Raw genomic sequence first — 72,089 nt, 5'->3', positions numbered from 1 at the left:
TACTTTACTGGTTCCATTCTTCACCCCTCTGCTTTTCTTAGTACCATCCATGGTCTCCTCTATATATTGTAATGGTGTTTTATCTTGTGTATTCTTTTTATTTATTGTTGTTGTCATTCTGTAAACCACTTTGAGAAGCCACCTTTAAAGGCTCTATATGAAATAAAGATTATTATTATTATTATTATTATTATTATTATTATTATGTGAAGTGATTTTCAGCAACCTCAAGTATGAAAGAACTTTGCAGTTTTGTTTTGCATTCCACCAAGGAGAAAAGCTCATGAGACATGCTAAATTTTTTAATGGATTCATGTATGTGTATGCCTGATTGCAAACAATTCATTTGGGGGGGGGGGGTAGGACTTTTTCCTATTCTGTGAGTTATAAACCCCAGCTGGATGTCAATACACTGGGGTAAACTTTACAGTTCAATGTGCCATTAACATTTTTTCCTGCAAAACAGAACCTGCAGAGACTGACTGAAAAAGAAGATTTTCTGGCACAGTTCAATCAAAGCTGAAATAAATAAGAATGTTAATTCTGACTGCATCCAAAAGATGGAAGTGACTAATTTATTCCAAGAGTACCTACCTTGGAAGGTAACTGTGAAGATTGATGTGTAAGAGGATATCTGCTGGAATATATTTGCCATACAAAATTATTCTGTTCCTATTACTCATGAAATTAATGTTATTTTAATTTTCTTTCCATGTTAATGGATTAATTTGAAGCAGTTTAGTAAGTCATCAGGGAGAAATCTTTGAGTGTTTTATGGTGGGATGGATAATTGATTTAGTGTATGTAAGAGTATAATGTCTGCTAAAGTGTGTCTTGGATTTGGCAAAATGGTTGTTTTTAATTTCAACTACCTGAAATTCTGTTTGTGCAAAACTGTACATAATTGTATATGCCTACATTTAAGCTGATTTTTTTTTCATACTCTTAATGAATTGTAACTAAAAGTTGATTTAGCAAATATAAGGTGCTGGTGCTCACCATAGCTTTTCAACATTTCTTAATTTAAATGAAATAAGACTATGCAAAAAGGATACACAGTTTTTAATTGTATTCATACCCTGTAAATATGCTAAAAAATAAATCTGAATGTAGTCATATGGCAGTTTTACAAAAGTTTGGAAAAGGCATAGAAGCCTGTGGAAGTCACCTTGATTACAATTGGGTATTAAAGCATGCTGAACACAGAAGAAAAATAATTGGTACCACTTCATCTAGGGGAAAGACAGAGAATTGCCCAAAGATCTAAGGTATAAGATTACCATCTTAAACTGATAGTATGCAGTGATACCTACAATAGATCTGTAAGATATCACAGTTTCAGCTCCATCACTACAAAGTTATGAGAACTGGAAAACTGAGAATGGAGGCATAATTTTACACAAAGGTTGTGGTAATATGAAACAAACTACTCAACCACTCAGTCAACTGCGCAGTAGCATTTACAAAAACAACTGGCTGAGAATCTTGGATTAATTAACTACTAATTACCTAGAAAGAGGTAGATAGGATGAATGACCTTCTCTAGTTTGTAACATTTTTATCTTCTTATTTAGATTGAATACTTTTGCAATCAGTTATTTTCTGTTTTATATTTCCAAATATCTTAGAAGGATCTGTGTTTTTATTTTGACATTACAGTGATGTGTGTCAATCAATAGCAAAAAAAAAATCGAAATGTATTATGATTCAACTGTAAAAATAAAATGTGAAAAATTTAAGGGTGGTCAATACTTTTGATAGCGACTGTATATGATGTATGCATGTGTAATTTTTAAATTAAAGTACTAAGAAATAAAATATGTAGTAAAATTGTATTTCCTGACAAAATAACTAAGTTACTGATTTACTTCTATGTCATTGCTAAACTTTACTGTTACTTCTACAGTAAAATAATATCATTCAAAATTATGTTTTTTTTTTCACAAAATGAAGAAATTACCTGCTCAAATCAAATTGGGAAGATAAATCTTAATACAAGTCAAATAAACTAGGCTAATTTATTTAAATTGAATCAAGACATTGGACCATGAGATTTGAATGTCTATAGGTTTTCCAATATTATTTTATGAAGGCTAGATAAGAGTTAGAATATTTGAAGTTCTCTTTAAACACACTTCATTTCATTACATATTGGTTTAATATTTAAAGCAACGTTATGTCTTCTGTTACATACCTTCAGAGCTCTTTTATTGATATAGCTATTCACAAGGTTTTAACCAGTAGAATTATTGAACAATTATATTAAGAAACGAAATGTTTGTGTCACGGACGTCCAAAGGGACTAAACGTGGGGAGCAGGAGAGCGGAAAAAGACCCATATGCGTAGCGGCGAGACGGGAAAAAGGCCCGGGCTCATTAGTGCAAAGAGTTCAGGAATGCCGTATAGAAACCTATGCCCTCAGGGAGCGGACGTGGGGCGCCCTGGCGCTAGGCGGGTCTCAGGACATCCGAACATCAATGCTGAGCAAGGACAGAGTGCAAGACCCGGAAATATATAGCCCAAGGGAAAGAGAGGGACAGGACAGAGAAGGAGCGCCCTCTGACTGCAGAGGGCGTGACAGTTTGTTTCCACACATAAAGACTCCACACATAATATTTTTACAGAATTCTGCATTTTGTTTTTGGTTTTAAATACTCACATAGTTTTCAGTATTTTCTGTTCTTTTTTCAGTATCTTCTGGTTTATGTTTGAATGTTCATTCTGAAGAAGTCTGGTATATTGATTTTGTCAATGCCTTTCTTGAATTTTTAATAGTTGTATCTGATCCCCTTGTAATAATCTCTGTTCAAGACCACAAAGGTTCACTTCTTTTACTCTGTCAGTGCAGGATATTCTCATTCTCTTCTCTGGACCGATTTCAGAGCAACAAATCATGCACAATATTGATAATATGGCGTTACTAGCTGGATTTACTGATTCTATACAATAACCTATATACAGTATAATAATATTTTGTCTTTTTAAGTGCTTCCCAAACTGTCTAGAAGATGTAAATGATAAGTCAAGATACTATAGATCTTTTTCATAAGTAACCTTTACTATTTCTATTCTCTATTTTGTATTCATGTTTGCTACTTGCATGCAAGACTCTGCACTTCTCTACATAGATCTTCCCATTTCTCCCGCTGTCATAGTTCCTTTAAGTAATTTGGAATTTCATTTGTTGATTCTATAGTGTCTGCTAAAACTCTCATTTGGAATAATCTGCAAACTTGGTTAATTTCCTAAATACAGATACATGATATAAATTGAAAACTTGTCCCTTATATGTGATACTATGCCAATTATAATACACCAGTTCATTTTGAGGCAATGTTACTAAACCAAGTACTGTGTAAATGGGATTATAGCAATTAATTATGTTTAATATTAAATCTTATAATCTCATGTTGAATTATTAAAATGACCACTTTGTGGGTAATTTACCTATACATTTAGTGGTTTAAATTCACTAAATTATTCTAATCTCAAAGTAAAACATTTTAATTATTACAGATCCAGCCATTCAGAATGCACACCAGATACTGCAGTACATTGTGGCAAGTGCACCGCGGGTAACAGTGCATTTTTAAAAAGTATTAAGTTGTCGGACTGCACTACTTTATTAAACAGCTAGGTAGAGCAGTGAAAACTGTGGAGTGAAGCTGTGGGCTGTCTCCAGTCAGTCCCAGTCAATGCTGAGGAATAATTTTTTTTCCAGTTTCCAGTAGAATTTAAATTGTACACTTTTTAGACTTTTATTAATTTTAAACTGTGTATTGCAATATTTAAAATATAGGGCTATTTTACAAAAACAACATTAGTTTGATTTATGAAAAACAGTTTATTATTCTACTGTGGCTTGTTGTAAACTCATGTGCTTCTTTCAGGCTTATGCCCTCATTGAGATAATCTATATTGTGCCTTAATGCAAATTTCAGCAATGAGCAATGATAATTTAACTTTAAATTTTGATGGTGAAAAATATATTTCACACATACTGTACTGTAGTGGTTTTAAAGCCAACTGTCTCATACATAATATACAATATACCTGATGCACAGTACATACAGTAGATGGTGGTGGTATCTAAATCTAAAAAATACAAAGTACACATAATATTCCACCGTCTTCATAAACATTTTATGCATTAAAATATTTAACTTGCTAACTTGCGGTGGTTATTTTGGAAAAAAATTTGCTAGTTCTATTTAAAAGCTTATACTGCATATTTCAAAAAGCTATAATGTTGATCCTTTTTGAAGAATGCATAATAAGTACACTTGCCCTTTTTGTTTTAAAAAAAGGTATAATGGTGATTTAATACCACGTGATAGGGAATATTAATATGGAATCATGTAACTAAAGAAATTTTGACAGCTACAAATCACTTGTGGATATTATGGAAAAAGTCTGAAGTTGTTTTTTTTTAAAAAAAAAAAACCTTTATGTAGGGCATTGCACCGAACACAACAGTTGCGACAAGTGGGTCCTATTCTGAGAAATGTAGTTCAAATCCCGGTCAGATCGATCTTTGTGCCTATATTCTTTACATAGCTGGATGTATAAAATAGTTTATTATTATTAATTGAGCAGAAAGCCACCTTGCTTTCGTTTTCCTTGCAAGTGGATCTTGCAGAGTTAACACACTGCATCCTTTTGAATTAATTAATGGGGTTGGAGGTTGGGGAGAGTGATGGAGAGTGAAAAAAAAGCCCACACCCAGTTTCTCTTCCACCTACTATGAGGTGATAATGCACTAGCTGGCTGCCATGAAACGATCCTTCTCGTGCTCTTTCTGAGCATCCTGGAGATGGTCTGTAGGTTCATTCATGTTATTACTTTATTATTAATATTTGTTATACTGTAATATGTACAATTATCAGACATGTGAATATAGTTTGCAGAGTATTTTACTGTGTGAGATTCAGTGATATACAGTATGTCATTGTATTAACAGTCACAACAGATATTTTACACTTGCAACATGTTTTGTTTTATTATACTGGGAGTGTGAAGATTAAGTGAGCACTGAGGTGCTATTTAAAACAGTGAGATTACTCAGATGGATAATTTTAGTAAATATGTTGACAAAAACCTAGATTTTCGGTTTCACTAGGCAAAATTATATCCAGCTGTGAATTAGCTATAATGTGACATTTGCCCTGTGAAGTTTTCGGGACAGGGGTCATTGGAAGTGTCCCTCACAGTGTAGTGCTCATAGAATGTTAGTTTTGTGTATTATTTTAAAACAGTGTATTACTGTGACATTATCTTCCAAGTATTTTTAAACATTTGTAATCACTATTTTTACAAATATACTGTTATTATACTGTTATTCAGTTTTTGTCTTTGTGTTAGTTAATGGGCAAAAGCTCGAAGTCAAAATTCTTCCACGAGGACAGTACCTTTAAAGCGAAGACGACTCACAGTTGGTACAGTTAAAATTCAAACTGAGCTAAAAACTATACATACAAGTTAACATGGTGGTGCTTGTGACCAATGAAACAGGATTAAAATTCAGTCACATGACTTTGGGGCTGCATTTCAAAAGCTTATCTTATCAGTAACAATGCAAATTTACATAATAGGCTACCTCAAACTGTCAGCTACTCGTCTTTGTATGTCACTTAAGCCATTCCTGTTTGGCTTTTTAGTTATAGAGGTGGAAAGACGACTTCCCCTTTCCTCTGACTGCCTGACTTGTCACCATCTTTAACCATTCTGTGTCGGATTTGCAGTGAGTGAGAGTGTAAGGAGAGGCACAGAGAGAATAAAATTAACTCTAGTTGCAATATATTTATATATTTTTGTGGTGAAGGGAAGCAAAACATCAGTATTTACTGCTAGTAATTAGTGTAAGATTTCTTACAAACTAGCTATGGATACTTATGTGCCAGAGAGATGGAAAGGCTGTTTCTCAAGGCAGCACTTTAAAATTTATTGTCAGTTAGTAACTGCTTCCATCTCATAGGGGGTTTCTATCACTGAGTATACTGTAGTTACACAGTAACTTTAGTTCCATCCATTTTCTATTCAGTACAGGTGAGCAATTGAGTGTTGAGTGTAAGATTTTGTTTTTTTAAATTAATTAAATTGGTTAATTAAAAAGAAGTTAAACGTACAGATACAGTCATCTAGTCATCTAGGTGTCAATTGATATACTACAGTTGGGACAATGGAATTATGAGTAATACGATGTCACAGAATTTTTATTGTCTAAAAATATATTTTCCAGGACTGCATTACTCTGTAAAACTGTAAGATGGTGCAGTGAATTATTAAACTACTATAGCTGCATGTGGTTGTCAGACAAATGTTTACAGTATTAAATGTTTATTAACTCATAAGTATTTCCTGTACTGTATAGCATACTGTATGCATACTGTACTAGTGATTGTAGTTACTACTGTAGTTACACAGTAACTTTAGTTCCATCCATTTTCTATTCAGTACAGGTGAGCAATTGAGTGTTGAGTGTAAGATTTTGTTTTTTTAAATTAATTAAATTGGTTAATTAAAAAGAAGTTAAACGTACAGATACAGTCATCTAGTCATCTAGGTGTCAATTGATATACTACAGTTGGGACAATGGAATTATGAGTAATACGATGTCACAGAATTTTTATTGTCTAAAAATACATTTTCCAGGACTGCATTACTCTGTAAAACTGTAAGATGGTGCAGTGAATTATTAAACTACTATAGCTGCATGTGGTTGTCAGACAAATGTTTACAGTATTAAATGTTTATTAACTCATAAGTATTTCCTGTACTGTATAGCATACTGTATGCATACTGTACTAGTGAGAGCTTCATAAAAACAGTACGATTACATTGTTGATATTCTTGACATGTTGTTACCACAACTGCAAATAAGATACTGCATGTTGCAATATTGTATATCACTAACAGAATTCTTGCTTTTAAATAAATAAAGTATGCATAATTATTAGTAATTATGTATAAATAGTAATGAGAAAACTGATCATTTTATGTACTATTTTTATTATCAAAGCATATTATACATTGTGGCTTTAAAAACACATTGTATTTAAAAGTAACTAAACATGTAAAAAACAAAAAAGAGGCCAGATTTAAATAAGTTTGCATTTTAGCTGATATAAGTCTGCAGTTTATGAGGGTCTTTTTTTGCTTAAAAAACACAAGATGCATAATTCTGACCTATTTTGAGTTTGTAGTATTCCTCTTTATTTGGTTATATGCAGGTATTTCTCCTAAATTTGTCTTTAAAGTTATTCTCACAATATGAACTCATGTACTCCATGGTAATGTTGTATACTAAACTGTGCATATTTGCACATAAACAAAAGGCTAAGTTTGCTAAAAATGTAATTAATTAATAGATCTTATTTATTTATACATTTATTTAATATATTATATGTTTATATAAATAAAGTTTGTGGAAAAAAACACAAATAGCAGCTTTTAAGCATCAGTGTTTTGAGAAAATAAAACTGGACATTTGGCACAGACTTTAGATTTTTCTTAAACTGGTCAATTTTTATACATTTCAGTTCTATATATCTGTACTGTTTGCTTACAAAATGGTAAGTGTTGGAAAGCTTCTAGGGGAAAGGAATCAACACATTTTTCACTATATTGTGGTGATTCCCCCTAATTTTCACTTACAGAGAAGAGAGCTGAAGCTCACTAATAAAGATAAAGCATGATCAAGATAAACCTTTATTTGAATGTAATTAAGAAGTTAATCATTCAGTGAACAAACACCTAATTCCAAAACAACAAGCGAGAAAGCCAAATAGAAACTATGATTAGAAATTTATGATTACATTAGACTAACTAGAAAAATGATTGGGAAACCGCCCGATAAACTACATCTCTCAGAAATCTAAGATTATGCTTGCTTGGGTCATGCACGTCCCCTCAGCATGGAGTCATTTATAAGTACTTATATGACTTATGCTTGTTCAAGTACATGCTGTTTCTTGTTTTTTTTAATGTGAACCTTGCAGATGTTCATGGGAAATTTAGTTCAAAAGAGCAGGTCAAGACTTTCCCAAAATAACCACAAGAAGTGACTGACTTAAACAATTCAATGCAAAAATGCTTACGAAAAGGGTGGAGTACTGTTGTCTAATACCCACTTCTAGCTACAGATGCAGCCATTCAAAGTGCGCGGTACAGACATGTACCGGAGGTAATTGGCTACAGCGTCCCGCATTGTGACGCACGATGACGCGCGGTACCGCGGTACGTGATTGGTTGACCGACGGGCACTCGTGGTCTGTTGGTCTGTCGTAGAAAGATTTACAGTAAACGTCTTTACTGTGCCCGTTGTAGTATTGAATATTCATATGGAATTTTACCACTGAAGGGAAATCTTAGTAGCTGAGCATACAAAGAATAGGAGCATACTGTAACACGTGTGAAGGCCATAAACGATATTAATTTTGGAACATAAACATACAGTATTTGGCTGATCTTGGTACTTTAAAGAAAAAATACACACCAGTATTCCATTTCTCCCTAAACATTTTAAGCATCGAAGTCTTCAACTAAAGAGATACCGGAGTCAACAAGCATACTTTTAGAATTTGATTAAAAGGGAATATAATATGGAATCGCGTATCTAAAGAAATTAATAACAATATAATTATATTCATGTACCGCAACACAAGAATAGTACACGCTGTACATTGTCTGTTAATAATGTTTCTGTAGTGCTTTTTCAGCACTCTCCATGTGACCTTGCCGGTGGCGCTGTGGGTTAGGTTCCTGACTCCCATGTCACACGGTCTGTGATCGAATCTCACTGGAACCATGGCTTTTTATAACAAACATTTCTTTGAAAAAATGAGTTACAGTACCTAGGAGCTGACTTCAGTGATGTCACTGATGGGATGTTTCTAAAAATCCATTCTCTGTAAAACGTCTTCTCTAGTTGTCCTGCATATGTATTCGCTAATGAAGCTGTGTGTTCTGAGCCTGGATCTCTACATTTCTGTATGAACCATCTTAGAGGGCTAAAGACAGCTTGTGTTTAAATTGAGTGTAAGGTAATTTATGCTTCTAAAGTCATGGTCAGCATTTATTATTGTACTGTGCTGTAAACTTGTTCTGTGCCTAGTCACATTATTTTATAGCGTTTTTATAGCATTATCAAATCTGGTGGCGCTGTGTGTTAGTTTCCTGACTCCCATGTCACATGGTCTGTGATTGAATCCCATGGAACTATGACTTTATTTTTTAACAAACATTTCTTTGAAAAAATGAAACGTTTCCCTTGGTCAGAGATGAAATAAAACCTCACTCGCACCAAACAAATTTATATTTCTAAATATCACAACATGATCGATTTTAAGTCTTTTTAATAACAATGAATAGTCACCTATGCGTTACAAAATAAACATTTATATTGATTTGAATTACGTTTTGATTTAAATCGTAAACACGTGTTTAAATATATGTGTTTAAAGGCGATGTATAAAAGCGCTGATTCTTATGGAATGTGTTCCGCCGGGGATTCAAAAAAAATATTTTTTTTAATCGCGTATCTAAGGAAAATAGCAGTATAACTTTGTTCATGCACAAACAGTGGCATGTTACATTATTAATTTGGGTGTCTCCTCTTGCCAGAAAGCTCTAAATTGCATTTGGAGTGCAGTTTTTGACTTTTTCTTAAGTGCAACCCATAAATAAAGCTGATACAGTTTAGACTTATTTTAAACTGTATTACAGCAGCACAATGGACAATGCAACGTAAATTGCAAAAATGCACTTGGAATCTGTCCAAGCCCTACTTTGTCAGGCATTTTCTTTTACTGCAACGGACATAAAAACTCCCTTGCTTTTAACAGAGCGTTTCATAATCTCTAACTACGAAAATTATTTAAACTGCGACACTTATCATTCATTCCATTCCATTCCATTATCAGTCTTCAATTTCTCCCTAAAGCTTTAAAGCATGAAAGTTTTATGAAACGGTACCCAAATATGCGATTGCTGTATAGAATGAATTTTAATTAAAAAAAATATTTAACACGAAAATTAAGCTGGAAATCTCGCCCCCTTCTACTTTGAAAATACCTGTGAAACCGGTTTAATTCGTCACAGCCAGCACTCCCGCAGAGAGGGGGGCTGTACTCGTTAATGTCTTAGCCGGAACACATCATTATATCTCATTTTGTATTTCTATAAAAAAAAAATCGTTTGCCCAGCCACTATTGTTGTTATTGTTTTTATCCTGTAAAGCGCTTTGAGGAGCACAGCTTTCTCACCACTTTGATTACTTTTTGATACCATCCTTACACAAAGCAGAAACTTCTTGTATTTTCCGATGACATACAAGTGGAAAGATTACAGATTTTAATCGTTTTTTTTTCTGAACCAGGGAAAATCTGATCATGTTTCTTTATAACAATAATAAAAAACTTTATTTTACATATCACCTTTAAAAGTGGCATCTCAAAACAATACAGTAGATGTAAACCACAGATTACAAAGTAAATACCCAGACAAACGCAAACGCGTTTTTAATAAAATGCTTTCATTCATTCAGCAGAGAGAGAGCTTAAAACCTGGGTGTAACAGCGGTTCCTTTTTCTGATCACTCGCTCTCTGGATAAACGTCTCACCTGTCCTGTTCTTTGTTTTCCTAATTTGCCGATTATGCCTTCTGCAATCCACTCCTACCCTCACACCTAAAGAAGACTATTTTAAATTTCTTTGCGCGGTCCATTGTGCAATTAACCCTTGTTTGTCCTGTCCTTAAGGTGATATCACATAAAGGTGATATGTAAAATAATGTTTTTTTATTATTGTTATAGAGAAACATGATCAGATTTTCCCCGGTTAAGAAAAAAAGATCTAAAGTATACTAAGAAATTTCATAAGTATAGTTAAGAAAAATAAATCTAAACGGGGAGAAAGCTATGCTGAAAGTTTATTAAGATACTTAGAAGACAAAGATATCAATTTATTTTAGTTGAAATTTTATATATCACATTTAAAAGTGGCATCTCAAAGCAATAAAGAAGATGGAAAAACAGTTAAAAGGGACCAAAGTAAATACCAGACAAACGCAAACGCGTTTTTAATAAAATGCTTTTATTCATTCAGCAGAGAGTGAGAGGGACATCCAGCAGAGAGAGACACAGACACCGGTTTCCATTGACAAGAGTTATTGTTTTTTACATTCCTCTTTTCTAACAGGAATGTTTTGTTTGTGGACAGACTGTTAGACTAAAGGAAAAGAGCGCCTCCTTCTACGAAGCATTTCGTTGATCCGATCACGAATTCTTTTCCAGTCGCACGAAGTAAGGGTTGAGAATCTTCAATTCACCATGCTACTAATGGTTTCCCGGAGATTGCAAGGCAAGGCACTTTTGCCTCTGGACCCATCAAAATTTACAGACGTGGTCCACCCCCAGTAAATTTCAAAAGTCACAAGATTTCGAAACAAGAGGGTGGCGTAGCAGTCGGCTCTTGCTTTCCCGTCTATGCCGATGCACTGCAAGTACAACCCCCCCTCCATCTCTTGAGTGATGGGTAACAGTTGGATATCTGGGAGAATTATTCGTCCCACTGGTGTTTGTGAATTCCGCTCTGTAAATGGTGCTTCCTGGGGGGAGATAGACGGCTGGGACAGCATCAACCAATTCCTGCGTGGTGGTGAGCGGAGAGGCCGGTGTAGCGGCAAAGCTTGTTAATAAGACAGAATTAAGTGTTGCGGTGCTTTCCCAAATGAGGCCCCATCTCTCTCTTCATCTCTGTGGTGTAGCCACAGAGAAGCTTTTCATGCAGGCTGATTTAAAGATGTTTTCTTTTGATAAGGGACAGCTCCCAAATGGGGATGCACTTAGCTAAGCCTGGCTATCATGATCAATGGTCATCCATTGGCGCCTATCTGTCTAGGGAGTGCAAGATGGACATCTGGACTGCATTCCTAAGTGTCAGGAGTAAGTGACTCATATCTCACCTTGATCAACCAATCAGGGACTGGTAGGGCCGAGTAACCCACGTGAGACTCTGATGCCCATGGAACTTTCAGCCAATGAATGAGCTGAAGTTCCTCCAGGTAATAACAGGCAACACAGAGCTCCAGGAAAATTCTATTTCGGACTTTTCTAAAGGGAATTCAAAGGAGAATTCCAGGACAGGACGGCCCAGGAGCAGAAGGCTCCCAAGGGCAGGACATTCTAGCAGTGCGCCTCCTGACCATCCTGAGACTCAGCCCGGACAACCACGGAACAGCCAGTGTGTCCGAGTGCCAGAACTTTCCTCTGTTCTAAGAGTCTAGAGTGGAGGTTGCCAGAGAGTAACCAGAGGATCCACCCGAGGTTAGCAAGCCTCATGAACAGGTTGGAACTGTGGACAGCTGCATCACTATTCAGAACTAGCGCTTCATCAAGAAATGAACCGGTCCTCTTCCTGACCTGCTGGGACCCACAGTCATCTTTTCTCCTGTGCATAAACTTTGCTAGTTAAAGCCAACACTAACTAGCCGGTCAGTTAGCATCAGCAGCGCACCGTCACAAGCCGCACAGCACAGCCTGGCACCGAGCCAGAGAGCAACAGCAACAGCCTGCAACTATTTCTTTGTGCCCGCAGGAGATCTGAATCCCCAGAGATTGGATGAGTATTCAACTTCACTGCATTACTGCTCGAGAATTCAATTGTTATCCCAACCAGTTGATATCAATTTAATTCCTAAGAGTTATGTACTTGTTTTGAATATCTAATGTAGAAGTTATAACCAAGTTCATTTACGAAACAGTCTAAATGAATGATATACCGAACGTATGCCCTCTTGATATGTGTAACACTTCGTAACTGACTGAATATATATCTTTTGTATTCTGATAACCCTCTCGATAAGATCTGTTAGGTTTATATGCATATTCTATGTATTAATAAATGTATCCTCGTGTATTAGTACCTGTGTGTGTGTGCGTTGTTTGAGTTAAATCCCATGGTTGGATTCTGAGGCCATTAAAAGAATCATTTTGTGATTTACTGCTACAATTAATAATTGTCCCAGTAAATGCCCAAACCCTACAGAACTGGTGCCTTCAGAGAGCACACTACACTGGGATGGAGTGTCCTGAGGCGGTGTGTGCTCTGCAGGGGGCAGAGCTTCCGCCAGGCATTGCAACCTGCGCGGCGGGGAGTTTCACTTATCGTGAGACAGCTGCTCAACTGTTTGACTACTGGAACATACTGTCTCCTTCCTCTGCATTTTCAGGTGCCTTTTGCCGAAGTCGGCAGACATTAGAGGCTTGCCACACCCGGACTGTTAAACCAACGCATTAGCACGTCAAAGCCCATTGAGGAGCCGGGCGCAATAATTGTTTTGTCCCTTGATTTACTGATCTGCGTTAATTATGGAAATCGAGTTCCTGCTCTTTGCAGACGACCTGGTCCTGCTGTCGCCCACAGAACAGAGGCTGCGCCAGAACCTGACACTGCTGGAGCAGCACTGTCAGACCTGGGCGCTGACAGTCAATCTGGACAAGACCAGAGTTATGGTTTTCCAGAAAAATAGCCAGACCTCAAGGAAACGTACAAATTCACACTTAACAACACATTAACACCTAACAACGGGAGCAGGGACGAATTAGGCCAGTACCCACTATTGTTAAACATACAGAAAAGAATATTAAAGTATTGAAGTATTGGCTTTAGTATTAGCCATACAGAACATTAGAGTGCCCCTTTTCCATTCAGCGGGTGCCTGAGCCGCTGTGTCCTATCTTCTGACAGTCGCCGTTGTGAATCTTATTTTTAGTACTATATTTTTGTATTATATTAATCAAACTCTAAGAGTATGTATCGGCTTGTCCCCTCCTCCCGCCCCTCTCTGTGTACAGTAGAGCCTCCTGTCCAGCCAGCACAGACATTCACAACAGCGACATATCATAAAACATTTGCACATATAGTTAAATTATTAGTTGTTTTTCAGGAAGTTAAAAAAAACACTTGAATTACTTATCCAGTCTCTCGAAATAAAGTTATTTTTCAAGCAATGCAACAAATGTTGGGCAATGTGTTTTTTTTAATCCAACATTGACAGCAACATCTTAAATCTTGTCAGTCAGCTCTTTTTTCTCTATTTGAATTGTGGCTTACACATCGCACGAGTTTAAAAGCTAGAAAAACAGGTTTTGATTCACATTAGCTGGCGAGCCTGTTTTGTCAAAGGACAGCACAAAAAAACAGACAATACACAGATACGCGATTCCATATTATAATAGCAGAAAAGCTTAAAACTACTACTTTTTCACACGCTATTTCACATGTTAGTTAAATACTTCGATGCTTAAAATGTTTAGGGAGAAATGGAATACTGGTGTGTATTTTTTCTTTAAAGTACCGATTCCTGGAATCTGACTGGCCGACACCCTTCTGAAGTGGTTCCATAATATCTGGTATACGGAAAAAAAAGCGTTGATAAAAAAGCCTGGATTCTCATGTATCTGATACAAGTATATTTTAATACAGTCTTTGCTGTGCTCTTGAGGATCCTTGTGATATTTTGAGCTCTAGTTGAATGATAAGTGTCGCATTTTAAATAATTTTCGTAGTTAGAAATTATGAAACGCCCTGTTAAAAGCAAGGGAGTTTTTATGCCCGTTGAAGTAAAAGAAAATGCCTGACAAAGTAGGGCTTGGACAGATTCCGAGTGCTTGTACAAATGTGCTAAAGAAATTATACTTTGAAATTATACTCTTCGGTAAAGGCTTTGATGCATAAATATTTTTGATAAAGGTAGGTTGTGTACTTTTGTCCAACTGAGCAATCTTGCTTTCATAAAATATACCAACATTTTAATGACTGATGATTAACATGCTGTAATACACAGTTCAAATTTAAAAGCTCAAATGCTCTACATGAGAGGTTAAGCTCCCCCTGGCGGTTTTACAAGGTGATGCCGGATACTTTCCGGCGTGACGTCAAATGACGCGATTAACCCCGTGATACTGCGTGATACCGCGACACGCCCACCGGGGTATGCCGCGAAATACCCCACCCATTTTGAATGGCTGCATCTGTACAGAAAAGTATTACATTTTTATGCATAAATTAATATTGTTAATGATGTACAGAAACTTAGTTTTTGGTTTCAGCTACAAAAGTTTTCCTTTACTTACATGAGTCCATACTAATATTATATATATTTAAAGTACTAATAAAACAGATTAAATTTAATTAAATGAGCAGTGAAACTCATTTCAGCATTCAACATTTTAAAACACCACTTTATACTTCTGTTTGCTTATGGCTAATGCATGTTTTCATGCATATCCTATATGGCACCATCTGTTAAGCATAATGGATTTCTTTTTTTTAATTAAGAACTAGCTAGGAAGAAATTGTTTTCAAGAGATAATGTATTACTTTATACAGTAACTAGTAGCACATGCAATATATATCATTGCAAGCAATGACTTTTATTTTTTTCCCAAAAATTCTAGTTAATTTTAAAAAGTAATCCCTTATCCATCTAACTTTAAAGGATTGTTTTTTTAAGCATTGTTACACCTGTTGAAAGGGGCTATTAAGGTCTTGGGATTTAGGGATAATGGTAAACAAAATGAATTATTGGGGACAATAATATTTTTTTAAAGGGGAAGATAATGTTACAGTTAGATGGGGGGTCATCAATATCTGACTAGTTTCAACAGTTCTTAGTAGCTTAAAAGCAAGAAATGAAGTAAAGTGTTTGGTAAGCAGAGGGCTGAAACATTGATCAAAGGAATCACTTGGTTTGTGTTGGTTAATTTAGTTTTGGGTAAATTATTAAGGATCTTTTATAGCTGAGGAACAGAGGATGAAAAGGCAGGTAGGCAGAGAGAGAGGGAAGGATATGGGAAGAGACAGAAAGACACAAGGAGATTAGTCAGGTGAGAGGTACTTGTTCCAGTCTGTCTCTAAAGACCAGATTCTAGTTAAATATTCAATTTTTTTTTCATGAGAGCTTGCCATTCTGTTGTTTTTAATAATAATAATAATAATAATTGCTTACACTTATATAGCGCTTTTCTGGACACTCCACTCAAAGCGCTTTACAGGTAATGGGGACTCCCCTCCACCACCACCAATGTGCAGCATCCACCTGGATGATGCGACGGCAGCCATAGTGTGCCCGAACGCTCACCACACATCAGCTTTCAGTGGGGAGGAGAGCAGAGTAATGTAGCCAATTCATAGAGGGTGATTATTAGGAGGCCATGATTGGTAAAATGGAAATTTGGCCAGGACGCCGGGGTTTCACCCCTACTCTTTTCGAGAAACACCCTGGGATTTTTAATGACCACATTAAAGTTAGGACCTCGGTTTTGTGTCTCATCAGAAGGATGGCACCCGTTTACACCATAGTGTCCCCGTCACTAAACTGGGGCATTAGGACCCACATGGACTGCAGGGTGAGCGCCCCCTGGTGGCCCCACTTACACCTCTTCTAGCAGCAACCTTAGTTTTTTCCAGGAGGTCTCCCATCCAGGTACTGACCAGGCTCACACCTGCTTAGCTTCAGTGGGTTGCCAGTTGTGAGTTGCAGAGTGATATGGTTACTGGAATCAGTTTTTTTTTTTTAGGAAACTGACTTCCTGTATCAAGAATCCTTAGGTTAAAAATTACCTCTCCTGGTTAGTGAAATAATTTTTAGAATAGGGAGATAGGTTTCCCATTCACTTTGTACTATCTGGATTTATAAAGAGAGAGATTTAACTGTAGGTCATATTCTGTTTAGTTTAGAATGCAGGTTTATTTATTTTCTTGCCCGGTGTTGGTGTTATATAGGATCTTTGAATACTTGGTTTTTCTGGTTAGTCAGGATATACTGTATGCCTCTGGGATGCCTTGTTTGTGAATAGGCTAACTTGTATGTTGTATGTTTATGTTGTGTGTTGTTTAGTGTATTTTTTTGTCATGTCATTTACCAAACCGCTTTATACCATATGGTGTTGCAGGAAGCCGGACCCTTCCCATCAAGCAACAAGTGCAAGACAGGGTACACCCTGGATGGGGCGCCAGTCCATCGCAGGGCAAATGCAAGCCAATCATACATGGGGACAAATTGGAGGCCACGGTAAAGGCCAAGGGGGGAAATTTGGCCCGGACACCAGGATAACTCCTTACTCTTATCAAGAAATGCCTGGTAATCTTTAATGACCACTGAGAGTCAGGATCTCGGTTAAACGTCTCATCCAAAAGATGTATTGTCCTTGACACTATAATGGGGCATTAGGACCCACAAAGACTGCATAATGGACACCCCAGTTGGTCCCTCTAACACCTCTTCCAGCAGCAACCATAGTTTCCCAGAAGGTCTCCCATCCAGGTAATGACCAGGCTCAACCCTGATTAGCTTCAGTGAATAGCCAGATGAGAGCTGGAGGGTGATATAGCTGCTGGCTATATTTTATTGTCATTATTAGTAAATATTTGTTCAACCCCATGTGTCTGATTTATTACTCTTTCTCAAATGAGTAATAAAAACTCAAATGTAACAAACAACTCAAGTGCCTCTAATTATATAAACTGCTTGGGTATTAACTTTACAATTTTGGGGTTATGAAAATTCATTCAATTATTGCTTATCCTGCTTGATCTATTTTGGTAATTTATTATTTTTCTACCCCATTATTTGTATCAAAATATTTCACCAAGACTGATGACAAGTTACAAAAATGCAGAAAAAACATGTAGTATCTGTATAAATGACAAATACCATATTGAGTGTATTGCCATGACTAAAATATAACATCCAAAAGCACTTTAAGTACTAAAAGTAAAGTAAAAGACTCGAGTACCATTACCCAGTAAGAGCAATGAGTCACCAAAGAAGGTAATTCTAAACTTCTCATCCTTTCATCACATCTTTCATTATCCTTTTATCTTTTTAAGTTTTTCAAGTGTGGAATTCAGGATTGTGAATATTAAATTAATCTTGAGTATCAAACTAACTGTACAGCAATTTTTAACTAGACCTTCTCAGTTTATGATATTTTGCATGGCTTTTAACAATTCTAACAAAATAATTCTAAAATAAGTAAATTCCATTTAGTATTGTATGAATTAACAAGTAATAGTTAATTCCATGATGATCAAATAATAAGTGTAAACACATTTTGGCTGTTAAATCTTCTTAAGGTGTCACTATATATTAAATCATTTTCAACAAAACACATTTTATTCTTAAAGTCTTCAGTGGTTTATTTATTTTTGTTACATTTGTCCTTTGGAAATAATATTTTGAATCACAAGAAATGTATCACTCTGTATGTCTTCAGTAAAAATAAAATACAGATTTTGGATACTTAAATATTTTCAGTATAATTTTAATTAATTTATCATCACTGATAAACAAAATTGGCACTATTGCATGAACACTAAATTGTTACTGAGAGAGTTTATTGGGCACAAGTGATGAAGTAATTTAACCTACTAATGTCAATCCTGTTAAAAATCGAATAAAAACACAGACTGACAGCACGAAATTGATTAAGTGTTATATTGATCAACCATACTCACTGGTCTTACTGTGTACTCTTCTGATGTGACAACTTTCTAGCAGGACAATGCACATACCTACGCTGCTTGTGTAATAATTGCTTTCTTGAGAGATGACTATGCCACAGTAATGCTGTGAATAACCTACTCACCACATTTGAGCACCCCTTGAATATCTGTTAATAAACACTGTGTTGCTGTGTGAATCCTAGGGCTTAGAGACTAGTGACCAAGGCTCTATAAGATAAATGGGGCACAAAACCCACAAAAAAACATGTGCATCCTGGTGCAAAGTATCCATTACAGATGTATCACCTGTATTGCTTTAAATAGTGGCCATACATGTTATGAGCCTGTGAATTTCATAACAGACTGCCTTGTTGATCAACCCTTTTAACAACAAAATTGATCAACATTTTACCTGTTCAGTAATATTCAGCATAATGTCCCCGCATCTGTTACAAAAAAATAGTGATGTGATGCACAGTATATTTATCAATACATTTCTGTTTTTATCACTTTTAACATATATCAACAACATTATTAACCAGAAGTGCAGGTGTTCAGAAAATCAGATGTATTTTATGTAAGATGACGTGTTTTGTGAACATTTACAAGAACGAATGAACAAATATATACATATTCATATATATATATGAAATAAACTTAATGCTTTTGATACATTTAATACTTGTGACAGCCACAGGCTGCTAATGCTAACATCAATAGGATGGTGAACACCATCTTGTGTTACTGAAGATAACTGATGTTAAAACTGTAAATAAATTATTTAAAATAAATTTATATAAATATAAAAATTAATTAGTGAGAATGCTCTCTGAAATAAATGATTATTTAACTCTGTTAGGAAAGTACTTGTTTACATCATAATTAAAGTATTTATTAAGAGTATAAAAATCATGGTTCGATCATTAAAAATAATTTGTTTCTTTTTTTAAACATTGATGTAATTTGAATGTTGTCTGAATAAAGCTGCCAGACTTATTGATTTTTTTATTTTAATTGTATAACACGAATTTAGTGTTTTTATTCAAGTGTGCAACAAAAAATCTATGTGTAATTGAACTGCAAGGGATATTTCCATCAGAGGAATGTAACAAATAAAGAATGGTGAAGCACAAACAAAAACATGGTTTTAGATATGTCTTATAGTCATTTAAAATGCTTTAAAATATATTTTAGCTAATTTATTAACACTTGTACTCTTGTATTGTATGTTTTTGTACTAGATGTCCTCAATATTAATAGGTCTTTTAAATATGCAAACATATTTACATATTTATATTTGCTATAAATGCAAGGAATTGATCAGTGTATAGTACTGTTTTTATATTGTATAGTGTAAGTATTGACCACTCAGAATGCATATAATAAAATCTAATGCAGAATTTTTCTTAACGCATTACTTATTTGATTCAATACAATATTTTTTAGTACAATACAAAAACACATTTACAAAAAAAAAAACATTGGAAAAGAAACAAATGGGTATTTTTACAAAAAACAATTAAAAGAAATATATAATTTCTGTCTATTTTCTTGCAAGATCCCTGACATGTAGTAGTTTATATCATAATTTTTTAGTGATTGGGGTATTTTGGGTAAATTTATTATTTCTTCACATTCACGGGGTTTTGATTATATACTGATGGAAAAAAGAAACACCTCCTCCTCCACACTCTGGCCCTCCCGTCTGTGTGGAACAGGCTTAAGAGTGACTCATCTGTGAAGAGGACCTGACACCACTGCTGATGAGTCCATCGCAGCCTCTGTCTGGCCCAAACCAGTCGGGTGTGACATCAGGGAGGTGTGAGCAGAGGGCCTCTGTTGGGTTGCCTTGCTTTAAGGCCAGCAACATGGAGCCTCACTGTCCTTTCGCTGATGTGGGCGTGTCTGCCAGAAGTTTCAGCAGCAGTACAGGTGGCAGTTCTGAAATGATCTCTCAGATGGACCACTCTAATGTGCTCTGGTGAGGTCGCTCGAAGGCGACCAGATCTTGGGCCGTCATCTGTCTTGCCGGTCTGCTGAAACCTTCTCTGCAGTTGGGACACAGTAGAGTGGCTTACTCCAAAGTGTCTGGCAATGCTGGCAGATGGCGTGCCTTCAGCATGCCAATGGCCCTCTTCCTTGCTTTTGGTGACATTTGAGGCATTATGGAATGCACAGAAAACTGACTAAGTGTGGCCTTTTTCTTGCAGTGACCTAAGCTTTGAATTAAGGCCTTTTAAAAGGTAACCTGATCCGGCATTGTTCCATCTGGACCTCATTGGGTAAAAGTTCACCTAACAAGCTTTTGTGTAATTGGCAAGTTGCAATGGCTCACTGCACAAAATGTATTGTTGGTCAGAGGGCTTTAAACAAATTGACAACTTTTTGTGAAACTACATAAGCTATAACTATAGTATTCTCATTCCAGAAAATGTTGCATTTCTTTTTCCATCAGTATTAATAAATACTTTACAACTATGTGTTTAGTTACCTTCTATTTTAAGTTTGTCATCAACTTTGTGATGAAAGAATCTAAAGGATTGATCTCATTGTAATTATTGGGGAATTAAACAAACATACAATATCTCTTGAAAGGATTTATGCTTGTTGTAGTTTGATGATTAAATTAATAAATTGTCTTACTGGTAATATTCAGAACATAACCCACAGTAGCAACATAATTTAAAGCACATTCAGATCGGACTGTAATCTTTTGAAACAAATGTATATAAATTAATCAAATATATAATTATATTTAATATTTTATTTATATACTTTTGCCTTATTTATTCCATCAGTCTGCTATCTGTACTTTTAGAAATTTTATATCGCTGTGTCCTGATTAATTCTTTTTACTGCTTTAGCACTAAAAGATACAAACCTGCAGTAAAAACACAAAATAATTTTGTCACGCATTGCTTCACTGCTCATTCCGATCTATCCTCCTTCAAAAACCAAATAACAGTATTAGCTCCAGAAAGATATCAGTATCTCAGCAGACCATAAATACTGCAATCTGATTAACAAATAATGTGCCTAGTGCCATTTTAAGACAGATTGAGAGTACCTTTATAAGGCATGACAATATCCACAAATTGTACTGTAGTGCCTTGACATTTGTGTTATATGCTTCAGCATAAAGTACTTTCATTTACGAGTTTTTGCAACAGTCTACTTGACTACTAGTGAAAATGGGGGAGGCTATGCTATATCCATCAAAGATGCTGTTGTCATTATTAAGGTGCTTAGTCAACACCTACCACAGGATTGTCAGAATGACAACCACCTGTCTTATGAAGTAACTGAAGAAGATGACATTTTCTGTGATTACCATATTTTGCTTGGTGTATAGTTCTCACCAAGAAGCTGGGATGCCAGGACCTTTTAACTTAATACTGTCTGTTATCTGATTGAAATTCATCATAGCATCATTTTGTCAAGGACAATAGTACCCCTTGCAGCTTTTGCTGTGCGATTCATATATCCAGGGAAATGCAGAGGAGCTCACTGTATCAGCTTTCTCTCTGATTTGATTTGGTCTTTATCTGTTTGTGGGTGATAACAGATTTATCCAGCTTGGCAGCTAAATCTGAATTCTGTTTCTTAAAAGGATGAACACACATGCCAAAGAGCCTTTGGTGTACTGTCATTGATGTGGCTTCTTTTACAGTCAAAAACTTTGTTTTTCTAATCAGCATTTCAGTGACTGTTTGAATTGCAAAATAAAATACATCCAAACCATATAAAAATAAAAGATAAAGAAACAAAGTGTGAATCACTAACACCCCCTCTATTTGTGTACTGAATTGATTTCTTATTGCAGTTAACACCACAATATTTTATAACAACAAATAATTCAGTTTCCAGATACCTGAAATACTGAATTTAAGTTAATCTAATTGATTTGGCTAATTCCAAAAAACAAGATGTTTTAAATACATCATGGTCTCTTTATAGCTTTATGTCTTGATTTTATTTTACATTGTGATGTGAAAGTTTGCATAATAACTACCAGACAGCAAAATCTTTCAACCTTTTTGCTATTTTTTTATGCAGAGTTTTCCTTGGCGACTCTTTCTCATTGGAAGGTTGTCACATGAAAATCCTGGAGTGTGAAAAAGGGAATAAAACCTAAAGCTTTGCTCAGGCTTCAGTACTGTCTTGGTTTACTTTCAAAGGGTTTCATTTTAATTACTTGTTCAAGCTAGTTTGAGTTTGCTGTGGGTTTGTTTTCGGAGTGGTTTAAGAAACAACACTACTGTGCACTTCAGTCCAACTAATCCAATCCAATTAAACCCAAGAAAAATAAAATCAAAGCCACTGTAGCATATACAAGGAAACTGAATACCTTGAGACAAAACTGAATGCTTAAAATGAATATATGCTGAAGAAAGATGTTTTGAAGAGCTGAAAGTTGACAGAGCTACTGGAAGGTCTCCAGTTTGGAACTTTGTACGAAGAATGTTTATTTTAAAATTAATGCATTGAGAAGAATTTTAAAATATCCGCAAAGTTACTTTAGAAACAAAATAATAAATTTGGGTGTTTTTTATCGATGTGCTATGCCCTCTCTTTTCCTTACTTTCAGTAGGTATTTTATATGTTCATATTATATTTCTCCTAGCATTTTAAAGTATTGTCTTGAAAAAATTACAGTTTTGTAAGGTAAAATTATAACTGCAGGGTTGCAGGGATGAGTTCTGTTTCCTGGATCAGTAGAAGGCAGAGTACTCATAGTCCTTGTAAATAATTGTATATATTAGGAGTAAACATGATTGTGTTTGTAAATAATTGTGAATAAATAATTGTCTCTGAAAGTCTGTTGCATTATTACTCCTCACAGTGCCAAGGACCAAAAACAATATTTTCTCACATGTCAGAATTTCAACCTTCTTTATTCAATTAGTCAAACCCCTTAGCATGTAATATTATTTTTCCAAGGGCGTTGATTAAGTCAACCCATTGGACTTCTTCAGTCTCCTCTCATTTATAACAGTCCTTATGTTCAAACAACCTTGAGAATTCAGCATGTGCTTCCATAGTATTATATGAATCACACAAGACTACAAATCCTCAGGGTTGGTGAAAAGCACAGTAAGGTCTGTGATTTCTCAGACCTGTTTTAAATTTTATCAAGAACATTACTAAATGATAAAGTAATCATAGTTCCAGGCACTGGTTCAAGGCAATTTAAGCTCAGTTTCAAAATGTATAATGGAGCAAGTCCTCTGAGATTTTTTTGGAATTATAACTGTCAAGGAATAAAAGAGAGGTGGATTTGTATACCTTTTGGTTTCCACAAGGCGGCAGCAGTGAAAACAAAAATGTTTGTATTTTAATTCAAAATGATAGGTGTTTTTTTAGTTATACAGAGGCTACTCGTGAATACCATATTCCACAATGATGAGTTTTCCTGTTAAATAAATGTTAATCAATGCTGAATTCCTCCTCGCAGGAAAACTGGGCAAGAAAATGCCTGCATTAGTTATTATAGATGAACCCAGACTAACTGATAGCAATTTGTTCCCACATCCCTTATCTGGCCATTACCAGTGGTGGCCCATCAGAATATCAGGAAACATAATGCATAGACAAATTCTGATGCTTGTCACTAGGTCAACATTTTAAAGATTATAAGCTTACTGCAATGTTTCAAATCAGTGATGCACACAATATATGTCTGAACATTACTTAAGTACACTTTACACATACAGTGGGTGTAGAAAGTATTGATCCCTACTGGATGGTATCTCCTTTTATTGTGTTACAACCTGAAAACTGGAAAGACTTACATTTTTTGCCCCTTTTGTTCCAGACAACATCCTTCTCAATATCAATGTGTTTAAAAGCTTGGAGATAAAAATATGAACAACTTAAAAAAAAACATTAAACACTTTTCATTTAGAAAAGTATTCACTTGCTTAGCATTATCACTCCTTGTTAATGTTGTGAAGTAGCTTTTCATTGTCAAAATAGAAGGAAGAATGGATGGAGCAGATCCAGATATATGCAGATCCTGAAGCAAAACCTGGAACAGTCTGCAAAAGATCTGTAACTGGGAAGAAGATTCATATTTCATTAGTACAATTACCCAAAACAAAAAACCAAAGCAACTCTTGAGTGGCTTAGAAAGAAGGTGCAAATTCCCGAGTAGACCAGTCAAAGTCAAGACTACAGAAGTCCTACAGAAAATCTGTGGCAGGAACTGAAGATTGCTATACACCACTCCCCCATTAATCTGCAAGAGCTGGAGCAATTTTGCAAGAAGGTGTGGGCAAACATGAAACCTACAAATTGTGAAAAGATGGTTATAATATACCGCAAGAGACTTGAGGCTGTAATTGCTCCAAAAGGGGGAGCAACTAATATTTAGTGTCTCCAGGGGGGTTTCTATATTTCATAAAATGTTCTTTTACAATAAAAATGATTATGCCCTATCAAAATGTTAAGTATGTTTTGTTAATAGTACAAAACATAAATTCTGTTCAATTATGTTGCTATTTGAGTTTGTAACAAAGCAAAATGGTAGCGTTAAAAGGGAGGTCAATAGTTTCTATACCCACTGTGTGTTAATTCAGTCAGGACTGGAACTTAAACTTTTCCTTGGACTGAAATGAGTTGAATATTTCTGCTTAATGAATGTGCATAAGTCAACTTATGCTGTTCACTATTCCAGAACAGACCAAGTGAAAAAATATTACTATTGTTTTCATATCAAATTAGCTTTTATATAGAATTCTATTTATATAGAATTTAAAATGCAATGTAAAAATGTCACTTTCTCATTAAACAACCACCAAAAGACTCAACTAACTATTAATAACAATAATCTGTAAAAAATATTTTCTCAAAGCCCATTTCGTTGTTATTATGATTCCTTTGTAGATAATGATTGACAGTACTCAATAATCATTTATGGAGCCAAGGTGGAGTGGTTAATGTACACAGTATTTCAGTTCAATGCTTCTTTGTTCTGAAACTTTAGCGACACAAAGTGTTGTGCTTCATGCCATATACTCGCCTTCCATCTCCTCATGAAGCCTGAAATTAGAAGCAAACTAAACAAACTTTAACATCAAAATGTGATGTCTCGTCCTGTTAGCAAATAGAACCTACATTGCTGTGATGCCACCTTTAAAGATGTACACTAAGGCCCTAATTTTGAATTTGCTTCTTCGACCTGTATGATGTTTAAGTCATATTTACGATTGACAAGAGAACTTAAAAAACCTTTGACGGTGACTTTCATGTGATATATTTGCTTCTTTCTTTTTTTTTAATATTTTGAGTAGGTTGTATAAATAACACATTTAACATAAAACATGGATAGTTTTAAACAACACACATTAAATACTAGTTGCTTTAAAAGCAACAAAATCTGAAAACGTTTGCAGTGGTCTGAATACTTTTGCAAGGCACTGCATGTGATCAAAGCTTGAATTTTACTTAATGATCCTGATCACACACTGAGTATGGCCATATAAAACAAATGGCAACACTGATAACAAAATTAATGTTTAATTATCAGACATCACTGCATGTTCATTAACCTGGCATCAATCTTGTTTCATTTTGTTTGTCAAAGGCAACAGTGTTCATTAATGTGAGAAATACATATATATATAACATAAAATCGAATGTACCATTTTATTGTTCTTAGCATGCTCTACCACAAATAATAATAATATGTATTTGAATGTCAGTTCTATAGAACTTTGGCGTTGTCACTGTCCACATCCATTTCAATTTTGAAAAATGATACACTTTCTGTATATTTGTATAATATACTATTTATAGTGTTTTGGACTATATCAATTATAAAATGCTAACTCAATATGTTATTTATGTGTAGATTATAGACATAATGTGACTTTATTTTATTTTGTAATTGTGAAAGCCTGTGATATTTTGTGTAGAAAATGATAGGGGTCAGATATTTTAAATGACAATGTTAAAATTAATTAAAATATAACTTCAGAATAAAATATGAAAAATGTTATAGTAAATATTGAAATAATGTAATTAAGCACACAGCAAGAAATTTGTGCAAAGATGATATTAGGATGTACAAATTCAGCCATTCAAAATGCGTGGAGTATTTCGTGATACACCGCGGTGGGCGTGACGCAGTATCACGTGGTGCATCGCGTCATTTGACGTCATGCCGGAAAGTATCCGGAATCACCTTGTAAACCGCCAGGAGGAGCCAATAAAGCTTAACCTCTCATGTACAGCATTTGAGCTTTTAAATTTAAACTGTGTATTACAGCATGTTAATCATCCATCATTAAAAAGTTGGTATATTTTATGAAAGCAAGATTGCTCAGTTCGGAAAAAGTACACAACCTACCTTTATCATAAATATTTTAATTATGCAGAAATATTTTATGCATCAAAGCCTTTACCGAAGATATTACTCATAGTATTAATAATGAATGACTTTGGACAAGCTGTAAACTCAAAGTATTACGCTGGTCCACATTCTTTCTTACCGTCATTTTAAACGAAAATACTTGTATTTTTTTTCTTTGACAAACACCACAGCATTTCGTTGCTCTAACTAACGAGGATAGGACATTAGCTAGCCAATAAGATAAAGGAATGACTTTTTTTGCTAATTTCTTTAGCACATTTGTACAAGGACCTGGAATCTGTCCAAGCCCTACTTTGTAAGGCATTTTCTTTTACTGTAACGGACATAAAAACTCCCTTGCTTTTAACAGAGCGTTTCATTATTTCTTACTATGAAAATTATTTAAACTGCGACACTTATCATTCAACCAGAGCTCAAAATATCACAAGGATCCTCAAGAGCACAGCAAAGACTGTATTAAAAGATACTTGTATCAGATACATGAGAATCCAAACTTTTTTATCTACGCTTTCTTTTCAGTATACCAGATATTATGGAACCACTTCAGAAGGGTGTCAGCCAGTCAGATTGCAGGAATCAGTACTTTAAAGAAAAAATACACACCAGTATTCCATTTCTCCCTAAACATTTTAAGCATCGAAGTCTTTAACTAACATGTGAAAAAGCGTGTAAAAAAGTGGTAGTTTTAAGCTTTTCTGCTAATATAATATGGAATCGCATATCTAAAGAAATTGATAAAGATATAATTATATTTGTGTACTGCAACAGGGCTGTGTAGGGCTGTTTTGCCTCTGCTCATGTGACTTCCCCAGTAGCCCACTGGTCTACGTGCAGCACTAGTAACTCACAGCCGGCGCCGTGACTTTTCTTTTAACAAACATTTTTTGAAAAATAGAATAGCAATATTATGGACAATTAATTGACTTTTTATATTTCTAAATATCACAACATGTTCGAATTTAAGTAATTTTTCATAACAACCAATAGTCACCTTCTTTCCTTCTGACAACTGTCCCTGCTTTTGCTTCCTGCTTCTATCGTGTGTGTGTGTGTGTGTGTGTGTGTGTGGGGGGGGGGATCCCTTTAGATCTCCCTTCAGATTTAAAAGGTTATTAATCATATCTTCGGTGTTGTATCTTCCCAGTGTAGCTGATCTTTTGCTGCCTGGATAAACTATCACAAAGCTTTAGAGAACTTAACATTTCTATTATCAACAAATTGTAAATATGACGTTTACATTGGCATTATTCATTTTTCACTTGAGTGTATGGAGGATTGTCAGCTGTCACTGAGAGTAGACCCCCCCTCTTAGGCTGCACAAACGATCTTTTACATTTTTATAGAGAAATGGAGGCTGTACAGTATGCATTACAATATAGACATTTATATCGATTTAAATTGCAAATGCGTGTTTAATTAAACCTATTTGTTTATTCACAGACAAATGCAACATAAACTGTTATCTTTGTCTTCTAAGTATCTTAATAAACTTTCAGCATAGCTTTCTCCCTGTTTAGATTTATTTTTCTTGGGATTTTGGGATCAAACATGGAAAGATTAGATTGTAATCGTTTTTATTTTTTAAATACATTTTAGAAAAGTGTAATCTATACTAAAAAGCTGTACACCACCTGCTATATAGATACATGTTGTAATACTTTTGGGTTCGGATAGGACGGACACAAGAACTCAGACTTTCGGAGTTAAAGATGCCTTTATTTTTCTTTTCCGTCAACACCTGCCAGCCCGGCTCTCCAGCGCCCCCAACCAGAGACAGACAGCCCCCGCCCACCAACAGCGCGAGCCAACACACAGCCTGCGCGCCCGAGAGAGAGAGAGAGAGAGAGAGAGAGAGAGAGAGAGAGAGCGAGAGAGCGAGAGAGTAACACCCAGGGGTGCAGAAGCAGGATCCTCAAGAGATCAACAAAGACAACAGAAAAAGATATGTGTAATGTATAAGATACTGTCCATGGGAATCCAAGCTTTTTTACCCACGCTAAGTAGTCTTTAAAATTTCTTCATTACACAGTGAAGTCAAAATTCCGGGATGTGCCTATGTACGCTGGGCAAACATTCCGAGGTAAAATTCTTCAAGCACGGGGGTACCTTTAAAGCGGAGACAATGGCACCGAATATTTTTGGTGCGCCCTCTCTTTAAAGCCCTGGCCAAATATGAAGACAGTACGTACAGTTATAATTCAAACTGAATTAAAAACTACACATCCCAGTTACCATGGTGCTGCTTGTGATCATTGCGTTTAACCAATGAAACAGGACGAAAAATCAGTCACATGACTTTGGGGCTGAGTTTCGAAAGCTTAACCTATCAGCAAGACAGCAAAGACATTTTTCCAAGAAAGTTTAGCCTTTGTCATTAATGAAACCACTAAATAAAGACATAAATATAGAAATGGACAATTAATTGACTTTTATATTTCTAAATATCACAACATGTTCAAATCCAAGTCATTTTTAATAACAATGGGTAAACTGGGTAAATTATCACAAAGCTTTAGAGAACTTAACATTTTCATTATCAACAAATTGTAAATACGACGTTTACATTGGCGTAATTTTTCACTTGAGTGTACGGAGGATTGTGAGAGCAGACCCCCCTCTAAGGCTGCGCAAACGATTTTTTACATTTCTATTAAGAAATGGAGGCTGTATGTGTTACAATATAAACATTTACTGTCAAACTTTAAATCAACAGTTGATTTAAAGACGATCTGTCAAAGTGCAATGAAATACAATATTGTTGTTGTTGTTGTTGTTGTTGTTATTGTTGTTTTTATCCTGTAAAGCATTTTGAGAAGCCACCTTTAAAGGTGTTATATAAAGGAGCTGATTCTTATGGAATGTGTTTCTTTCTTTTTTTTTCAGTATGTAATAAACCTATTACAGTACTTGATTCTTATGGATGCCCGGTTCTGCCGGGGATTCAAAATAAAACATGGAATCGCGTGTCTAAGGAAATACCAGTATAACTTTATCCATGCACAAACAGTAGCATGTTACATTATTAATTTGGGTGTCTCCTCTTGCCAGAATGCGCTTAATTGCATTTTGAGTGCGGTTTTTGACTTTTTTTAAATTACAACCCATAAATAAGGTGATACTGTTTAGACTTTTAATTATTTTAAACTATTACAGCAGCACAATGTGCTTTTTCATGAAACCTCCTAGAGTAACGAAATGTCTTGCGTTGTACAGCTTTTCAGCTAAATACTGTATATTTATAGCTTACGCCTGACATAAGAGGTGCCCGATAAAAAACGGTTGAACATCTCTGTTGAAGGTTTCGTGAAAAAGGAGGTTTTGTGAAAAAGCTACAGGAGTGCCAATCGCAATTGTTTTTATTTTTAATTGTTCAATGCAGATGGCTGGTGGCATGTTCCCTAAGAGTACGGTAATTAAAAACCATTAATACTTTCATTGGAGTTTAAATAAAGTTGATGTTTTATCTTGGGGACTTCTAAACTGTGAAACATGTGTCTGTCTTTCCATGGGGGGAAGGGAATCTGATCTGATTTTTTTTCTTATAAAATATACTTTATTCCGAAAAAAAACCCATCTCAAAAAGAAAACATCTCACACAGTAACACTCCACAAATTCAAACAACGGTGAAACGGCGGTGATTGTCCGTTATCAATCCATGCAAGGGTGGGCGGATTTGCGCTATTATGAGTGTCCCTCCAAACCCTACCACTTGCTGTAACCCATTAATCCCTGTACAGGGTCCATAGGCCTTTCCAGCGCTCCTTTGCCGTGGGGAAACCCCATTTAGCAACGTCGCGCTTCATCCTCCTCCTGAGGTCCGCCAGGATCCTCTCCTCCAGCTCCCTCGCTCCCCACTCGATGTTGTGCCGGATGAGATTGTTCCTCGCGTCCCACAGGCCTTTCTTTGTGAGGGACAGCAGCAGCCACATCAGGAACTGCGTCCCCCTGTCCAGTCCGGTAGGTGCCAGCCCCAGCAGAATGTACTGGTAACTGAGCACCGCACCCGTCCCCAGGAGTTGCATGGTGTTGTCCATTCTGCCCCACACCGCCTTGGCGAAGGGGCAGCTCCAGAACACGTGCTCCTGAGTCTCCTCGACGAAACACGTGTCCCGGGGGCAATGCGGGTTCCTGGTAAGCGAGTATCTGTAGAGGACCTCTCTGGTAGCCAGTCTCTTGTGTACGGCTATCCAGTTGAGGTCCTTCAGTTCGTTGTCCAGTTCTTTAGGCTGCGTCCTTTCCCAGACTTGTCTGGGAACTCACAGCCTTTCGTCGGCGACCAGATGCCCCCTCACCTCTTTGTACAGAGCTCTGTGGTTGGTGCAGAGCTCTGGCTGTCTCGTGGCCTCGTACCTCCTGCTCCACTTGACAGCGTGGGTGTAGAACTTTGGTCGCCTCTCTGCCTTGGGCCCAGTGTTTGACCACTGGACCAAGTGCCTCATCGGGATGGAGAGCCACAGCCTGACAAAGTACTGGTACTTGTGGCCGATGGGCTCCCGCAGCGCCCGACAGAGGTTGCAGTAAAAAATGCAGTCGAGTTTCAGGGGGAAATGTGGGACATCTCGACCCCCTTCCTCGACCGGCTGACACATCTGGTTTCTCGTGATGTACTCGTACCTGCCGCCCCAGACGAAGCCGAAGATCATCCCTTGCAGCGCTCGTCTGAGTCTGGCCGGCAGCGGGTACACCACCGCCAGGTAAACCAAAGCCGGCAGGACGTCTGCTTTCAACACCATCACTTTCCCTGTGTAGGACAGCGACCGCGTTTTCCACAGACCCAGCTTAGCGTTCACCTTGGCGATCCTCTCAGTCCAGTTGTTGGTCTCGTTGTCCTGGCTCTGGAAGGAAACCCCCAGTATTCTGAGGGGCTCCGTGCAGAGCTCGAGACCCTCCAGCGCCGTCGTCCTGTGCTTCCAGGGCCCGAAGAACTTCAGTTTGCTCTTTCGGCGGTTGAGCTTCGACCCCGAGGCTCTGGAGTATTGCTCCATGACCTGCAGGGCCCCCCTCAACCCCCTGTCCGACCTCAGGAACAGCGTCGTGTCGTCGGCGTACTGGGAGATCTTCAGGGTTTCCCCCGCGCCTCCCGGTATTTCCAGGCCGTCGATGACAGGGTCCCGTCTCACCGCCTCTGCTAGGGGCTCTGTGAAGAGAACATAGAGAAGGGGTGAAAGGGGGCATTCCTGTCGTACTCCGGATTCCTGGGGAATGAAATCCCCCAGGTTTCCGTTCACGTTCACTCTGCTGCCCACGTCAGAGTACAGAATCTGAATCCAGCGGCTGAAACTCTCTCCGAAACCGAAGCGTTCCAGCACCCTGAACAGATAGCTGTGGTTCACTCTGTCGAAGGCTTTCTCCTGGTCCAGGCTGACCACCATCATGGGCACGTTCCGGTCCTCGGCCCAGGCGATGGCGTCTCTGGTCAGCTGGAGGTTCCAGCTGACGGATCGCCCCTCCACCCCACACGTCTGGTCGCTGTGGATGATGTGGGGGAGGGCGGTTCTCAGTCTGCCGGTCAGGAGCTTGGACAGGATACGTCCACGCAGAGCATCGTGATCGGACTCCAGTTTTTGAGGTCAGGGGCGTCTCCTCCCTTGAAGAGCAGGGAGATGATGCCCTCCCTCATGGTGTCTCCGAGTTTCCCCCGGCGGAAGATCTCCTGCGCCACTTCCACCAGATCTGCCGCCAGGGTGTCCCAGAAGCAGGTGTAGAATTCCTTGGGGAGTCCGTCCGGCCCCGGCACCTTGCCATTCTCCATGGACAAGAGCGCCGCCTTCAGCTCCTCGGCCGTGATCGGACCCTCCAAGTCCTCCCTCACCTCCTCCGGTACTCGTGCCGTCAGCCCCTCCAGAAAAGCATCGCCTGCCTCCACCTCCGTCTGCTTTTCTGAAAAGAGCTCCGTGTAGAAAGCGGTGGCCGTCTCTACTTTGTCGCTCTCGTCCAGCACTTCCTCTCCATCTCCCCGTCTCAGGCTGTTGATCACCCTCTTTTTCTGGGCTCCCCGGACCTGGTTGAAGAAATAGGAGGAACAGGTTTCATTATTTTCATAATGCTCCCTCTGTGCCTTGACGAGGAAAGCCTTGGCTTTCTCCGTGTGCAGTCTGCGGAGCCTCTCCTTCAGGTCCCGTGCCCGGGCTGAATTGAAGGCTCCTCCCCCGTTAGCCGAGCTGTACTCCTCCTCGAGTTGCCTCTGGAGTCGTGCAGCTTCCTTCCTCTCCCTGGCCGCCTTCCGTCTGCAGTACGTCTGCGCCAGGGTTCGGGTCCTGTCCTTCACCGACTCCCACCATTCCACCACGGAGCTGTAGCCGTCTCTCAGGTCTCCCCAGCTCGCGTAGTCTTTCCGGAACAGTGCCCTGAAGTCGTCTTCCTCCAGTATCTCCCGGTTCAGCTTCCAGTACCCACGACCGAATGCCGGCAGGCTGGTGTTAGCCACCATCGTCAAGCGCTCGTGGTCGAGCATACCACGACACCGTCGCCGACTCCAGGGAGCAGGTCGTGTGCAGGAAGATGTAGTCCAGGCGGCTGCATACTCCCCGGGAGTTTTTCCAGGTCGGTCCGGCGTCGTTCGGGCGGCACCGTCTGAAGCCGTCTACTAGGGAGAACTGCTTGAGTAGCGACTCCAGCTCTGCCGAGCTAGCGTCGCTCCCCTTCTCCCGGTCGACGTTGAAGTCCCCGCCGAGCACCACCTGTCTGTTAGTGGTGCAGCAACTGTTAGTGTGCAGTGGTGCAGGGAATCTGATCTGATATGCAAGGCTCTTTGGGTAACTAAAAGAAGATATACTCTCGCCCTCTCTCTCTCGGGGGGCTGGTCGTGTGTCTCTGTCTTGTCAGGGCGCGGGAGAGCCGGCTGGCAGGTGGTGTAAAAATGCTTTTATTCATTCTTAATCAGACTCACATTCCCGAATGTGTGTGTGTGTGTGTGTTTCTCTCTCTCTACTGGCGCGAGATTGGATTACATCCAATAATCAAAAATGACACAATAACCATAATAACCATAATAACGAACAACCAACAAAAACAACCATATAAACAAAATACCAACAAAAAACATAGATAACAACTACAATAAAAAATCAAATATATCAGACCATTAAAGCAAAACCGTCCTCCAGTTATCAACAAATTTCAATATCTTGTGCGAATTATTCGAAATACAAACCAAAAGCAGCCCGCAAACTCTTTCAAATTCTTCCAATTATCATAATCCCTCCCCTTATGCAAAACCAAACCCTCCTCCCATCCCAATTTATCCTCTTTATCATAAACAAAATCCATCTCAATTTTCAACATAAAGCATTGCACAAAATCAATACCTCAACACTCCATATTAAACAATGATAATTCACAAACAGCCAGAACATGTAACTCCACATTCCCAAATAGACCTAATTTCCATAGTCCTGCCCCTTCTGCAAAACCAACATCCCTCCCCTGTTCTAGTCAATTAAGCTTCCCCCCTTTTCATTTCTTTTTCCTCACCTTCAACCTTATCGCTCCCCCTTTACTCTCACCATCTGATTAAGAATGATTAAAAGCATTGTATTTTTGTCTAGGTGCTGACAAAGTTAGCACTCTCTCTCTCTGCTGGCGTTTGTAATCATTTCTATTTTTAAATAAATTTTAGCAAAGTCATGTATTTTAAAAATCTTAAGATTTCTATATTTATGTCTTTATTTAGTGGTTTCATTAATGACAAAGGCTAAACTTTCTTTGAAAAATTTCTTTTATGTAAACCATGTTTGCTATTAATTAATTTAGGGCTTACTGACAGAATTGCTGTTTTTTATGCATGCCAAAAAATTTCAGTGCCGTTGTCTCCACTTTAAAGGTACCCCAATGCTGGAAGAATTTTACCTCGGAGCGTTTGCCCAGCGTACATAGGCACATCCCGGAATTTTGACTTCACTGTGTAATGAAGAAATTTTAAAGACTACTTAGCGTAGATAAAAAAGCTTGTTAGTTAGATCAACGAAATGTTGTGGTGGGTGTTACTTTTTGTCGATGAAAAAATAAAGTATTTCATTAAAATGACGGTTGCAAATAGTGTGGACCAGCGAAATACTTTGAGTTTTACTGGTGGAGCTCATACAGCTGTGTCTGGATATCTTGGTCAAATATTTGGCTAGTGTGTATTGTCTGTTTGGGGTTCTGTGGCATTCCACACGGTTGGGCAGCTTGTTCCCCCCTCCCGCTGAAGACTCGACCACTTGAAAATACCTGTGAAACCGGTTTAATTCGTCACAGCCAGCACTCCCACAGAGAGTGGTGAAAAACACATGAAAGACTTTGGTGCTTAAAATGTTTAGGGAGAAATGGAGTATTGGTGTGTGACTTGCGGAGTTAAAAGCTGCCTTTATTTTCTTCTCCATCACCACCTGCCAGCGAGCTTTCCCGCGCCCAGACCAGAGAGAGACACACGACGAGCCCTGCTAATAAAGCACCTTGAATTGAATTGAATTGAGAGAGGGTGAGGGAGGGTGAGAGAGAGAGACTGTGCTACCACTGCCAGTGGGGAGAAATGGAGAGAGGTGCACTTCCTACTGCACTGTGACAGATACTCTGGGATTAGAGAAACATTCTTCCGTAAACTCAGAAATCTAGTACCAGAGTTCCCACACCTGCCAGAATCACAACGGGTCCCAATCCTACTGGGAGAGGGAGAAGGGTACTTAGTTGAACTGGCAGCCCAGTATGTGATCTCCTGTCACAGCCTGAGGAACAGTGAGCCCGTCTCCCAATAATGCTCCTTCTGTCTACATTACATGTCAATATTCTATAATATGTAATTGTTGTAAATGTCTGTAATATGTCTGTAGACTTTATATTAATGTTATTTGTTTTGTTTCATGTGAATTTCATTATTTTATTTGCTTTGGCAACACTGATTGTACCCATCGGTCATGCTAATAAAGCAACTTGAATTGAATGGAGAGGGGGGGAGGGCGAGCAAACGAGTGAGAGAGAAACACCCAGGGGTGTAGAACCAGGGTCATGCTAATGAATTGAATTGAGAGAGGGGGGAGGCGAGAGAGAGGGGGAGGGGGGGCGAGCAAACGAGCGAGCGAGAGAGAGAGAAACCAGGGGTGCAGAACCAGGGAACTATTTACATATTATAACTATTTCCCAAATTGAATATGTGCTTTTGTATATTTATTGTCAATTAATTGTCCATAATATTGCTATTCTATTTTTTCAAAGAAATGTTTGTTAAAAAAAAGTCACGGCACCGGCTGGATTTGAACACACAACCTGTGGGTTATTAATCCAGCACGAAGACCAGCAGGCTACCAGGAAGGTCACATGAGCAAGGGTGAAACAGCCCTACAAATACAGAATCAACAGACATTGTACAGCGTGTATTACTGTGTTCCAGTATAAAGCAGAAAAGCTTAAAACTACCACTTTTTATACACGCTATTTCACATGTTAGTTAAAGACTTCGATGCTTAAAATGTTTAGGGAGAAATGAAATACTGGTGTGTATTTTTTCTTTAAAGTACCGAGACCAGCCAGATACTGTAATACTGTATGTTTATGTCCCAAAATTAATATCATTTATGTCCTTCACATGCATTATGCTCCTATTCTTTTTATGCTCAGCTACAGATGCAGCCATTCAAACTGCGCGGTAAAAACCCGCGGTACAGTAACCTACCCACAAGCCACCGCGGGGCACCGGAGGGTACCGCAGGGCAAGTGATTGGCTGGCCAAAATGACCGACAGGGGCACTCGTGGTGCATTGGTTGGTAGTGCAAAGATTTAATCATTTAATGTCTTTACTGTGCACATTTTAATCCGCTTAGTTTTGAATATTTATATGGATTTTACCATTAAAGGGAAATTTTAGTAGCTGAGCATAAAAAGAAGAGGAGCATAACGCATCTGAAGGTCATAAACGATATTAATTTAGGAACATAAACATTACTGTATGTATGTAAACTGTACTGTGTATGGCTGGTCTTGGTAGTTTAAAGAAAAAATACACACCAGTCTTCCATTTCTCCCTAAACATTTTAAGCATGAAAGTTTTATGAAACGGTACCCAAATATGCGATTGCTGTATAGAATGAATTTTAATTTAAAAAAATTATTTAACACAAAAATTAAACTGTTTACATCTTCCGCCTGAGAACAGTCACCCGTTGCTACCCAACGCAGAATGGTGATTGGCTGACACCATCTGACACCCCTCTGATTGGAGAAAAAAGACATGCTGGTTTGCTATACATACTGTACCAGGAAGAGGATTTCTTTCTATTCAAAACGTGTATTTTAAAAGTTTAAGAAGTAAAAACCTTACAGCGTACACAGATTTCTAAACTGATCAGGATCGTTATCTTTGTCTTATGCATAATAATGTTCACCGCTCTGTCCAGCAAATTAATAATAAACTTTATTTTATATAGCTTTTTAAACGAATAAGTAATTAGATTGCTCATAAACCTAATCACTTGCTTTTTCTTTTTATTTAGGCTCAGATTTCAACTATAGATCGTATTATTAATAACCATAATAACAACCAACCAACAAAAACAACCATATAAACATAATACCAACCAAAAACATAGATAACAACCACAATACAAAATCAAATAATCAAACCATTTTACTCTCGCAAAGTCCTCCAATTATCATAATCCCACCCCTTATGCAAAACCTAACCTTCCTCCCATCCCAGTTTATCCTGTTTATCATAAACAAAATCCACCTCAATTTTCAACATAAAGCATTACACAAAGTCAATACCTCAACACTCCATACTCAACAACGATAATTTACAAACAGCCAGAACATGTAACTACACATTCCCAAACAGACCTAATTTCCATAGCCCCGCCCCTTTTGCAAAACCAACATCCCTCCCCTGTTCTCTCTCTCCCCTGGCGGTTGTAATTGTTTTTATTTTCAAATAAATTTTAGCAAAGTCATGTATTTTAAAAATCTTAAGATTTTTATATTTATGTCTTTATTTAGTGGTTTCATTAGTGACAAAGGCTAAACTTTCTTGGAAAAATGTCTTTTATGTAAACCATGTTTGCTATTAATTCATTCAGGGCTAAAATATGTTCATTGTCTTCTAATGAAAGAAGGGTTCCTTTCGCCGTAGTCGGGAGCCTAGCCTTTAACTAGTAAGTACTGTATTTACTGGGTTTTTGAGGGGGGGGGGGGGTCTTTCACTGGAAATCTCGCCTCCTACTTTGAAAATACCCGTGAAACCGGTTCAATTCGTCACAGCCAGCACTCCTGCAGAGACGGGGGTTGTACTTGCAGTGTATACAGTACACACGTTATGCTCTTCGTTAATGTCTGTGAAGTTTTATTTAATCTCTGAGCCATACTGATTCTTCTGGAAGCCAGTTTCCGCCAGGGAGTAAAAAAAAAAAACACACTATGGTATTCTCTCCAATGCAGTGCAGTTAAAAACATACCTCTGATGCTGCTCCTAAATGAATATCGTTTATGACCATCAGAAGCTTTATGCTCCTTTTCTTTTTTCCAGTGGATTGAACAGGGAGAGGCATTTCATGATGTACTTTTCACTGATGAAACAACAGTGGCTCTGGAACAGTTTTCAACCAAGTCGTTTTATAAAAAGGGGAGATATGTACACGTTACTGAAGTTAAAAGTTTAGCCTTTGTCACTAATGTAACCATTAAATAAAGACATATAGAAATCCCTACGTTACAGACTGTATATGGCTGGTATTGGTAGTTTAAAGAAAAAATACACACCAGTATTCCACTTTCTCTCTAAACATTTTAAGCATCAGAGTCTTACATGTGGTTATTTCGAAAACGTTTGTACGTGCTCCTTCTGACCATGTTACTGTTTACTGTTACTGACCATATTAAGTTTAAGTGCCTGTGGGCACTTTTCCTGTCCATGGGGGGTGGACCGTCTTTCATTAGAAGGTTAGTCTGTTCTACTCTGAGAATGTAGAGGGAGTGGAAAGTGCCCGTGGTCATTTAATTAGTATTAAAATCTTAGTTATCTTTCTAGTTCACAGGTTTGCATGCATAATTTAATTTTGAAAGCCACTGAGACATCAGGTACTACTGTTGTATTTATGAAAAAGAAACAAAACAAAAAACATACTAACAACTGTGCCATCCTACTCCTTAGTTAATACATTTTATTATTCATAAACAGTTAACATTGTTAGCAAAATATTTTGAATTATATTTAACCCTATTTTTTCTTTAGTTTTGTATTTAACTTATTATATGATAGTCAGACTTAATGTATATTAATGTATATTTGAACAATGAAAATATATTTTTACAAGATTTTACATTAAGCACTTAAAATTAATATGGTTAATAATAGTAAACTGTAACATGCTGTAACAAGATCGGTTAAACTGCGAAGAAAATGCTTTCAGAGAAAATGTTTCAGGTGTGAAGAACATAGATCTCCAATGCAATTTCAACCAAACCTGTTCCCACACACCCTGCCCCCACTACCATTAGAATATACACAAACATTTTAGCATTTCATTCTGAGCAGAAGACCCTCACACCTGAAGAGTGCTGGCTGTGACGAATTATACCGGTTTTACAGGTTTCAATCACAGACCATGTGACATGGGACTCAGTAAAGTAACACACAGCGCCACTGGATTTGATCCGCAATATAGAAACAGAACCTGTGTTATTGTTGATAGATGATGTACTCGTAACATTTTTTCAAGACGAACTACAACATTTAAAAAATGACTTGTATGTACTTGATATCTCTAATCAATCCACGGGTTCCAGCACAAAATGAAACTAAAACGCATACCGTTTCGCGCTTCTTATTAGTTGCTCAAAAGTAATTTGACCGTATGAAATGCATAATATAAACCTAGAAACATATACGTGAGCAGTACTTAAACACTGTAGTATCGGTGTTAAGACATACCTCTCAAATACTGTAAATCAAGTTAAAAATATCTCAAGACCGATTCTGGTCATAATGAAACCATGTTTCGTGTATGTTTTCTTTTTCATCTTGAAATAACTCATTTCTAAATACCTTTTTCACTGTTAACATCTTGTAGCAACTTTGCGACAAAATATACACTCTGACAGTTCATCCTGCTACCAACATTAAATAAAGCAAATCTTAAGATTTCTATATTTATGTCTTTATTTAGTGGTTTCATTCGAAGCTTACAATGTTTAGGGAGAAATGGAATACTGGTGTGTATTTTTTTCTTTAAAGTACCGAGACCAGCCATATACTGTATGTTTATGTTAAGATTTCCCTTCAGTGGTAAAATTAGATATGAATATTCAATACTTAAACGGGCACAGTTAAGACATTAAATATACATATACATATTGTATACAGTACAGTTTGCATACGGTAATATGTTTATGTTACGCGATTAAAAAATAAATAAATAAAACTGAAAGGTCCAGCACCAGCTGGATTCAAACACACAACCTGCCAGTTGGTAGTCACGCACCTAGACCAGTAGGCTACAAGACAGCTCGCATAAACAGGCAGGCGAAACAGCCCTACACAGCCCTGCCGCAGTACACGGATATAATCATACCGTTATTAAATTCTTGAGATACGCGATTCCATATTATATTCTCTTTTAATCAAATTCTAAAAGTATGCTTGTTGACTCTGGTATCACGTTAGTTAAAGGCTTCGAAGCTTACAATGTTTAGGGAGAAATGGAATACTGGTGTGTATTTTTTTCTTTTCATGATAGGTGTTGCATTTTAAAATCATTTTCGTAGTTAGAAATTATGAAACGCCCTGTTAAAAGCAAGGAAGTTTTTATGCCCGTTGAAGTAAAACAAAATGCCTGACAAAGTATGGCTTGGACAGATTCCAAGTGCTTGTACAAATGTGCTAAAGAAATTATACTTTGAGTATACAGCTTGTCCAAAGTCATCCATTATTAATACTATTAGTAATATCTTCAGTAAAGGCTTTGATGCATAAATATTTCTGATAAAGGTAGGTTGTGTACTTTTGTCCAACTGAGCAATCTTGCTTTCATAAAATATACCAACATTTTAATGACTGATGATTAACATGCTGTAATACACAGTTCAAAATTAAAGGCTCAAATGCTGTACATGAGAGGTTAAGCTCCCCCTGGCGGTTTTACAAGGCGACGCCGGATAGTTAGTCACGTGACACACGTGAACCGCGTGATACCCCGGTGGGCGTGTCGCGGTATGCCGCGAAATACCTCACCCATTTTGAATGGCTGCATCTGTACTAAGATTTCCCTTCAGTGGTAAAATTCCATATAAATATTCAATACTAAAACGGGCACAGTAAAGACATTTAAATCTTTCTATGACCGACCAACGCACCAGGAGTGCCCCTGTCGGTCAACCAATCACGTACCGCGGTATTTTGCATCATCGCGCGTCACGTCAAGATGCTCGATGATGTAGCCAATTACACCCTGTTCATGTCTGTGCCGCGCACTTTGAATGGCTGCATCTGTATACAGGGTACATTTGTTTTCTGTTGTTAATCACTGTAAAATTACATATCAGATTAAAAAATAAATCCAATTTAATAATGTATTTTATAGGAGTAACAGATATGAACTTACTAGGGCTTTCAGGACCAGGGTCTACCACTACTGTCCTCAGGACTACAGATTGTTCATTGATGTGGGTGACTAGCTCTTGACACAATTTGGTGTTCTGTGATGAGTGCTGTTTCTAATGGTAGAGTACACTCATACAGAAGAATCTTCAACATGATAGTATTAGCTTTTCTTTAGCTTCTTTGTCTTTAGCAGTCAGAACTTTGCTGTTTATGGTGTAGGGTTTTTTTGCATTTACTGAGACAATTATTAATTGTAGCAGTAAGTCACAAAATGATTCTTTGATGGCTATTAGAAAACCAACCTTGCAGGATAACTCAGCAACATACACACACAGATACTAATACACGACAATACATTTATTAATACATAAAATGTGTATATAAACATAACAGATCTTAAGAGTGAGGGTTAGCAGAATACAAAAGGTATATATTCAATCATGAAGAGTTACAAACCAGGAGAATCATACATTCAGTATACCATTCATTTATACCATTTTGTAAATGAACATTGATTACAACTTCTACACTAGATACACAAAGGCAAGTACATCACTCATAGGAATCAAATTGATATCAACTGGGGTTGAGGTAACAGTTGAATTCTCGAGTTGTAATGCAGAATGTTGAATACTCATCCAATCTGTGTGGATTCAGATCTCCCATGGACACAAAGGAACAGAGGGAGGCTGTGGCTCTCTGAAGACAGGCTAGTCAATCTTGGTTTAACCAGCAGAGATTGTGCACATGAAAAGTGACTGCGGGTCCAAACAAGTCACACTCTTTAGACAGGAAGAAGGCCAGCTCATTCCCAATGTAGCGCTAGTCCTGAATCCTGAGATTCAGCTGTCGACAGTTCCGACCGTAGTTCACTCGTTGATCAGGCAAGCGTTTGCGGTGGGGTACCGGCGGTTCACGAGGCTTGCTGCTAGGCTAACCTCGGGCAGATCCTTTGGTTACGCGTAAACGACCTCTGTTCTAGAATCTTAGAACAAAGTAAAGTCCTTGCACTCGGACACACTGGCCGTTACGTGATTGTCCGAGATAAGTCTGAGAATGTCCTGGAGGAGCCACTTCTGGGCCTTGTGCTGCCTGTTTTATCTGGAAGAACTACGGTTGTTCATTGGTTGAATGTTCCGCTGGCATTCGGGACCCACGTGGGGTTGTCCTGCCCTTCCAGTTCCTGATTGGCTGACCAAGGTGGAGGATGAGTAACCATGCTCTCTGAAATTAGGGTTGTAAACAACCTTGGATGCGACTCTCTCAAGGAATCTTCCAGACAGTAAGGTGCCAGAGATGATCATTTATTAGGGTTGCTGGAGAATCTCAGCCTTGAGAGTTGTTCCTTATCAGGATATTCTATTAGCTAGAAAAACAACTTAAATGTGAACCAAATGGAATGGCCTCTCTGTATTCAGAACCACTGAGATGAGGAATAGAGAGAGACTGGCAAGGGAGCAGCAAACTTAATTCCTGTATTTTTAATAAGCCTTGCCGCTACAATGGTAAGTTTGCACTCTACCCATTGTTTATGGGAAAATGTCAATTTAATCCCTTAAACTAGCAAAATACATGGCAAATACTTTTTGCTTCAATATGGGATCCATTTCACGCAGCTGTCTGGATGTATAGGTGGACCTTAACTTAATTATTCATAAAATGACAATATGGAAGTTGCATAATGCAATAAATGGTGACATATTACATTTATTCTATGCAGAGAATCACAGCCATTAGTTACATGCTAGTGTTCAAAATAACATTGGTATTATATTTAATCAATGATGCCAAAGTTTCATGCATGATGTTACCCATCTTATATCTGTCATTCAGACTTTGTCAAGAATGTACTGTATTTATAAATACATCACAATACATTTGCTTCATTTAATCTCTACTGTGCATATTTAAATCCGTTTAATATGGAATATTAATATGGAATTTTACAACTAAAGGGAATTTTGGTAGCTGAGCATAAAAAGAACAGGAGAATAACATCTCTTAACATATTATCATAAACAACAATAACTTAGGAATCTAATTAAAACGTCTATTTATGAGACATGATGTTTCAGATGTCAATAACTTTGTGAAAAATGACACAGAGACTTCAAATCTAGGCATTTTAAAGATTGCGATTTCTGAACATTTTCACAGCTTTTATTTAAACAATTTCAAGTACCTGGTTGCATTCTTAGAAACCTCAATAAAGTAAAAAAGTAGATCCCAGGTGTAAGCTAGTTCATAACATGAGAATGCATTATGCTACATTTTTTATACATCAATTAAAGCGTTCTGAAGTCTCTCAAAAATGTAAAAAAAAGTAACATAATATTGTGTGGCATGATGGGCAACTGATTATTTTAATTTTTAAAGAAAATCTAAAATAAGAAATAATGATGTGTCCCCGCCTAAATTAGACATTGCATGACTTTAAAAGCCATAAAAATGGGTTTAGATAGTTAAAAAAACAACTTTGATGCAAAAAAATTTTCTTCCTAGTGATCAGCTTAGAATCTTTGTGTTAAGTTATTGTTTACTTTTTAATTAAACGTTTAAAACACTTTAATTTTGAAAAAACAACACGTTTCGCACACCAAAAATCACGTTCTCCTCTCTACCTGTGGTGTAAAGCAGATCAGCAGGTCTTTTAGTAATCACACGAATTAATGAATCTCCAGACCATATCCAGGATACTCGGAAACGACGAATAACTTTGTGCCTGCCAGCTAGCGCATTATCACCCTGCAAGTAGGGGCAAGGGAAGTGGGCTGTAATATCACTCTCCATCAATACACATTCCCAATAGTCACTGATGTAGCTTTAGCCAAGTAATTCCTGGTTTAAATTCCTGGTTTTAAGAGACGAATGTGATTTTTTGAGTTTATGTTTCGTGCTGCATTGGCAAAATTATTTTAAATTACAGCATTTACCAAGATTTTATGATGATAATGAGGAAGAAAAATCGCCTGCTTTTCACGCATAGTAAGTTGTGTTCATATCTATCTAAAAACAGATGCTCCAATCTCTCCACAATAAAGATGATAGTGTCATCAAACCAGCAGACAAAGGAGGCACTGTTGTGGTGTGGCAAAAAGACCTATATGTTAATGAAGCCTCCAAACAACTAACCAACACTTCCACCTACCTTCCTCTCCAACAGTGACTACGACCGCTGATCGAAGGACTTCCTTCATATATTAAGGAGACTAACCAACTTTTTAACGATTTCCAGTTTCAGGGCCCAGAATGTTAAATTTTTACCATGGACATCACATCTTTATACACTGTCATTTCCTACAATTATGGTCTTAAAGCCCTCAAATGCACAGTACTTGATCCACCCACTCACACCCTTGTACGTCTTGCAGAATTGGTCCTCACACTGAATGCTTTTTCATAAAATAACATGTTTTATCAACAGGTTAGTGGAGTCACCATAAGCACCAGTATGGGACCCAGCAATGCCAATATTTTTGTCGTCTGGGTAGAAGAATGCTTCTTTGCTTCCTAGACTGGCTTTGTCCATGACCTGTACAGGCAATGCATGACTGCATCGATGCCGCCACATGCTCTAATGACCAGCTAGGGTTACCACTCCCTGCATAATTTCACCAACTTTCACCCATCCCTCAAATGTACAGTTAACGTATCTTCCAATACTCTTCCTTTTCTAGACACAGACCTATCCATTAATCATCCACAACTCTCTACTTCAGTCTATTACAAACCCACAGATTCACACAGCTATCTCCTGTACAACCAATTTCACCCAAGACATGCTAAAAACTCTTACACTTTTTCACAGTTCCTCAGGCTGTGATGACTTTGCAGAAATGCACTCTTTTTTCATCAACAGACCCTCAGCCAAGCCAGAAACATTAATTTGCATGTTCTTTCTTCACACTTCTCTTCACCTCACTTGACTTAGCACCACCCGATTGCTCACTCTGCCTCCCCCTGCTCCCACCTCCTCTACACTCCCAGCTTTTGTTCTCTTATGCTATATCAGCTGCTGATTTCAATCTCAATCTCTTAAATTCTCACACGTGGAGAAGGCTTCACAGGCAAAACGCTGTGTTTCTTTTATTCTCTTTTCACATGGAAAATAATTTAAGTTAGGCTGGGACATGTCATTGTTTCTTATTTTTGATTTTGTTTAAAAAATGTTTAAAAAATCAGATTCCCACTTTTACCTTGCCATAACTATAATGGGGATGTAGTATATTTGGGGGCATGGTCGGGATCTTTGATTTGTTTTGTGGAGCCAATATTTTTTCCTTGGATCAAATACTGCACTTGGGGTTGTTTTAGTTTGTAGTGGTCCTACAGATGCAGCCATTCAAAATGCGCGGGCGATACCGCATTATTTTCCGGTGCGCTTTACGCAGTCTACTGCGAGTTACCGGTAAATACCGCTAGTTACTGTAAATTCTCCTATAATACTGCAAGCAAAATATTAGTATCCGGAATTTCCGCAAGGTGGAGCTAATAAAGCTCAACCTCTCATGTTTTAGCTGTCGCCATCAAAGTCTTTAACAAAGATATTACTAATAGTATTAATAATGAATGACCTTGGACAAGCTGTAAACTCAAAGTATTGCCCTGGTCCACATTCTTTTTTTCATTGACCGTCTTTGAAAAAGTAACACCACAGCATTTCGCAATCACGCATTTGTTTCCAATCATGCAAAGTACAGTGATTCAACATGCCTTTCACATGCTCATAAAAGAGATTGATTTAGGAACATAAACATATTACTGTATGCAAACTGTACTGTATACAGTATGTATATGTATATTTAATGTCTTAACTGTGCCCGTTTAAGTATTGAATATTTATATGGAATTTTACCACTGAAGGGAAATCTTAGTACCCGAGCATAAAAAGAATAGGAGCATACTGTAACGCGTGTGAAGGCCATAAACAATATTAATTTTGGAACTTAAACATACAGTATATGGCTGGTCTCGATACTTTAAAGAAAACATACACACCAAACAATACAAGAAGTTTCTCCTTTGTGTAAGGATGGTATCAAAAAGTAATCTAAGTGGTGAGAAAGCTGTGCTCCTCAAAGCGCTTTACAGGATAAAAACAACAGCAATAGTGTTAAGCTGGGCAAACGATTTTTTTATAGAAATACAAAATGAGATATAATGATGTGTTCCGGCTAAGACATTAACGAGTACAACCCCACTCTCTGCGGGAGTGCTGGCTGTGACGAATTAAACCGGTTTCACAGGTATTTTCAAAGTAGAAGGGGGCGAGATTTCCAGCGAAAGACACCTCCCCCCCTCAAAAACCCAGTAAGTACAGTACTTACTAATTAAGAAAGCTAGGCCCCTCAATGAAATTGCTTTAACATGGTAATGCGTTGGTGTAACAGTCCGGGCATGGCAAGCTTCTAATGTCAACTGGACTCGATTGGAAGACATTGAACATATTCTAGCCCTAAATGAATTAATAGCAAACATGGTTTACATAAAATACATTTTTCCAAGAAAGTTTATAATAATACGATCTATAGTTGAAATCTGAGCCTAAATATAAAGAAAAAAGATTTTCAGAGAGCAATCACGCTGTGTTTATGTAGAAAAAGCAATTAGGTTTATGAGCAATCTAATTACTTATTCGTTTAAAACGCTATATAAAATAAAGTTTATTATTAATTTGGTGGACAGAGCGGTGAACATTATTATGGATAAGACAAAGATAACGATCCTGATCAGTTTAGAAATCTGTGTACGCTGTAAGGTTTTTACTTCTTAAACTTTTAAAATACATGTTTCGAATAGAAAGAAATCATCTTCCTGGTACAGTATGTATAGTAAACCAGCACGTCTTTTTTCTCCAATCAGAGGGGTTAGACGCTCGGTTAAAAGCAAAGGAGATTGTCTGTTATAGTGGACATAAAAACAAGAGTTCGATGGCATTATATCCTAGAAGACACAGATCAGCTCCAGACCAGGAGAATGCCCGCAGCGTAAAAGAAAATGCCTGATGAACTAGGGATTGGACAGTTTCCAAGTGCTTGTACAATCGATGGAAATGTTCAAATAAATGTGCAAAAGAAATAAAATAATCATTAATTTCTTTATCATATTGGCTAGCTAATGTCCTCTCTTTGCTAGTTAGTGGCTGTGTTTCTGCGTTGGGTAGCAATGGGTGACTGTTCTCAGGCGGAAGATGTAAACAGCTTAATTTTTGTGTTAAATATTTTTTTTAAATTAAAATTCATTCCATACAGCAATCGCATATTTGGGTACCGTTTCATAAAACTTTCATGCTTAAAATGTTTAGGGAGAAATGGAAGACTGATAATGGAATGGAATGGAATGAATGATAAGTGTTGCAGTTTAAATAATTTTAGTAGTTAGAAATTATGAAACGCACTGTTAAAAGCAAAGGAGTTTTTATGTCCGTTGCAGTAAAAGAAAATGCCTGACAAAGTAGGGCTTGGACAGATTCCAAGTGCATTTTTGCAATTTACGTTGCATTGTCCATTGTGCTGCTGTAATACAGTTTAAAATAAGTCTAAACTGTATCAGCTTTATTTATGGGTTGCAATTTAGAAAAAGTCAAAAATCGCACTCAAAATGCAATTTAGAGCTTTCTGGCAAGAGGAGACACCCAAATTAATAATGTAACATGCCACTGTTTGTGCATGAACAAAGTTATACTGTTATTTCCTTAGATACGCGATTAAAAAAAAAATACTTTTTTGAATCCCCGGCGGAACACATTCCTTAAGATTCAGCGCTTTTATATATCGCCTTTAAAGGTGGCTTCTCAAAACGCTTTACAGGATACAAACAACAATAACAGCAACAACAACAATATTGTATTTCATTGCACTTTGAAAACCAAGTAATAACTTAACTATATGTGCAAACGTTTTATGATATGTCGCTGTTGTGAATGTCTGTGGAGTGTATCTTATTTGCCTGTCTGTCCTGGCTCTCTCGCTCGCCCTCCCCCCTCTCTCCCTCAAGTTCAGTTCAAATCAAGGTGCTTTATTAGCATGACAGAAGGGTACAATCGGTGTTGGGTATTTACTTTGCTTTGAGATTCCACTTTTAAAGGTGATATACAAAATCAAGGCTTTAACTTGCTTTAACTCCGCAAGTCTGAGTTCTCATGTCTGTCCTATCCGAACCCAAAAGTATTACAATATGTATCTTTATAGCAGGTGGTGTACAACTTTTTAGCATAGATTACACTTTTCTAAAATGTATTTAAAAAATAAAAACGATTACAATCTAATCTTTCCACGTTTGATCCCAAGATCCCAAGAAAAATAAATCTAAATGGGGAGAAAGCTATGCTGAAAGTTTATTAAGATACTTAGAAGACAATGATATCAATTTATGTTGCATTTGTCTGATTGTGAATCAAAAAACACATATATTTAAACCCACGTTTGCGATTTAAATCAAAACGCGATTTAAATCAATATAAATGTTTATATTGTAACGCCTAGGTGACTATTCATTGTTATTAAAATGACTTAAATTCGATCATGTTGTGATATTTAGAAATATAAATTTGTTTGGTGCGAGTGAGGTTTTATTTAATCTCTGACCAAGGGAAACGTTTCATTTTTTCAAAAAAATGTTTGTTATAAAAACAGTCATGGTTCCACAGTGGGATTCGATCACAGACCATGTGACATGGGAGTGAGGAACCTAGCCCACAGCGCCACCAGCAAGGTCACATGCAGAGTGCTGAAAAAGCACTACAGAAACATTATCAACAGACAATGTACAGCATGTACTATTCTTGTGTTGCGGTACATGAATATAATTATATCATTATTAATTTCTTTAGATACGCGATTCCATATTATATTCCCTTTTAATCAAATTCTAAAAGTATGCTTGTTGACTCCGGTATCACGTTAGTTAAAGACTTCGATGCTTAAAATGTTTAGGGAGAAATGGAATACTGGAGTGTATGTTTTCTTTAAAGTACCGAGACCAGCCATATACTGTATGTTTAAGTTCCAAAATTAATATTGTTTATGGCCTTCACACGCGTTACAGTATGCTCCTATTCTTTTTATGCTCGGGTACTAAGATTTCCCTTCAGTGGTAAAATTCCATATAAATATTCAATACTATAACGGGCACAGTAAAGACGTTTACTGTAAATCTTTCTACGACAGACCAATGGACCACGAGTGCCCCTGTCGGTCAACCAATCACGTGCCGCGCATCATCGTAGCCAATTACCTCCGGTACGTGTGTGTACCGCGCACTTTGAATGGCTGCATCTGTATGTATTACAGGCATAAAGGTACTACAGTTGTTATTACGGGTAATTGTGGTGTCCTTTGGGGCTTTCACTTTAGAGGATTTTACTCTTTGTCTGACTTTGGACCAGTTTGAAAAATGTCGTAAGGCAGATGTTTTATCGATAGGGTTTTAGTCTCTTAGTTTACTAGGGATGTAGCAGATGTAAAACTGATTAAGGGATACAATCCCCACACCCCAGACAGACAAAGGTGATAAAGGTGATATAAATCCAATCAAAAGGGTGCGGTGTGTTAATACAAACTCCGCTTGTGAGAGCAAGGTGGCTTTTCTGCTCAATTACATGAGAGCTATAGTACATCAGATAGACTTTAAACTCTTTAAGCAACATTAGATGTTTGTCAAATTCACTTACTTTACACAGTACATGACTTCTGAAAAGATACCCTTTTCTCTTGTGCAAACTCTTCAACGATGTATTTTTTATAATTGCAAAATTTGAACGATATGCCTCAGGGATTTCATAGTATAATCAAAACTACCCCAAACCCCCCCCCCCCCAACGCCAGGTCTCACCTCCTGCTGCTCCACATACGCAAGTTCCATGACGGAATCCTTAATCACGAAATAATCATGAAATAATAATTCATCCACTTACACACACGCTGAAGCCACGTTTGCCAAAAATAACCTCAGAGTAAGTCTTTGGACTGTGCAGTACTATACAGTACAATATACGGTTTAAAGGTTTAATGGTAAAGTTAAATTGTTGGCTGATTACTGGCTACTGGCTTAAGACAAAATATAGATTTTCTCAAATTGGTTGTAAACCTGAAAGAGGACATCACGTTCAGAACAAAGTATAGTAGTGAACTATTTTTATATATTTGGCTAAGTAAGAAACAAACCAAAAGAAATTCTCTGATCGGGCTTTGAACTGACTGGGTACAGCACTCTTACATACATTACAGTCAATGAGCGTTCCATTGCATTCCATAAGGACAATACAAGTTTTTTTTAAATGGATGTCAAAATGTTTTCAAAACATCGACCTGTGATATTTTAGCCGCTTAGTTACACAATTCTATATTAATATTACTATCAAGTGGTTTTATATCAATACAACTTTATTTTACAATAACAGCAAGTGTTGTTCTCACTATGTATTCTGAGAATAGTATAAAACATTACAACTTTTATGAAGTACAATATATAATGTTAGAACAAGCACTTTAAAACCATAACCCACTGTAAGTCACCAAGTTAATAACTTTGATGCATAAAATATTTATGAACAAGATGGAATACTGTTGTGTACTTTTTTAAATTTAGCTACCACTACCATCTACTGTGTGTTCTTAAGGTATGTATTATGTTATACTACTGTTTCTATTTTCTGGTACCAAAATTTACCTTTGGATTTTCTCTATGTAAACCTAAAAAAGGCACATCACGTTCACAAGCTACTGTATAATAATAAACTATTTTTATATATCCAACTGAGCAATCTTGCTTTTATAAAATATGCCTACTTTTTAATCAATTCAATATTTAACATGCTGTAATACACAGTTTAAAATTAATAAAAGTCTAAACAGTATACAACTTAAATTCTATAATTGGAAAAAAAAGTGTCCCTCAGCATTGACTGGGATTTGAAATCAGGTGTTTTCTGGTGACAGCCCAAATGCTCCACATGCCACGTTAAGCTTTCACTGCTCCACCTGGCAGTTTTACAAAGTAGTGCAGCCCCACAACTTGGATTTTAAAAACCTGCGGTCTCCCACAGACCACGAACCTCAAAGTACTGCACTATCCCTTGCTCAATCTGAATAGCTGGATATGTATATAATAATAATAATAATAATAATAATAATAATAATAATAATAATAATAATAATAATAATAATAATTGCTTACACTTATATAGCGCTTTTCTGGACACTCCACTCAAAGCACTTTACAGGTAATGGGGCCTCCCCTACACCACCACCAATGTGCAGCATCCACTTGGATGATGCGACAGCAGCCATAGTGCGCCAGAACGCTCACCACACATCAGCTATCAGTGGGAAGGAGAGCAGAGTAATGTAGCCAATTCATAGAGGGTGATTATTAGGAGGCCATGATTGGTAAGGGCCAATGGGAGATTTGGCCAGGACGCCGGGGAAACACCCCTACTCTTTTCGAGAAACTCCCTGGTATTTTTAATGATCACAGAGAGTCAGGACCTCAGTTTTACGTCTCATCCAAAGGACAGCTCCTGTTTACAGTATAGTGTCCCCGTCACTATACTGGGGCATTAGGACCCACATGGACCACAGGGTGAGCGCCCCCTGCTGGCCCCACTAACACCACTAACACCATTATGTTATTAAACTGTTAGAGCTTTAGATGACTGAGAAGTGTCTCTTAGATTTTAGATACAATCTGTGACACTTGGAAGAGTAAACACTTGTAACTTCAAAACAAAGAGGATATTGGCTGAGGTCTGGGGGTCCCTTGAGTGATGTTTACCTTACTTACTTATCAATTGTAAAGTTTACCTTAGTAAACCTAGGTAAATTGTGGATTAATGATAGTCAAGGAGCAGTACATAAACATACAATATAAGATCAAGACATTAAGAGCTCAGTGAAGGAGGCATGGGAGGAAGAAACAAGAAGCAGGTAACATGAAAAAGAGAGAGGAGTCCAAAGAGTCTAACTAACTCTTAGATAAACTATTACAGTCTTCATCAACACCCAGGAACACAGCATAACAAAAACAGGGATCAGAACAGAAAAAGGAAAGAACTGAGAGGAGACAGGAAAGGAATGAAAGAGAGATAAGTGAACAAATGTGATGACTTTGGATCAGTCTAGGAGACTAGACTTTGGATTTAGTAAGAGAGATTGCTGTCTTTTAAATTCTCTGAGATAAAGGAAACTCAGATTTCTTTTACTGTGGAATCCTCAGCTTATATGACATACTCTTTTACTCAGTAATGCATTTTTAGATTAGAGAGATAGCTTCCCATTCATTTTGGCCATCTACAGTACAGATGCAGCCATTCAAAATAGGTGGGGTATTTCGCGGTATACCCTGGTGGGCGTGTCGCATCAAAACACAGTATCACACAGTATCACGAGGTATATCGCGTCATTTGACGTCATGCCGGAAAGTATCCGGCATCACCTTGTAAAACCGCCAGGAGGAGCCAATAAAGCTTAGCCTCTCATGTACAGCATTTGAGCTTTTAAATTTAAGCTGTGTATTACAGCATGTTAATCAACAGTCATTAAAAAGTTGGTATATTTTATGAAAGCAAGATTGCTCAGTTGGACAAAAGTACACAACCTACCTTTATCAGAAATATTTATGCACCAAAGCCTTTACCGAAGATATTACTAATAGTATTAATAATGAATGACTTTGGACAAGCTGTAAACTCAAAGTATTATGCTGGTCCACATTCTTTCTAACCGTCATTTTAAACGAAAATACTTTTATTTTTTTCATTGACAAACACCACAGCATTTTGTTGATCTAACTAATGAGAACAGGACATTAGCTAGCCAATACGATAAAGGAATGACTTTTTTTGCTAATTTCTTTAGCACATTTGTACAAGCACTTGGAATCTGTCCAAGCCCTACTTTGTAAGGCATTTTCTTTTACCGCAACGGACATAAAAACTCCCTTGCTTTTAACAGAGCGTTTCATAATTTCTAACTACGAAAATTATTGAAACTGCGATACTTATCATTCAACTAGAGCTCAAAATATCACAAGGATCCTCAAGAGCACAGCAAAGACTGTATTAAAAGATACTTGTATCAGATACATGAGAATCCAGGCTTTTTTATCAACGGTTTCTTTTCCGTATACCAGATATTATGGAACCACTTCAGAAGGGTGTCAGCAAGTCAGATTCCAGGAATCTGTACTTTAAAGAAAAAATACACACCAGTATTCCATTTCTCCCTAAACATTTTAAGCATCGAAGTCTTTAACGTGAAACAGCGTGTAAAAAAGTGGTCGTTTTAAGCTTTTCTGCTAATATAATATGGAATCGCGTATCTAAAGAAATTAATAACGATATGATTATATTTCGTGTACTGCGACATTTCTTTGAAAAAATAGAATAGCAATATTATGGACAATTAATTGACTTTTATATTTCTAAATATCACAACATGATCAAATTTAAGTCATTTTAATAACAATGAATAGTCACCTATGCGTTACAATATAAACATTTATATTGATTTAAATCATGTTTTGATTTAAATCGTAAACGCGTGTTTAAATATATGTGTTTTTTGATTCACAATCAGACAAATGCAACATAAATTGTTATCTTTGTCTTCTAAGTATCTTAATAAACTTTCAGCATAATTTTCACCCTGTTTAGATTAATTTTTCTTGGGATCTTGGGATCAAACGTGGAAAGAATAGATTGTAAGCCTTTTTATTTTTTAAATACATTTTAGAAAAGTGTAATCTATGCTAAAAAGTTGTACACCACCTGCTATAAAGATACATATTGTAATACTTTCGGGGTTCGGATAGGACAGACACGAGAACTCAGACTTGCGAAGTTAAAGCAAGTTAAAGCCTTGATTTTATATATCACCTTTAAAAGTGGAATCTCAAAGCAAAGTAAATACCCAACACCGATTCTATCCATCTGTCATGCTAATAAAGCACCTTGAATTGAATTGAATTGAGGGAGAGAGGGGGGAGGGCGAGCGAGAGAGCCAGGACAGACAGGCAAATAAGATACACTCCACAGACATTCACAACAGCGACATATCATAAAACGTTTGCACATATAGTTAAGTTATTACTTGGTTTTCAAAGTGCAATGAAATACAATATTGTTGTTGTTGCTGTTATTGTTGTTTTTATCCTGTAAAGCGTTTTGAGAAGCCACATTTAAAGGCAATAAATAAAAGCGCTGATTCTTATGGAATGTGTTCCGCCGGGGATTCAAATTTTTTTTTTATTCTAAGATACTTAGAAGACAAAGATACTGTATCAATTTATGTTGCATTTGTCTGATTATGATTAAAAAAAACACATATAATTAAACACGCGTTTAGTATTTTGTCAATAAAAGTAAAAGTAAACTTTTTCTGAACCGGGGAAAATCTGATCATGTTTCTCTATAACAATAATAAAAAACATTGCCACACCCGGACTGTTAAACCAACGCATTAGCACCTTTGCGTTTGTTTGGGAGCTATATTATGTATTTTTCATATGTAAGATATAATGATGTGTTCCCGCTTACACATCGCACGACTTTAAAAGCTAGAAAACAGGTTTCGATTCACATTATCTGGCGAGCCTTGTTTTGTCAAAGGACAGCACAAAAAAACAGACAATACACAGGGGGGGGAGGGTAAACGAGAGAGAGTTTTTTGCCCTCCGTCAAAAAAACCCAAATCACCCGGGGCAGAGACTCTGGGGTGATCATTGTGTGGTACAGAGCGGAGCTCAGTCACTCCAAACAAGTAGTAAAGAGAGAAGAGTCAACAGTTGATTTAAGGACGCTCTGTCAAAGTGCAATGAAATACAATATTGTTGTTGTTGCTGTTATTGTTGTTTTTATCCTGTAAAGCGTTTTGAGAAGCCACCTTTAAAGGCGATATATAAAAGCACTGATTCTTATGGAATGTGTTCCGCCGGGTATTCAAAATTTTTTTTATTTACTGCCCTGTTGCAGTACACGACTATAATCATATCGTTATTAATTTCTTTAGATACGCGATTCTTTTAATACAGTCTTTGCTGTGCTCTTGGGGATATTGTGATATTTCGAGCTCTGGTTGAATGATAAGTGTCACAGTTTAAATAATGTTCGTAGTTAGAAATTATGGAACGCTCTGTTAAAAGCAAGGGAGTTTTTATGTCCGTTGCAGTTTTTTTGCAACATGAATATAATTATATCATTATTAATTTGTTTAGATACGCAATTCCATATTATATTCCCTTTTAATCAAATTCTAAAAGTATGCTTGTTGACTCCAGTATCACGTTAGTTAAAGACTTCGATGCTTAAAATGTTTAGGGAGAAATGGAATACTGGTGTGTATGTTTTCTTTAAAGTACCGAGACCAGCCATATACTGTATGTTTAAGTTCCAAAATTAATATTGTTTATAGCCTTCACAGGCGTTACAGTATGCTCCTATTCTTTTTATGCTCAGGTACTAAGATTTCCCTTCAGTGGTAAAATTCCATATAAATATTCAATACTTAAACGGGATTAAGAATTTTGATTAAAAGGGAATATAATATGGAATCGTGTATCTAAAGAAATTAATAACGATATAATTATATTCATGTACCGCAACACAGGAATAGTTCACGCTGTACGTTGTCTGTTGATAATGTTTCTGTAGTGCTTTTTCAGCACTCTGCACTCTGACTCCCACGTCACACGCTGTGTGTTCGAATCTCGCTGGAGTCATGACTTTTATATTTAACAAACATTTCTCTGAAAAAATAAAACGTTTCCCTGGGTCAGAGATTAAATAAAACCTCACTCGCACCAAACAAATTTATATTTCTAAATATCACAACACGATCGAATTTAAGTCATTTTAATAACAATGAATAGTCATCTATGCGTTACAATATAAACATTTATATTGATTTAAATCGCAAACGCAGGTTTAAATATATGTGTTTTTTGATTCACAATCAAACAAATGCAACATAAATTGATATCTTTGTCTTCTAAGTGACAAAATAGTATACTTTAGATCTTTTTTTCTGAACCGGGGAAAATCTGATTATGTTTCTCTATAACAATAATAAAAAACGTTATTTTACATATCACCTTTATGTGATATCACCTTATGGACAGCACATACAAGAGTTAATTGCACAATGGACCGCGCAAAGAAATTTAAAATAGTCTTCTTTAGGTGTGAGGGCAGGAGTGGATCGCAGCAGGCATAATCAAATTAGGAAAACAAAGAACAGAACAGGACAGGTGAGACGTGTATCCAGAGAGCGAGTGATCAGAAAAAGGAACAGCTGTTACGCCCAGGTTTTATGCTCTCTCTCTGCTGAATGAATAAAAGCATTTGATTAAAAACGCGTTTGCGTTTGTCTGGGTATTTACTTTATAATCTGTGGTTTACATCTACTGTATTGCTTTGAGATACCACTTTTATAGGTGATATGTAAAATAAAGTTTTTTATTATTGTTTTAGAGAAACATGAACAGATTTTCTCTGGTTCAGAAAAAAAGATCTAAAGTGCTTACACCTAACTTTCTTAATTCGATGTATTTAAAACAGTGAACTACTGTAGGTGTAACATAACATTCAGAAATACAATCGAGAATAGTTTTGTGGTGTTTGTATAGATGAAACGTTCCTAAAACGTATAACGTAACAAAATTAAAGACAATTAAAATCTGTAATCTTTCCACTTGTATGTCATCAGAAAATACAAGAAGTTTCTGCTTTCTGTAAGGTTGGTATCAAAAAGTAATCTAAGTGGTGAGAAAGCTTGCTCAATGATAATTAAGGGACTTAAAATTAAAAGGAGATGCTAACTCTTGTATTGTATTGTATGTATTGTACTATTATTATATAATTCGTTACACTGTGGCTGTGTTGTCTGTGTTAAGCTGCTGTTGCACTGCAATTCCCCTCACGGGATTAATAAAGTATCTATCTATCTTCATATTGCTTGTATAATTTAAAAAACTAAGTTATAAATGCAGATGCTCTCTCAGTGCCCCGCCAGGTCTAAATATCTAAATATACATTTGCCCCGGGCAAAGGCCAAAGAGCGCCCGGCCTTTATTTAAAACCCATAAATAAAGCTGATACTGTTTAGACTTTTAATTATTTAAAACTGTATTACAGCAGCACAATGCACAATGCAATGTAAATCGCTATCTTTGTCTTCTGCGTAATAATGTTCAACTCTCTGTCCAGCAAATTAACAATAATAATAATAATGAACTTTATTGTATATGGCGCCTTTAAAGGTGGCTCCTCAAAGCGCTTTACAGGATAAAAACAATAACAACAATAGTGTTAGGCTGGGCAAACATTTTTTTTTATAGAAATACAAAACTAGATATAATGATGTGTTCTGGCTTAGACATTAACGAGTACAACCCCCCTCCCTGTGGGAGTGCTGGCTGTGACGAATTAAACCGGTTTCACAGGTATTTTCAAAGTAGAAGGGGGCGAGATTTCCAGCGAAAGACACCTCCCCCCCTCCAAAAGTACAGTACTTACTAGTTAAGAAAGCTAGGCTCCTCAATGAAATCGCTTTAACATGCTAATGCGTTGGTGTAACAGTCCGGGCGTGGCAAGCTTCTAATGTCAACCCGACTACGGCGAAAGGAACTCTTCTTTCATTGGAAGACAATGAACGTATTCTAGCCCTAAATGAATTAATAGCAAACATGGTTTCCATAAAAGACATTTTTCCAAGAAAGTTTAGCCTTTGTCACTAATGAAACCACTAAATAAAGACATAAATATAGAAATCTTAAGATTTTAAAACTACATGACTTGGCTAAAATTTATTTAAAAATAAAAACGATTACAAACGCCAGCGGAGAGAGAGAACAGGGGAGGGATGTTGGTTTTGCATAAGGGGCGGGGCTATGGAAATTATGTATATTTGGGAATGTGGAGTTACATGTTCTGGCTGTTTGTGAATTATCGTTGTTGAGTATTGATTGTTGAGGTATTGATTTTGTGTAATGCTTTATGTTGAAAATTGAGCTGGATTTTGTTTATGATAAAGAGGATAAACTGGGATGGGAGGAGGGTGTGGTTTTGCATAAGGGGCGGGATTATGATAATTGGAGGAATTTGAGAGAGTTTGCGGGCTATTTTTGGTTTGTATTACGAATAATTTGTACAAGATATTGAGATTTGTTGTGGTTTTGTTGAGATTTAACTCCACAAGTCTAAGTTCTTGTGTCCGTCCTATCCGAGCCCGAAAGTATTACAATATGTATCTTTATAGCAGGTGGTGTACAGCTTTTTAGTATAGATTACACTTTTCTAAAATGTATTTAAAAAATAAAAACGATTACAATCTAATCTTTCCACGTTTGATCCCAAGATCCCAAGAAAAAAAAATCTAAACGGGGAGAAAGCTATGCTGAAAGTTTATTAAGATACTTAGAAGATAAAGATATCAATTTATGTTGCATTTGTCTGATTGTGAATAAAGAAACACATATTTAAACACGCGTTTGCGATTTAAATCAAAACACGATTTAAATCAATGTAGTGTGCTCTCAAGAGGCACCAATTCTGTAGGGTTTGGGCATTTACGGGGACAATTATTAATTGTAGCTGTAAATCACAAAATGATTCTTTTAATGGCTTTAGAATCCAACCTTGCGATACAACTCAAACAACGCACACACACAGGTACTAATACATGAGGATACATTTATTAATACATAGAATATGCATATAAACCTAACAGATCTTATTGAGAGGGTTATCAGAATACAAAAGGTATATATTCAATCAGTTACAAAGAGTTACACATATCAAGATGACATACGTTCGGTATATCATTCATCTAGACCGTTTCGTAATTGAACTTGGTTACAACTTCTACATTAGATACTCAAAACAAGTACATAACTCTTAGGAATTAAATTGATATCAACTGGTTGGGATAACAATTGAATTCTCGAGCAGTATTGCATTGAAGTTGAATACTCATCCAATCTCTGGGGATTCAGATCTCCTGCGGGCTCTCTGGCTCCGTGCCAGGCTCTGCTTTGCGGCTTACTGATTTAGCTGTCCACAGTTCAGACCTGTTCACGAGGCTTGCTGCTGATGTTAACCTCGGGTGGATCCTCTGGTTACTCTCTGGCAACCTCCACTCCAGACTCTTAGAACAAAGGAAAGTTCTGGCACTCAGACACACTGGCCGTTCCATGGTTGTCCGGGCTGAGTCTCAGGATGGTCAGGAGGCGCGCTGCAAGAATGTCCTGCCCTTTGGAGCCTTTCTGCTTCTGGGCCATCCTGCCCTGGAATTATCTCGCACCCCTGGAATTCTCCTTAGAATTCTCCTTAGAATAGTCTTTAGAATAGTCTTTCAGGCTCTCTGTGTTGCCTGTTTTTACCTGGAGGAACTTCAGCTCGTTCATTGGCTGAAAGTTTTATGGGCATCAGAGTCCAACGTGGGTTACTCGGTCCTACCAGTCCCTGATTGGTTGATCAAGGTGAGATATGAGTCACTTACTCCTGACACCTAGGAATGCAGTCCAGATGTCCATCTGGCACTCCCTAGAGAGATAGGCGCCAATGGATGACCATTGATCATGATAGCCAGGCTAAGTGCATCTTTAAATCAGCCTGCATGAATAGCTTCTCTGTGGTGCAGCCACATGAAGAGAGAGATGGGGCCTCATTTGGGAAAGCACAGCAACACTTAATTCTGTCTAATTAACAAGCATTGCTGCTACATCAATATAAACGTTTATATTGTAACGCATAGGTGACTATTCATTGTTATTAAAATGACTTAAATTCGATCACGTTGTGATATTTAGAAATATAAAAGTCAATTAATTGTCCATAATATTGCTATTCTATTTTTTCAAAGAAATGTCGCAGTACACAAATATAATCATATCGTTATTAATTTCTTTAGATACGCGATTCCATATTATATTAGCAGAAAAGCTTAAAATGACCACTTTTTTACATGCTATTTCACACGTTAGTTAAAGACTTCGATGCTTAAAATGTTTAGGGAGAAATGGAATACTGGTGTGTATTTTTTTATTTAAAGTACCGAGATCAGCCATATACTGTATGTTTATGTTCCAAAATTAATTAAATGGCCTTCACACGCGTTACAGTATGCTCCTATTCTTTTTATGCTCAGCTACTAAGATTTCCCTTCAGTGGTAAAAATCCATATAAATATTCAATACTAAAACAGGCACAGTAAAGACATTTAAATCTTTCTACGACCGACCAACTGACCACGAGTGCCCCTGTCGGTCAACCAATCACGTACCTCGGTATTTTGCGTCAACGTGCATCACGATGCGTGAGGCCGTAGCCTATTACCTCCGGTAGGTGTCTGTGCCGCGCAATTTGAATGGCTGCATCTAGGTCTTACGGACTGAGATTTAGCATTGGGTTATATTTTGTTAATTTTGGACACAGGACACACATATTTGTGTTGATGGCCTTTTTAGGCCTCTAAGATGCCTTGTCTTGTAGAGTAACTGTTATATTTGTTTTTTGGTTTGTTGTGTGTTTTGTAGTTTTTTTATTGTTTATAAATATTTGTCTGTGCTAGTTTGCCTTTTATTTATTACTCCTTTGATGGAGTAATGCCAGACAAAGAACACATGTGCCCTAAAATTATACTTATTGCTCAGGTACATCTATGACACTGTGTCTTAAATTATTTATTTTAATTAATTTATACCCCAATCTATTCTCCAATTTCATGACACCTGAGTGTTTCTAACAATAACATAAACACCTTCCAGGGATCATCAAATGAGGTCAAACAAGGGTAATTATTTGTGAACAATTTGGTGGTGGTGAAATAAATAGGAAATAACTTAACATGCATGTATTCATTAAACAAATGCATGCACATAAGAAACAAAACATGGAAACTAACACCTCAGTTATCTCCTCACCTTTATCCACCATAACAAACTTAGAAGAAAACATAAATCCTTATAAGAGTAGGTAGGATTGCTTTTCTAAACTAATATATCCTTCACAGTTGAGTGTGTCCTCTAAACTAATTTTATAAATAAAAGAGCCAAACTTCGGTCGCTAAGATAAATGCTTCCACATAAGTGTGTATGCATACAAACCCTGATGGATATACAGTGCCTGGTGGGTTTACTATAAGAACTATAGAGTGTTTAATCAATTTCAAAATACAGCCCCTTCTCCTGAATTTAGTCTATATCACTTCAGTACTTAACACATTAAGATTATTGAGGCTGTGAGTTACATTTTTCCTGTGTTGTAAATTCTACTATAGTTACCTCTCCCTTATATACTGTCTGCTTATATTCTTATATTGACATTAGTGACATTAGATGGTTTTTCTTGTAGAAATTTCCAGCCTTCTAATAACTTGTGTGGCCAGTACTACATAATAATTATGTGATGTTAGCCATGTTAACATTTCAGTCAGGGAAATCCATTTATATGGACAGGAATATGGACAGGAATAATCAAGGAATTTTAAAACCCTTTGTTTTCAACAACATTTTCAGTTATCGGTAATCACAAACAGAGCACTTACATGGACTCCTTGGTCAGAACCAAAACCAGCATACCATGAATGCACTTCTAGAAATTGATATGGAAAATATCGATATTGTATTGTATTACAATTATCATCTATAGATATGGTAAATGAAAATCCTATTTTCTTATATTTCTGTTACCTAACATTCCTTACATTTTGCTGTAAGCACTCAATTGTCTGTCGGTTGTTTTGGTTTTAAATGCACTTCCATGTAGTCTCCAATGTTGTCCTCTGTTTCAGTGTTCATTCTAAAGAAGCACACTGTTGACTTTGGTTGACTTTGTCAGTGGCTTTGAGAATTTTGAATATTTGTAAATACGTTTGTTTTCATTACACCTATGTGTTGCTTTGACTTCTGTTTGTAGAACATCTATCTTGATATTTACTTCTAATCTTCCCTCTTCCCTGTCCCTGCTGAGAAATGCATTAGTTAAATTATGACAATGTATAAGGAAAATTAAAACCTTCATACTTCAAAATTAAAGTCCTCAAAGATTCCAGGTTTTCAGTATAGCAAAATGATGATTATTACTGATTTATTATTAAATATTCAAATGTATTCACATATTTTTATTGATGCAGGTTATGTAATGTGATCTCATATCCATATGTATACATTTTCTTGATACTTGGCCGTGAGGAGAAATTTGCAGATATTTGCAGATAAATATTTTGTTATTCATTCCTCATTCTTTCATTCCACTACACATATTAAATAAACATACTCTTTCAATGAAATTGAGACAGCTGAACTCTTTGTGGTGAAATTCTGAATATCCGAGCATATTCGGTGAAGTGCTATAGCCAGGATGAACCAAGTTTCTCCCATCTGTCTTACTTGTGTTTGGACCTAAGCAGATGACTGTATACAGTGTTTTAAAGACCAAAGTTCAGCTAACTTCTTTGAAGAGCTCTATTTAGCAGAGGAAGGCAAAGCTTACCCTCTTCTTCTTTATACCGGGAAACTTCCAGCAGTCCCAGAAAGCAGCAAAAGAAATCATACCAAGAACCCTACTCATCTCCATCTTTAGAGGGAAGTTCAAACTCTTCAAGAAATGTTTGGCCAACTGATCTTTAAGTATAAATCTTCTTTATTTAAATTATAATTCCAGAGAATTTAGTTATTATTCCAACACCTCATGTTGTGGCATTTCTTTCCTGACAGGAGGGGATCTTCCAGGATGATACTGCCTTGTCCACAGAGAACATGTGGTTGCCCAATGGTTTGATGAACATGACACTGAGAAGGTCATGACATATGGATAACTGTCACAAGATCTGAACCCAATTGAGCATTTCTGGGTTAATCTTGAACAATGTCAAAGACAGAATTTTCCACCTCCATCGAAAAAGACATGAGTAAATTGACTTTCTTGTGGAAGAATGGATCTGCATCCCTGCTGCAGAATTCCAGACACTGGTAGACTCTATTCTATGGTTATATAAACTGTACCAGCTGCACTTGTTTTTTTATTTTTTTGTCCACTGTATGTACAAGAATATTATATTTTTGCACAGGAAACTCCAGAGTTCTAATGCCATCTATAGTAGAGACATAACTAACACTCTCATCCCTCATTATACAAGCACTCTACTTTTAAGTACACACTAAAATGAGCTATATATACAGATGTAGCCATTCAAAATGCACGGTACAGACACGTACTGCGGGTAATTGGCTACGTCCTTGCTCATCGTGACGCGCGATGACGCAAAATACCATGCAATGCAATTTATTCTCTGTCTTATGCTGTGGAAGAGATGGGAGGGGGATAAGTTTAGCAACCACATTCTATAAGTGGGACACCTAGGGCTGGGTTGCCTTAGATAGCATTGCATTAGATACTGTACTATGTTATGCTTCTTCTTTTTGGAAGAGACAACTGGAAGACATTGGTTTGGTGGGAGTTGGCATACTTATTCCCACTGACATGAAAGCTTTTGATATAAGAGCCTCTAAGGAGAATGAAACTTTGTAGTGTCATTGAGCCTGGGTAGTTGCAGGTTTGTGTCTTCACTTGCTGATAAAATAAAGAGCACATGCTTCAGTTCAGACCTGAGTCCTGATTAAACCTCATAACTCAGAACTCAAACAAATGCTGCAAACCATTATTATAATTTATGTTTCTCTATCAGCAAATAGAGATGAAAGAATTGTCTTTCTTGCTTTCAAATGGCTTTTACTCTTGCAGGCAGAATAAACATCAATCACACAGCTAATACATACTGTACAATCCAGGCTCAGGCTGATATATACAAGAAAAGAGAAGGTTACACAGACATAAAAAACCTGGTTCCGTAACATGAAATCGGATATTTGTCAGTGAAAATGTTTACACTTTATTCTTTACGCAGAAGAACAGCTAATGCTTTGATTTGATTATAGTTATATTTAACTATTAAAAATATCTCAGTTAAAAAGCTTTCTTTTCTTGTTTAACATATAAAACCCTGAAAATAATGAAGCAAAAGGTGAAATCTTTAAAGGTTTTCCTCCTGTAAAGCATTACTTTTTTGCTATAAATCTGGATGAGGGAGCAGATTTGTTTTAAAACCTTAATGTGTACAGTACAATTCATACTGTAGCCAATGCAATTTTAATCCTGCAAAATTGTTGCTTTAAAGCTTGTGGTCATGACCTTTTGAATTTGCAATTAATATGCTATATACACAACTTACTCCACACATTCAAAAATAAAAAAAGAATGTAAAGAAAAATGTAAAAGTCATGACTTTATAAGTATCCGAAACTTTGCAGTGGTAAAGTGTGTAATAATAGTAATTTTCATGATTTCAATACATAAACAACTCTCTACCTATCATGAGTCATGTGTGTATGGCAGAGTGGCTAACCAATCTCATGTCCCACAAAAAGTTTGCCAAAACCTAATTTAACAGCAAACATGTGGCAAAATGTTTTGTGGTCAGACAAAGCAAAACTACGACTTCTGCTTCATTCTGACACAAAACCACCACATAGCATTACCCAGTCAATCATTCCTACCATCAAGCAAGGTGGTGACAATATGAAACTGTGGGGATGATCCTCCTCAGCAGGGACTACAAAGCTAGCTAAGACTGAAGGAAAAATGTTACAGAACAAAGTACAGGCAAATACTAGAGTATGAATTGTTTTATTCTGCTAAACACTCAAAAAGACTGATGGGAACATAGTCAGACCAACGTACTGGCAAATACAGGAAGACAACCTGCTTCAGACCTACAATTGGGGTGAAAATTCAGCAGGACAATGATCCAAAGAACAAGGCCAGGGGTGGGGGGGTAACTCGGACAAAACTCTGATTTGCATCCATTTGAGAGTCAGTGAAATGGCTTGAAAAATTATATCCACAAGCAATCTCCAATTAACATGAGAGAGCTTTAGCAAATCTGCACAGAAGAAAGGGAAATAGTGCACCAAGCCAGTGTGCAAAGTTGTAACAACTCACCCAAAAAGACTTGTGTCTGTAATTACTGTCAAAGGTGCTTTCACCAAATATTGAGTTCACAGATCTGAATATTTTAATTTACATTACAACTCTTAGATGTCTTCAGTTTGAACATTAAGATTTTGAATAAAATATTGTTTAATGAACGTGTATGCATCACATTTAATTTTAAAAAGGGGACACCATGGAAAGGGATGAAATAATTTTGCTGCAAGACACTTTTGCTCCCTGTTGTCAGGGAGGTTATATTAAAGTAATTCAATACCATAAGTATTTTGCATCTTAAAACATCCATTCTCATGATACATACCAAATTCTGATATTATTTTTAAATTAGTGAAAGATACCTTTAATATTACTCTTCTGCAGTTTTTGTATAGTGTATGCTTTTAAATCATACACTGCAAAAGTAAATCTATGCTGCGCACATTTAACTGACAGGTTGCCCCCCAACACTAATATTAGCTTTTAATTTGTGATTATTGTGACTTAGCAGAAGATATGTAAAGCATTAACACTGATTACTGTATATAAATAGATGACATTTGTGCTCTAAAAGTCTATTTGTCATTTGTTGTGTTGTGGTATAATTTACTGAAATACGATGTGTGAAACTATTTTTAAATTTGAAAAAGCATTGGCATTATTTTTTCTAAACATTTCATACTGTAAATTATTTTAAGTCAAACTGATGTTGAAGTACATTATATTTGAAACTCTATTGTTTGAAAATTAATACATTAGAATGTTAATTATCTACAAGCATTAACCATAGGATAAAACAGTTGCTATATAGATATACTATACATACTATGCATTTAAAACATGCTTATTACAATTTGTGTGATAATAGTATTTAATGTTTTTTTTATTAAATAATATAATGATATTAAATTGTTAATAAATGAATTAATAAAGGTCACAACTTGGACCTGCACTGAAACACAGATTCAGATTGAATTATTCTAAACACTTACCAGTGAATTTGTTGGCTTTTTTATTTTATCACAGCTTGATAAATTGAACTAAACATTTTTTTTATTTAGTATACAATAATTCAGTGTTTTAATAAATCAGATTTATTTTTATTCATTTTTTTCTGTCACATTTTGCAGCTTTACTGTTAGTTTTAATGTTACTCTGCTCCAAAAACTGTATAACATGTTAAAAAAGCTTCAACTATGTAACCTATGCTGTGGCTATGGTACAACACCAAAGCTCTACAATACCTTGAACTTATTCATGCATACAAATACATAAAAGGACTGCTTCATCCTGTTAATCATTTGGAAAACTCTATAAACCACTTACTCATCTGAAAATATTCAGGCTATACCAAGGAAGTCCAACCCACTTCTTTGTTAGATTAATGACTAAGAAAATTACTTCTCCAAGCTGTCTAGTAAAGCAATTTCAGCTCTTTCAGCATGACATGATCATACGTATGTGGAATAGGTAAATGTCTTCTTTTTTCATACAAAATGACAATATATAATTTTCTACCACCAGGGATTCAGAGTACTGACTTCACAGTATTTTCTTACTAAATAAGCTTTATTTTTCGGATTTAAGGCTAAACTATTTTTAAATTTAAAGGCATAAGATTTGAGAGGCAAGGTGTGATTTAATAATCTTTAAAATTAATCCATGTTTTCAGTTATTGGTCCAAAACACATTGTAACTATATTAATCAGATTATAATAAAATTAATCATTTTTTTTAAAGTACTGGGCCAATTAACTAATATAAAAAGACCAGCACAAAGGAAGATTTGAGAGGGATGTGGGAAAGGGATTTTTTTCCTTTTCAAAAATTATTCTCAGATAAAAAACTGTACAATTTACATTTTCTGTAATGTTACATTATATTGCATTAATATGTAACTTATGCATCATGTATTTTTGCTGGTTTAAAAAATAAAATAAAAACACTATTTTAAAAAGAACAGCAAAGATGCAGATACAGTGTGTACCTTATCTTATGTATTACTGAAACATATATACTGTATGTTTCAATACTTGAAAAATACAAAAGATTTTAAAAAATGTTAAGAAACTTCACATCTATTTTTCCATGTGTTATCAGTATTTATTTATTTATAGATTTTTTATGATTTACATGTTTAAATCCTTTATGTCTATAATTATTAAAAATATGTTTTCTAAAAAATGCAGATACAGTAATCCCTTGGCAACTACAAGGGTTATGTCTTTGAAACCCCTCAAGTAAATTTATGGTTGATAAACTTAAGACCTTATGGTAAAATGGGGTTAGATTCTTAATGCCTACAGAGGCGACATAAGAGATAAGCTGCCATCTAACTAAATATAAAGCAACCTGCAGTTAAAACTCTCTCTCTGCACCCCGGATGACACAAAATAAATGGGAGCTTATATCCCTATCCATACAAATGCACCTTAAGCAGGAAAGACGTTTCTAACTGAGGTATCTTTTACCCAGGAAACCCACGTTCCCTTAAATACAGAATAGCATACTCTCTCCAGCAAGGTTAAAATACTAAGCTCCAGACAGGTTTGGTTTGGATGATCATGAAGTAGGGGCTCTTGCCTGGTGCAAGCTTCAAGTCCCAAGTCCTACGCACTTTTGTCTCTCCTCTCTTTCTTGCCTGCTTCTTGTTTCTTTTTCCCTCTGTGCCCTTAATGTGATCTTATATTGTGTTTCTGTACTGCACATTGATTATCAGTAATACACAACTAACCTAGATATACCAAGGTAAACTTTACAATTGTTCTTGCTAAAGGGACCCTCCAGGCCTCAGCAAATATCCTCTCTGCTTTGAAGCTAGAAGTGTCACAGATTTTATCTACAATCTAAGAGAGACTTCTCAGTCACCTAAAGCTGTAACAATATGTAAATACCTTAAAATAGACTTGAGGCAAAAAAAAATGGAGGAGGAGATCACAATCCATGTGGTTCATTGTGCTGTTGATGTTTGGTGCAGTTTGCCAGTGTTGACTGTCAGGGATTGAATAGGATTGGTATGGAACAGAGTTTGTGATCCATGTAGGAGCTGTATGACAGACCATGGATACCATACTAACAAGACATGAGTTGCCCAAATGAATATTTCTGTGATGACGTGAAGCATCTAAAACTTTAGTTTTAGAGATCAGTGAACATGAACATTAATTTCCAGTCAATGTGAGAGTAATGGGACAAAATCACAAAAAGCAGTACAGTGATTCCATCCTATTATACTCACTCTGATAGCTATGTGAATTTAGCTCACATGGTTTTGAGTATCATTACAGAATTTTCTGTGAACCATTTTATCTTGTTTGATCCTGCAAGGTCAAGAAGCATCTATAAGCTGTGATAAGTGCTGGTGCAAGAATCCACTGCATGATAGGAGGTGAGAGAGAGCAACCACAATGTCTGCTCTTGTAGATGTGTCTACAAGACATCTACATTTCCTTGTAGATGTGTCCACAATAAGGCTTCTAAGTGTATAAGAAAGAGTAAAGAGTCCAATGAGAGATCCATAAAAAGCTTGGTAGAAAAATTTAAAGTGTTTGATCAATTGCATGAAGGACTAAGTAGGAGGAATACTACTGGTCACTTGCTTTGTGTAAATGAATCTACAATTCATACAATGAAAATTGAGTAGCAATTATATTCACAGCAGTATAAGTAAGAAATATGTAAAAAAAACTATTTTAAAAACTATCTATACAATAATATTTCCAAAACATATTTATTTGTCTTTATTCTGATGTTATTATATTTCTTCATTATACAGTAAGAAAAAAAAGTCTGAGGGATTATGACTTCAGTTACACTAATGCTTAGTAGCAGTCTAGGGGTTTCTGGGTGACCAGAATGTTAGGCCGCTGAAATACCTTGTTTGTAAATACTGTACATAGAGTAACTTGTATTCATGTGCCTCTAATTATATCAACTGCTTGGGTATACTCTGGAAAAAGCACTTACAAGTTGGGGGTTATGAATATTATTTCACTTATTGAGTAAACCGCTCTGTCAAATCCTTATTTTCACCATTTTCGTAACCCCCTATTTGTAACAAGGCATTAAATACCTGCAGTATTGTCTTGTCCAGGGTGTATCATGCCTTGTGCCTGTTGCTCCCCTGCAACACTGTATTGGATAAACCAGCTAGAAAATGGATGGATGTACAGTACATTATGTATATCGGAGTGGTGGCTGGAAGGTTGTCGGTGCAAATCCTGTGGCTGGCAGAGGAATCCTACTCCGTTGTGCCCCTGAGCAAGGCCCTTAACCCCAGCTACTCCAGGGGCACCGTACAATGGCTGACCCTGCGCTCTGAACCCAGGCTTCTCTCTCCCTATCTGTGTATCTGTGTGTCTCATGGAGAGCAAGATGGGGTATGGGAAAAGACAAATTCCGAATGCAATAAATTGTATAGGGCTAATAAAGTGATCTCTCTCTCACTCTACTGAATATGCATTGTGCATGTGCATTTGAGGCATAACTATTTTAACAAGCATGTGGTTATGAGGGATAATATAATTTATTTTACATTTAATGAAGCCATTATCTATTTATAACAAAAGGCTAAAGTGTAAGAAATCCTGATTTACTTGACAAAGCATGCCAGATTAAATTATTGATCACATAAAATTAAACAATTGTTTGTGTCAGGTGCTAATTCTTTAATTTGATTATCATAATTATCAAGTTAACAAAATAAAATACTTTTCTCATACTTAGCATAAAAATAGCATAGATAATTTAACTTCGCAAATTTGTGTTAAAACAAACTTATTGAATGCTTGTGTAAATTCCAGAATATTTTGAGGACATCTGACTGGATTGAAGGGGGATATTGAAAATGATAGTGTTTTGTAATATATTAAGTTAGTCAAACTAATAGTCCTGTCTGTTCTAACTAGAATAAAATAAATTTATAAAAGTTGCATAATAATGTTACACGTTCAGTGGACTTAACAACTACTATTAGCCATTCTCAGAGCTTTCAAAATTGGTAAAAACCAAGGTGTTTAGGGAGCTCTAGGTGTGGTGAGAAACAAAGAATTTAAGGAAATCTTCTGGTGAAATATTCTAACTAGCTATAATATAAACTATTACAGTCATCATCAACACATAGGAACACAGCATAACAAAAACAGGTAACAGAACAGAAAAAGGAAAGAAAACGGAAGGAATGACAGATGATCATACGTATGTGTAATAAGTAAATATCTTCTTTTTTCATTCAAAATGACAAGTGTATAATTTTCTACCACCAGGGATTCAGAGTACTGACTTCACAGTATTTTCTTACTAAATAATCTTTATTTTTCAGATTTAAGGTTAAACTATTCTTAAATTTAAAGGTATAAGATTTGAGACACAAGGTGTGATCATCTTTAAAATTAATCCATGTTTTCAGTTATTGGCCCATAACACATTGTAGCTATATTAATCAGATTATTATAAAATAAATCAGTTATTTTCAAAAAGTACTGGGCCAGTTAACTAATATAAAAAACAGCACAAAGGAAGATTTGAGAGGGATATGGGAAAGGGATTGGAAATGCTTCATTTTTCCTTTTCATAAATTATTCTCAGATAAAAAACTACAATTTACATGTTCTGTAATGTTACATTATATTGCATAAATGCATTTGTTTAACCACGTTTGCCTGGATTATTACTCCTCTCAACAAAGCTGTGCAGGAAAATAAAGAATTCATGTGCCTCTAATTGTATCGACCACTTGGGTATATTCTGGAAAAAAGCACTTACAAGTTGGAATTTATGAATGATTATTTTACTTATTGACTAAACTATTCAGTCAGATCTTAATTTCTTCCATTTCCATAACCCCCCATTTGTAACAATATATTGAGCAGATATGATTTTTCTGTGTTTTCAAGGAAATATAATTGAGGGACTGAGATAAAACAGTGACTGTCTTGTTATTAAATGTGCATGTTACATTTTGAGACGAGCTTTGGTGAGCTGTGGCAAAATATTAACCACAGAGTAAAACCCAAGTCCAAATGATCTGACCAAGACACAAATTACAAATACTAAAATCTACAGAACTCCGTAGTATGCCCTGAGTAAGTGGGACAACATCAGATTTAACATCATGATTTAAAAATTGACTCTTGGAAACTTGAATGAGAAGTATTAGTGAAACTTGAATAAAAAGTATCATAGCCTTGATATTTTCCTTGTTATTCAGTAGTGTTTTAACAGAAAGAATAAGGTTCTGGATCCAGAGATGAAGTTAAACAGATGAGTTTATTGCATGCAAGGAACAATAAAGCCAAAGTCTTGTTTCCCACAAGAAACAATAAAAACGAAGTATTGTCCCAAGTGCTGGTACAAACGTTAGGTTTATATATCCTTTCCTTGCCGCTTCTGACGTCACTCGTTATTATGGTAAAGGGGGAGGTCATGTGTTTGGCCAGTTCACAGCTTTTTGGCCAAATGGTCAGGGATTAAGTCCCCAGGGGTTTCCTAACTCTCCTAGCTTGCATCTGGAATCCTTATCAGTTCTCCGTTTCCTGCCATAAACTCCTGTTGTAGTTCAGGTGGGGAGCTGTGTCAGCATGCGTAGGCTGCAAAGGAACAAGTAATAGGGAGAAAAAAGAGAGAAAACACAACGTTTCGGCCATGGAGCCTTCTACAGG

This window comes from Lepisosteus platostomus, chromosome 2, assembly GCF_059453375.1.
Source record: "Lepisosteus platostomus isolate fLepPlt1 chromosome 2, fLepPlt1.hap1, whole genome shotgun sequence".
NCBI lineage: Eukaryota > Metazoa > Chordata > Actinopteri > Semionotiformes > Lepisosteidae > Lepisosteus > Lepisosteus platostomus.
This window is presented reverse-complemented; position numbering follows the sequence as displayed.